The sequence below is a fragment of the Vanessa cardui genome, chromosome 22, assembly GCF_905220365.1.
Source record: "Vanessa cardui chromosome 22, ilVanCard2.1, whole genome shotgun sequence".
In the NCBI taxonomy this organism is placed as follows: Eukaryota; Metazoa; Arthropoda; class Insecta; order Lepidoptera; family Nymphalidae; genus Vanessa; species Vanessa cardui.
Window position 1 is genome coordinate 5,967,271 of NC_061144.1, and position 60,965 is coordinate 6,028,235.

General features: G+C 31.3%; 6 protein-coding genes across 10 annotated transcripts; 3 read left to right on the forward strand and 3 right to left on the reverse strand.

Moving 5' to 3' along the window:
• Positions 1–21,746: 21,746 nt before the first annotated feature.
• On the forward strand, positions 21,747–27,327 carry LOC124539354 (juvenile hormone epoxide hydrolase-like). The gene is made up of 9 exons (XM_047116725.1): positions 21,747–22,028; positions 22,329–22,511; positions 22,609–22,854; positions 23,140–23,286; positions 24,425–24,644; positions 25,043–25,174; positions 25,767–26,001; positions 26,216–26,428; positions 26,676–27,327. The coding sequence occupies exons 1-9, from the start codon at positions 21,942–21,944 to the stop codon at positions 27,193–27,195; spliced, it is 1,983 nt and encodes a 660-aa protein (XP_046972681.1). The 5' UTR covers positions 21,747–21,941; the 3' UTR covers positions 27,196–27,327.
• Positions 27,328–28,939: 1,612 nt separating this feature from the next.
• Positions 28,940–31,522, reverse strand: LOC124539399 (proteasome subunit alpha type-5). The gene is made up of 5 exons (XM_047116790.1): positions 31,362–31,522; positions 30,985–31,241; positions 30,543–30,721; positions 29,955–30,067; positions 28,940–29,709 (listed from the first exon to the last, which is right to left on the reverse strand). The coding sequence occupies exons 2-5, from the start codon at positions 31,239–31,241 to the stop codon at positions 29,527–29,529; spliced, it is 732 nt and encodes a 243-aa protein (XP_046972746.1). The 5' UTR covers positions 31,362–31,522; the 3' UTR covers positions 28,940–29,526.
• A 499-nt stretch (positions 31,523–32,021) lies between these two features.
• LOC124539269 lies at positions 32,022–44,675 on the forward strand. 2 transcript variants are annotated; one of them, XM_047116593.1, is made up of 2 exons: positions 32,022–32,176; positions 41,430–44,675. In XM_047116593.1, exon 2 carries the CDS (start codon positions 41,452–41,454, stop codon positions 44,671–44,673), a length of 3,222 nt encoding a protein of 1,073 aa, XP_046972549.1. In that variant the 5' UTR covers positions 32,022–32,176; positions 41,430–41,451; the 3' UTR covers positions 44,674–44,675. The 2 variants fall into 2 exon arrangements, with proteins under 2 accessions (XP_046972549.1, XP_046972548.1); XM_047116592.1 differs by lacking the exon at positions 32,022–32,176 and adding an exon at positions 39,234–39,626.
• Positions 44,676–44,704: 29 nt separating this feature from the next.
• On the reverse strand, positions 44,705–48,514 carry LOC124539270 (tRNA (adenine(37)-N6)-methyltransferase). Its single transcript, XM_047116594.1, has 6 exons — positions 48,254–48,514; positions 48,079–48,176; positions 47,402–47,636; positions 47,097–47,254; positions 46,424–46,634; positions 44,705–45,308 (listed from the first exon to the last, which is right to left on the reverse strand). Exons 1-6 carry the CDS (start codon positions 48,319–48,321, stop codon positions 44,750–44,752), a joined length of 1,329 nt encoding a protein of 442 aa, XP_046972550.1. The 5' UTR covers positions 48,322–48,514; the 3' UTR covers positions 44,705–44,749.
• A 639-nt stretch (positions 48,515–49,153) lies between these two features.
• Positions 49,154–55,611, forward strand: LOC124539294 (maternal protein exuperantia). 4 transcript variants are annotated; one of them, XM_047116633.1, is made up of 10 exons: positions 49,154–49,314; positions 50,002–50,197; positions 50,930–51,082; positions 51,281–51,423; positions 51,837–52,042; positions 52,450–52,585; positions 53,259–53,407; positions 53,920–54,059; positions 54,433–54,529; positions 54,658–55,611. In XM_047116633.1, exons 2-10 carry the CDS (start codon positions 50,039–50,041, stop codon positions 54,711–54,713), a joined length of 1,239 nt encoding a protein of 412 aa, XP_046972589.1. In that variant the 5' UTR covers positions 49,154–49,314; positions 50,002–50,038; the 3' UTR covers positions 54,714–55,611. The 4 variants fall into 4 exon arrangements, with proteins under 4 accessions (XP_046972589.1, XP_046972587.1, XP_046972588.1 ...); XM_047116631.1 differs by having other exon boundaries at positions 50,021–50,197; XM_047116632.1 differs by having other exon boundaries at positions 50,024–50,197.
• Positions 55,612–56,665: 1,054 nt separating this feature from the next.
• LOC124539289 (exosome complex component RRP41) lies at positions 56,666–60,203 on the reverse strand. Its single transcript, XM_047116624.1, has 6 exons — positions 59,922–60,203; positions 59,358–59,430; positions 58,929–59,065; positions 58,219–58,423; positions 57,477–57,571; positions 56,666–56,756 (listed from the first exon to the last, which is right to left on the reverse strand). Exons 1-6 carry the CDS (start codon positions 60,090–60,092, stop codon positions 56,685–56,687), a joined length of 753 nt encoding a protein of 250 aa, XP_046972580.1. The 5' UTR covers positions 60,093–60,203; the 3' UTR covers positions 56,666–56,684.
• Between the last annotated feature and the right edge of the window lie 762 nt (positions 60,204–60,965).

A 60,965-nucleotide genomic window follows, 5' to 3' on the forward strand; every position in this document is an offset into this window, starting at 1 on the left:
AATACTATTCAGTAGCCGTTCGATAAACTAATAGAAAAAGATAAGATTGCATTTTATGCAAGTATATTATTCATAAATATTGAATGATTTGCATTTATTCGAATCGAATTTGAAATGAGCATAAATTAACGAACTCTGCGTTTTATTTTCAAATTAAATTTAAGTTTCTTACTATTTTATAAATATTATATAAAATTAAATACGTAACAAAGACATCTCATATTATGAAAATAAAAATTGTTGAAAGTTTTTAAACACTTCTTGTGTAGATTACAATTAATTTTAAATACAAAACTCGAGATAATTGCAGTCGTTAACTCTTACCCGCAAAAATATAACGCTGGCAAGTGAAATTTATTTGCTGAGGTAAAGAAATATGTGATCTTAATAGAACAGAAATAGAAAAGAAACTTAATAATATTCTGATCATGAGTAACCGGTTTCGGTGAAAATGTGAGAACAAAGCAAATACAAAACAAAGTAGATATACACCATTATGTATCTAAACAAATAAGGTTGCGTGCACATTGGAATAATATTTCGGTCTACATAATACCTACAATTAGCTATATACTCGTGAGTGTAGAGACATACAAGCTGCCATTAAACAAATATTCATTTCGTTTTACGCAACTAACAATTATTATAAATTTTATTATTATAAAAATAAAAATATTATTTTAATAATACAAATATACACAAAAATGTAATTTAAATTTATAGATGTTTTATTTTACTATTTTAAAAATGTCAGGTTCTAACTAAATACTAGAAAAAAACAATATGAAATTTAATTTAAAATATGAGTTAAAAATTATTTTTTCTTTGTTCAATTTTTCGTTTAGTAATGTTAATAATATCTTAAAAAATTCATCAATTAACAATTTTCAATTTTATATTTAAATATGAGAATGAAGAACAATATTAAATCAGTGATTCAAAAATAAATTGTGTGTACTAAGCTTTTGAATCGAGTTTTTACGCAACCCGAGATTAGCGTCAATTATACACGGCTACTCGAATATTATACCTCATCACAAACTAGTGCAATTGATATTATTCGATACTTTAAAATATCAAGTTAATATACACATAATGTAACTTGAGTAGGTATACGTGAAAGTCAACGAGATATATTTTCAAGGATAATTCATGACAAAACTATATTATTTAAGCAATACACTTGATTAAAACCTCTTTTTTTATTTTACTTGTTTTAAATAGTGGGTTATGTTTTTTATAATACGGTACTTTAAAAATGTCCGTGTTGTATTTAAAAACAGAACAGATGATATAATCTATATTATTTAATATTATAAATATGGAAGTAGCTCTGTCTGTCTGTCTCTCTTTCACGACCAAATCCCTGAACCCAATTTGACGAAATCTAGTATCAAGTAAACTTCAACTACTAAAAAGAACATAGGTTACTTTTTTTGCCTAATACATGACAACTAATCCTTAAACGCGAGCGAAGTTGCGGGCCACTATTAGTATACAATATTTAAAAAAATGTTATTGGTAAAAACTTTTTTAAATGTTATTTGTAAAAATAAATAAATCTGGGAAATATCCAATGGCAATTTCCTCATAGCTATTTTGATTCTAAACAAAAAACTAAATCGACGGTGCACGGTTTTTCAATTATAGTAAAAAATATGCAATTAAACAAAATTTAGCTGAGAATATAACGTTTAGGTTATTTCATTTTTTTTTTATTTATTTAATTTATTTGAGTCATATTTAATTTATTGGAATTTATTTTAAGTTTTAATAAATATGTGAATACATTATTCTTTGTGATTCTAATAACAAATATACTATTATTCGTGTGTTTATTTCTTGCGAACACGTCATCAGGGTTAGCTTAGGTTACCTAACAAATCCCCCCCGGCTTAGTAAGATTTACTACTTTACGACTATCGGACAATCTATAGTAAAAAAGAAAGGATTCTCGTTGTAAGAATATGAATGGAAGTGAACACGCTATTACTACGATCGCTTAAAATATTTAAACATTAGCACATTTTAAGCAAGTGAATGTTGGCCAAAATGTAAGTTATAAGAATGCGAAATCGTCGCCGGATTTCAACTAAATATACGTTATTACGTTAACGCACATGAATATGTATGAAATACAAATTGAAATACTTTTTATACATGTAACAGATTTTTATTAATGAAACAATTAACTTATGCTGATATACTATGCATATTGGTCTAGCATTGTATAGATATTTTTTTATATTTTTTCCTGATGGTAAGTGGTAACCATCACCCAAAGACAATGACGCTGTAAGAAATATTGTGTGCCACCAACCTTGGGAACTAAGATGTTATGTCCCTTGTGCCTGTAGTTACACTGGCTCACTCACCCTTCAGACCAGAACACAACAATACTGAGTACTGTTATTTGGCGGTAAAATAACTGATGAGTGGGTGGTACCTACGAAGACGGGCTTGCACAAAGCCCTACCAACAAGAAAGCCATTATTATAGCCGGCCATTATTATATTATTACTTTTTATTTCCTAAAACATAATTAATTCCTATTTTGGACCAGAATATAGAGTACGACATCACACTTTAATAATATATAAATGTGAATTCTAATTTGCAAATAAAAATATAATCGCAAATTGAACTTTTACATACCACCTACTTAATTTCCGTATAGGTAATAATTACATATCAGAGAATTTTAATTACATTTTAGAATGTATTGTAATATGCTGTGTAATACAATAATCTTTGTTTGCATAACAAACGCACTGACATATATTCAGAGAAGCATCATAACCTCCTGTTACCGATCAGATGAGTGAGATTTAGACATACGCTACACTTAGGTGCACATTTTTTATATTTCTTTATTAGAGCCCACATACAAATAGATAACATAGATGTTGTAATTTTTGAACGTTCGTTTTTTTTCAATAATTGTTGTCAAAATAAATTTTATAAAAGTTAAAAAAAAGCAAGCGACATTCTACAAGTGTTCTTCATGTAAATTTTAATTGTGTATTCTTAGTATTGATTTATTATATAAATTATTTAATCAATTTCAAAATCCGATCTATTTTCTAACATCGAATAGATTGAACGTCCTCTTCTGTTCCTTTTAGCAGATATACTCGTAATGATATTTTATAATTGTCATTAATATCTCGGTAATGACACGACCGACTTGTATGATCTTATTGTAACTATATTTAATAAGGTTGATTTTAAACTGTGATCATAAACATTTTTAATGTAAAACATAACTTTTTTTTATGGTATAGGTTGGCGGACGAGCATATGGCCCCCTGATGGAAAGTGACACAATCATTCATAGACAATGACGCTGTAAGGTATATTACCTTACATCGTCAATGTGCCACTAACCTTGGGAACTAAGATGTTATGTCCCTTGTGCCTGTAGTTACACTGGCTCACTCACAACAATACTAACATAACATTTTAAGTCAATTTTATCTACCAATAATGTATAAGTTTCAGAATTTTTTATCACATAATCAAAAGATTACGAATTTACACTATTAAATTATTTATAATAATAATAATAATCTGTTGCATCATTGTTCGCCGTATGCTCAGTGCCCACACATTCTAAATGAAGTCTCGTAGAAAGCGTTTCTGACGCCGATGGCGAATGACGTTGCAGCGATCAGCTGATTGTTGTATCTGTGACGCGGAAGGCGTTTTATATTAAGCTAATATTTATAATATCAAGTGACTTTATTAACCAACAAATGATATAACTTGTTTAACCTAGCCTTAACGGCTCAATTTCTTTCGCTTTGCAAGAGTTAAATAAGGATCCCGTGCACTTTTTTAAATAATAATTTTTCGCCAACCGATATTTACTTGCCCGTACTGAGCTTATGTATTTCACGACACATTCGGTATATTTTACAATTATTAAACTACGTATCTCTAAAACTATTTATGTGAATTGTAACGAAATAAATTATGTATAAACATAAAACATTTATAGAAATTCTATATGATAAGTAATCCATTTCTTCAAGCAAAAATTATATGCGTGATTTGTTTAAACAGACAAGTAAATCTCATATGACAAATAATCGATATACTTATAATAAATATAAATAAAATTTTAACAAAAAGAAAAACCGACTTCAAACAAAACACTATTTTAAAACAAATGAATATGCACGAAAAAGTAATAAAAATAATTGCGTATTCAACATATTTTTTAGAGTCTTCTTAAGTTAAATGAAATGAAAATAATTAGACTACTTAAAAGTCGATTAACGATTATATCATGTAGTTATAATTATTGTTATATTTGGAGTCGGTGTCAGCCACGGTGCCCTTGCCCCAACAATCAAAAGAAAGAAGCGATACGAGCCCCTTGATTGATCCAGTATATTATTGTGTAAAAGGTAATTTGTAAAAAACATATTTGTTAAAGTATTCTCGTATTGTTTTTTGATAGATATACTGTAGGGTTTTATTGGCTGACACCGACTCCAAATATAACAATAATTATAACTACATGATATAATCGTTAATCGACTTTTAAGTAGTCTAATTATTTTCATTTCATTTAACTTAAGAAGACTCTAAAAAATATGTTGAATACGCAATTATTTTTATTACTTTTTCGTGCATATTCATTTGTTTTAAAATAGTGTTTTGTTTGAAGTCGGTTTTTCTTTTTGTTAAAATTTTATTTATTTTTTGATTTTAAGTGAAGCTGATGTTGACTAACTAATTTTTTTTAATATGGATAGATTAAACGTTCCGTTTATATGAGTCAGAAACTACTTCGAGGACAATTTCAAAGGAAACTTGCGAATAAAGCAAAAATAGACTTTCGAAAATGCGGATTTAATACGTCACGCGGCGTAAACTACAAGGATCCCTCGAAAGAGCTGTAATCGAACTCAGCAAAAAAACTTTGAAAAAGACCAACTATATTTCGTACATCATATGAGATCACATCACATATACAAAATTTGATTAAAGATAGTAAGAAATTCTGCCCCATATCGCACCCTAACTGCGAGCCGTATAGGAGTTCCATCACTACATAGTATAAAACAAAGTCGCTTTCTCTGTCCCTATATCTTTAAATCTACGCAACGGATTTTGATGCGGTTTTTTTTAAAAGATAGTGTGATTCAAGGGGAAGGTTTGTGTATATAATACATGAACAATATAGTAAAGAAATACTGATAATTTTGGAAGTTTGCGATGTGATGTCGTATATAAACAAATTCTGTAGTATATTTAGTATCAGTAGTGCACCCGTGCGAAGCCGGGGTGGGTAGCTAGTTGATTATAATATTCGACTATGATAATTACATAAACATAACTACATTACGGAAGGTGACTCAAATATCCAAATAACCTATAAATAAAAGATTCGACCGAGTATCGCTAACGTGCTCCTCAGAATTGTTCCGTTCCCTTCCGTTCCGTTACTTTGTCATGGATCCTGTGCTCAGAACCTTACCAAACTTTCACCAAATTACCCTTGAAGTATATATTTTATAATAAAAAAAGAATTATCAAAATTGGTTAACGTGAATTTAAGTTATTCACCTATTTGTCGCGCATATACATAATGCAAATTTAAGACTTATGTCGTTTTCACATGGATACCATCATCGGAAAAAAAATAAAAAAAATGGGACCCCACGGGAAGCACTACCTTTCAAACAAAAAAAAATTATCAAAATCGGTCCACCCAGTAAAAAGTTATGAGGTAACAAACATAAAAAAAAAAAAAAAAAAAAAAAAATAAAAAAAAAATACAGACGAATTGATAACCTCCTCCTTTTGGAAGTCGGTTGAAAACTGGACTTCGACCACATATAGCAGCACTATAAGTAGTGTAAACTGCACCATGCGCCTTCCAAGCGCCGCTAGTCACTTGTTTTAAGATGTACGTGTAATTACCGACTACCCTATGGTTTGTTTATTACACTTTTCCAAAATAAATTTTTTACAGAACATTTAGGAAATGCTTATTTTTGATTATAAAATATTCAACATTAACATTGTAATTGTTGTTGTAACGTAACATGTAACCAGGAACCAATAAGAGCACATTAGGATTGAATCTTAAACGCCTATAAATAATACATGATACAGAATTTCTAGTGACTGTACCAATAAGTTATGTATACAAATAAGTAAGGAATATTTTTTAATGCCTAACTAAAAAAATACTATACCAATATACATAAAACTTACAGCAGAATATATAGCTTTTAGTATATAATATTATTACATAAGTCGCGACGTAATTTCGAGACTACTAACGTGGCGTGTGTGATTTTCTTCTTTTACTGTTCTTGTAGCACTTTGCACTAGTGTTTTTAATCATATAAAAAATGACAATCACTGTATGAAAACTTACATCACGTTGAAAAACAAAAGAATGGTTTACGATTTATATAATAATCACATTTGGCGGATTATATAGAATAAATTATATGTCTCTTGGTTAGGTAGAAACAAATGCTCCACTTTCACAAGATAATGTCGAAGTATTGAAATATAAGCCAAGTAAGTATTGTTATTCGATACATATTACAGCATCTGACTGAACGTTAGTGATAGTATTCCGGGATCGATTGCAGATTATAATGTACACGCTTGTAATTATTTTATTTCCTAATTAGCTTTAGTTATGAAAGAAACATATTTTCTTTTGATACTTTACATGTACAGCCATTAAATTTCCCACTGCTAGGATAAGACCTTCACCCCCTTTTGAGGAAGAGGTTTGGAACATATTCCAGCACGCTGCTCTATTGCGGATTGATCGATTCCTATATGGAAGAAGTATCATGAAACACACACACGCTTTCTCACGAAGTGTTGCTTTCATCGCTCAGCACAAGATTAATTATAAACACAAATCACATAAAAATTCAGTGATGCTTGCCTGGGTTTTAACCCGCAATCATGGGTTAATATGTACGCGTTCTAGCCACGGGCCCATCTCGACTCATTAATTATGCACATATATATTCCAAGGCCAAAGCAATACTTAATAGTTGTTCCGGTTTGAAGGGTAAGTAAACCAGCGTAAGTTCATGCACAAGGGACATAACATCTTCGTTCCCAAGGTTGGTGGTGTATAAAGAAATATTTACTAACGTAAGATTTCTTATCATTAATTCTTTAAACTTGTAGAAGTATGACTTAAAAAAATAGTCACTGCATAAATCTTGACCGCGTGGAATGGTGGCAAGAATGCTGGCAACGCTTTTGCGATTTTCGAAGATTGGTCATATAAGGATGAATAATATTGCTTACAGTACTAATATATATAGGCAGTCATAGCATTTTAATGGCTCATTTGCAAGTTTGTCTGTTATAACTATTTTTTTGATTTTGTAGCCTACTTATATTTACAATTAGAAAGCGTGAATCTTCATCAATTATTTCGGATTCTAACTTCAAATTCAAATAATGTGTGTCCGAGCTGACTTCAGGTAGAGCTGACGGATGTTATCCGGTAGTTTTACTTCAAAAATGACACAAGTATGCGCATGGCCGTAGGCAGGCGGGGGTTTTGGGGGTTCAAACCCCCCCCGAAATTTTTTCGCTAACCGCTATCGTATTATTAAAAAACTATTTTGCGCTAATTAAACAAACAAAACGTAAGTATTTATTGATTTCTTCAGAAAATTAAGCCGTTTCGTCTAGATACAACAATAAATCTAAACAAAATGAATCATTATACGCAAAGACTAGGGGCAATAATAATCATACCCTTATTAAAATCTTATTAAGATACTAATTTTTGATGTCATAATGTCACGTTTGTAATTTTAGATACTAAAGAAGACCTTTAACAGAGTGCCATTACATTTTGAAATGTGTAAGACAGATTGTAAAATTTCTGATACATTCTATGTACAGGGTTATTGGTAATTCGACGAATATCCGTCAGGAGGTGATAGGGGTGACTATTTGCAATAATTTTAACCCCCATATGCATAATCCAAAAGTAAACCATTTTTGACTTATCGTGTTTTTTAGCTTTTTTCAATTTATTTAAAAAAGTATCAATTAAAATCTATTTTTTTCTTTTGTTTTACAAAAACGATTAAACACTGGATATTTGTCAATATTTAAACAATAATTATTGGTCCAAATTTAAAAATGCAATTTAAAATTTCAATATTTTTTTGATTTTTTTCCTCAAAAATGCCTTAAAAACTAAAAAAATCATTATAAATAATCTTGCCCTGCAGATTATTTTAAAAACATAACCGTTTTCTTAGCTTTCCAAAAAATTTATAAAAAGAAGGAAATTATTTTAAATCAATCGAAATAAAATGATCAGAAAGCACGCTGGTGGAAATTGGTAGTCGAACATGAACGAATTCGTACTCTACTACTAGTTCGCTCTTTAAAATTTCCTCAAAATTATCTAAAAATAACACCAATGAAAAAAATCTTACTTACTTAATACAAATTTAAAATAAAATTTAGGAACAGAAACAGTTCAATAGCTAAGTTATAAATAAGACATTTTGTAATATAGCTTAAATAAAGTATTAATAATCGAACCCGAGAAACTCTCTATAAAAGAGCACAGCACACACAGCATGTTCTACAGTGTATAATGCAGAATTCTATCCTTACTATTCTCACGAAGAAGTCCCTGAAAGGAAATTTATGTTTTATAAATTTTAGCTTAACGCGTATTTTACTCTGAACCATTAGAAGCTACACTTGATCAAGATGGGATTACTAACTATCATAACGAAATGTTCATTAGAGTGAAAAAGAGTACAAAAATATCCTCATATGAAATCCTCCTCAATAGTCTAAATAGTCATCCCTATCACCTCCTAACGGATATACGTGAAATTACCAATAAACCTGTATATTTTATTTTTTTAAATATAATATTTTATTAACATAAGAATTAACAACATTAAATGCTTAAATATATATATACAAATATGAACTAAAACTAGTTACTGTATAAATCTTGACCGCGTGGAATGGTGGCAAGAATGCTAGCAGCATTTCCCCATATTTTATTGAGAATATTCATACTATATTATTAAAAATAGGTAGTCGGCGCCTTTACCGAAGAGTCGCCGACTACGAAAGCAGCCTTACTTCTAGAAGACTACTTTGGTGCATCCTATCCCTAAAAAGAGCAACCGCCCAGACCCGTCCAATTATAGGCCAATAGCCATCACCTCCTTGTTTCGTTTCCATCGGGGTCGTTCAGCCAGTGATCTTCTAGATTACTTTAGTCATAGATGGGCGGAAGCAGTCGAGAGCAAGTGGGAGGCATTGGCGGCCAGTCTGGACATAGCGAAGGCCTTCGATAGCGTATGGCACAAAGCGATTCTTTCGAAGCTCCCTTCCTACGGCCTTACCGGGGAATTATGAAATTGGATCACCAGCTTTTTGGCAAATCGAACATTAAAGTCGTTATATGGTGCAATCTCTGATTTAAAATTCGTCAATACTGGTGTTCCACAAGGCTGCGTTCTATCACCCTTTCTGTTTCTTCTGCATATCAGTGACTTGTTGCAAATCTGTAACATTCACTGCTATGCAGATGACAGTACTGTAGACACCTCATACACCGGCCGGGCTAATATTTCTCGGGAAAACGTCTGAAATCGAGTCTTCATTAAACAAAGTCTCTAACTGGGGCCGGCTAAACTTAGGCCATATATGATTGCTATTTTGCTATTAAAATATCTGATGGCGGGGAAGTACTTTCCCTTAGTAGTCCCTTAGGCTCACTTAGTAGTTTCGGACCCCCTGGCTAAAATTAGTCCACTTCAACCCCAAAAAGAGGCAAGTTTGCGCGTTAGCTGCAAAAAAATTACCATTTCTCGTATCTCCACGATTTCGGAAGATTCTAACAGCCGCCACAGCTAGTATTGGAATACTTGACGTGGATATTTCGAGCCTCGTTTAGTTCCGCGGTCAATTGGAACGCAAAGCCAAATTGGCATCAAAAAAGCTCGATGTGCTCAGCAAGCCATGACAGTATTTCACGACGGCCCATCGCCTAAAACTATACAAGGCGCAAATTGAACCCCACATCGAATATTGCTCACAACTCTGGGCGGGTGCTCCCCAATACCAGCTTCTTCCATTTGTCCGTATCCAACGCAGATCGGCTCGAATTATCGACGATCAAGCCCTTTTCGACCTGCTTGATCTTTTAGCTTTGCGTAGAGATATTAGATTAGACTTTCGAATATTTCACGGAAAATATTCGGACGCATTGTTTGGATTAATCCCGGCTGCAGAATTTCACCTTCGGACAACTCGTCAAAATTATAAATTTCACCCCCACCACCTTAATGTTCAAAAAACCACAACATCACGATTTTTAAGACATTTTCTACGTTGCACAACCACACTGTTGCACCAACATTCGCCCACGTTTTTTCCGAACCGATACGACTTCGGAACCTTAAAAAAAGGGCGTACTCCTTCCTTAATGGCCGGTAACGCACCTGCAAGCCCCGCAGATGTCCATGGGCTTTCCATCAGGTGAGCCTCATGCTCGTTTGCCCCCTATAACATAAAATAAGCTATCGGTTGTCTTACTTATGCTTATTTAAAAAAACCTATTGCTTTTTTTTCCTGGAGCACGAAACCATAACCCCCCCCGAAATGAAATCCTGGCTACGGCCCTGAGTATGCGTTACTAAGTAGCTTCGTGATATGCATTTACCATAGCTATATAAAAATTGAATAAATAAGACATCAAAGAAGATGCATTAGAGAGTTTTTAAAAACATTTAGACTTCATATATCAATATCTATATTAATACTTTAAATGTGTAAGTAAATCTGCGTATCTATCTGTCTAACGCTTATTTACGACCAAACCACTGACCAGAATTTGATGATTTTTGGTATGGAGCAAATTTCAACTCCAATGAAGGACATAGGCTACTTGGTGCCTTACAAATGACAACAAATGCCCCAATATACAAGCAAAATCGCGGGCGACTACAAGTGCTCAATAACGAGAGTAATATATTCATTACTAAGTATACCTCTGATTTTAGATATGTTAACATATTTTTGATGTCCTTGATAATAGTAGCTGTTACAATTAACCTAATTTTAAATTACATTGACTATCATGTATTAGTTTAACTAACAATAAAGTGTAGAGATATCAAGAGATTTAAATCATCATTTAAGAAACATGAGTATACGTCATCAAAAACAATACACAACAATGACTACTTCCCAAGCGTACTGAATATTATAATTACGTGCTCAAGTTTTAACATGTAGAAAGAATCCAAGCCAAATCTGTATTATACAATTAACAATTATCAAACATGGTAACATTATAATATTGCCCTTTTGACGTCATTCCGGCTACAGCGGCAATCATTAAAAGTAACTACTACGTATGCGATATTGTTTTTGTTTCTACTATAAATAATAACATTATCCGTTTTAAGAGAATACTGATATTCCAATTCGTAGTGGTACAATAATAGGGACAGACTAACTTCTACACACGCCCCGTAAGCATTTGCGCTATTAACGTCTAAAGCAAATATAAACCTTGTTAGCCGAAACAGCCAGTATACCTATAACACTTTATAATCGCAAATTGCCTGTTGTGAATATTCATGTAATACTTAATGAACCTTAAACTTAATAATTACGCAAAGCGTTCTGTTGTCGACCGGTGTACGTTGCGAGAACCGGAAGTCAGCAACACAATGCAAGAAAGAACACTCATTTTCCTACTATAATTATTATTCTCCAAAATTAAAACTCACGCGTTACATCTAACGAACATCCGCTCCAGTTGACTTTAGCTGGAACTAATTCGATGGCATCAGAATAACCTTGCCTATCTAAAACTAAACATAAGATCATTTGATCCCTATTCCTATTAAGGTAAAGTTCAAAATCGAAATCACATATGTAATGAGTGACGCGAACCGATGTGATGTAAACGAAATTCTTTACAGACACGCACCTAGATAAAATAATCATGGATACTTTGCTTCAAGAGAGAAATGTAATAAAATATACTTCAACAGCATTGCGATGTTCTGTTTAAACTTTTGCGTTGTAGGCTTCAAGAATCTAGAGCTAAGATGGCCTAATCTTAATCGAAGATTGATTCAAACTTCGCGTATATTCAACAAATTGTTTTAAATATCGAAAATTATGACAGGTTTTGTTTTGATTTAATTTCATTATGAACTGACGACGTCTCTTCGCACTTTTTGCTTTTGTTTTTTTTTTTCTTTTTAATACAATCGTAGCGGCGCTCTCTACCCAGCCAGTAACTTTTGAGTTCTTATGTTCCGCTCTCTAAAATTCTTTGTTAAATTTTAACAATTTAGTAAATTGCAATCAAGAATCCCCTTTAATTTTCTGCAGATCTGAAGCTCTCCAAAGCAAGATCAAATATAAATATATAAGACAATAACGTTAAAATAACAAAGAATGAAATTCCGATTTGATTCGTTTGCGAAACGGTAACATGAGTATGTATTATGTCTATTGCACATCTCGAGCGCAAAGCGATGTAGGCGTTAATGTTAGTGCTCTATTGTAGCCATGAAATAAAACATTATAATTTAAAAATGGAATACTAGTTATACGAATCGATTAACGTACGCTAGTACTAATTACATTGTATGATTTCGTTACTAAAACAATCATGTTTAAATTTCATACTTTCAATTAACGAAGGAAAAATCTATCAAGAATGTTCTATATATAGATAACAGTTTCCAGTTCCCAGGCTAGTTTGAACAGACTTCATAAAGCGGTACACAGCTGGGGTGAACAATGTCTTGCGCGCGCCAATCAGCGCGGCCCGGGGTGGAAACTTCAGCAGGATTCAATTAAACTTGAGCCCGCCCTTATCTGATGGCTCCGTAGCTACGTAACGAGATCTCGTAGGGTTGCCATACTTACCTCTGAGAATAATAGATGTGTAGTTTATACTTCCAATGTAATATAAGCTGGATAGGAATTATTGCCAGCTAATTAATATTTAATTTATGTATGGATTAACTTATCATTTATGTTTTTAACGGAACTCCAGAGGGTTATATGGTTATTTACACAGATTCTATGTCGGATTATGAATTTGTACTAGACTAGAGTCACTATCGTACTTACTTATTATAAAACAAAGTAAACCCATTTGTGGTTGTCAATATGTTTCTTTGAACAGGACAAACTTCAAAATTACCGAACTTTCATTCATACGATTTGCACTTATGTTATATGTACAGGGTGATTCGTGAGAAAGCATTAAGGGTAATAGGTTTTGGGTAAATTGTGGAATACGACATGATAATTGAATATGTCGAAATAACATTCCGACTGGGAGTAACACAATAAAGTTACACATCATAATTACAAAGTATAATACAAAGTTGCATGGTGTCGGTCTATACCATATATATATATATATATATATATATATATATATATATTATTATATATATATATGTGTGTATGTATATATCTTTAAAATTACACAACGGATTTTGATGCGGTTTTTTTTAATAGGTAGCCTGATTTGAGAGGAGGGTTACTGTATATAATATAATACAATACAATATAGTTAAGAAACAAGAAAAAATCTGTAGTCAATTTAGTATGAGCATTGCACAGCCGGGGCGAGTCGCTTGTGTATTACAATGTTAAAGAATTTATACCATTACTGTCACTGTGTGACGCGGTGATGGGTAGCTAATAATACATGAACTACCTACGATGCTATATACATATGTATAAGAAAACAGTGCGCCATAATAAGCATTAGTAGCCATATTTAATTTGTTATTACTACACGAGCTAAAGTTAATTCCAATCCATCATTTATGAAACAAATTGTTAGTACGTAAAGAACAGAGGCTTTCATCATCAATGTTATGATTGATGTAAACTGTAGCGTATGATACATTAACAATCTCATACTCACCACAGAATACCGTGAATACATTGTATTGCGTCAAAGCAAAATATACTTTATGCTCATAGGCTCTAGGGAGCAGTTTTGAATGATTGTATATGACTAAATTCAATTCAAAACTACTGATTCGCAATGCAGATTATACGGAGGAGAATCTGCAAGATTCAGTAGTCACGCTTCTTTGACGAGATAGAATGTGACATTGACTCTATTAATTAAGTATTACATTTAAAGGATTCACGCATCAGAATATCATTACACACAAAAATTATTGTAAACACTTCAAGATCGAAATACGACGTGAATGCTTACAAAAAAGGCTAGTTAAAGTCCCGTCGATCAATCCAGGCGTTCCAGAAATTAGCCAGAACAAACAGACAGACGGAAAAACAAAAATTGGATTGTACCGTGCATACAATTAGTGAAAGTGGTTATTATAACGTTACAAACAGACACTCCAATTATATTATATGTATAGATAGTTTACTATTGGGAGCGGTACATTTTGTTATTATAAAATTAACTTTATCTGCCTTTGCTTCAATCAAAAAAACGTCACTTAATACTTTATAGTAAGTTTTTAAGAAATTTAAGAACCTTAGTTGACCTCCTCTACAAAACAAAACAATATACTCACATTAACAATATAATTTTATTATGCTACGAGTTTAAATCATGAACAAAACATTGCGTACGGTGCCAACCTTAAATTTTGGAGAAACTCTACCTAAATCCCCATCTCTCTGAAAGCGGAGCGTCAAGCGAAACTCGTAACCGCTAAGCCGAACCTGTGACGTTATCGGCACTTAAGGTCCAAACACAGCCTTAAGTATCGGCTTAAGCACCCGACGTACCGTCTCCTTGGATAAATAAATGCTCAAATTAAATATCAATGTGCCAATGGCATGTTATGAGCTGAAATAGCCACGTGGTTAGAACGCGTGCATCTTAATCGATGATTGCGAGTTCAAACCCAGGCCAGCACAACTGATTGTTCATGTGCTTAATTTGTATTTATAATTCATCTCGTGCTTGGCGGTGAAGGAAAACATCGTGAGGAAACCTGCATGTCTAATTTTATAGAAATTGTGCCACATGTGTATTCCATCAACCCGTATTTGAACAGCGTGGTGGAATATGTTCTGAACCTTCTCCTCAAATGGAGAGGAGGCCTAAGCCCAGCAGTGGGAAATTTACAGGCTGCTATTGTTATTAAATGGCATGCTATGTAACAATATTTTGGTACAATGGTTCACTATTTTGTTCAATGAATTAGTCTAAAAAAAACGAAAGGCTTATTAAAATTTTTCTTAGAAAGAAATTTTGGTCAATCGCATGTCATAAATCGATTATTAATAATATTTGATTAATTGTTACAACTTTGATTCACAGTTGCTGCTTTACTTTAACGAAAATATTACTGCAAAATAAAACTGCCTTTATAGTACTTACACACAAACAAATACACATTTACCTTTCGTGACCTTAAAGATTAAAGAAACATCTAATATTTAGGTCTTCATTTAAAGAAAAAGCTTTTAGATTCAAATCAGACGAATAGAACGATCACACAAAAGTAATAACCTAATAACTTAGGTTTTTCTGTCAAGCGATTCTTAGCAGCAATCTGGAATTAGGAAGTAAGCAGTATTAATCCCATACTTTGCGATGCTGCAAGCAGTATGCCTCTCACCGACCAGTTGGTTCTCATTACCGTATTATTAAACTATTAGCTTAGGATAATAGTTATATATTCTTCAATATATTCTGCTTACGTAACACTTATGCGCTATAATATCTTCGGCGAAGAGCACTGTTATATTTAATGACATCCTTTAAGAAATACTTTCTGAAATGAATTTTACATTTTTACATTAACAGCCTGTAAATTTCCAACTGCTGGGCCAAGGTCTCATATCGCTTTGAGGAGAAGGTTTGGAACGTATTCCACCACGCTGTTCCATTGCGGGTTCATGGAATACAGATGTGGCAGAATTTCTATGAAATTAGACACATGCAGGTTTCTTCACGATGTTTTCCTTCATCGCCGAGCTCGAGATGAATTTTAAACACACGTGAAAATTCAGTAGCTTGCCTGGGTTTGACCCCGCAATCATCGGTTAAGGTGCACGTTTTCTAACCATTGGGCCATCTCGTCTTCTTCTCTACGAAGCACATTTAAATAAATCTATATATTTAATGGAATATTTATTCATTTATATAATACAACAAGATTAAATTGCAAAAAAAGGAAGATACATAATATATGATGAAGAAAAGCACTAATACCCTTGTTAAAATCGTCGAGGTCGTGAGGGCTATTAGAGGGCGTCATCATGAGTGAATGCGAGTTTACGAAACAGTAAACATTTTGTTTTATACTCGCATTGCAATTTAATTAAAGTTTCACAATTATTACCTCACAGATACTAATATAAAACATCAATCAAATGGTCTCAATCGAGCAGTGGGTTCGCGAAACCGCTCCACTAAACAACTTTATTGTTAATTTTTATAAACTCCAATGATCTACTTCCATCCAGCATGACATTAACCTTATCAAAAGTCCCAGCACAGAGTGAACTCTGTATTATGTGGACATTTATTTTACTTTAAATAATTCAGTAGGAATTAACACGATAGTAGGTACATTTGTAATAAAAATAATATTAAATTAACTATTGAAATGTAATCAATCCTTCATTTTCACCGACGAATATGTATATTACTATGAATATGTAAAAAACCGGTATAATCGTACCTATTTTGATGTTCTTTATGTGCGATCCTGGATAGTAGGACAACGGGCGGGCAGCTAGAAGTACTATATACATGTGATACATAAGTACACATGCAGCATGAACCTAAAGAATAATAAATGCATTTGAAGTTCAAAATAATTCAATTACAGATATGACATCAACAAGCAACATCTTTATTTTATATAAAGTGTCGATTACATTAGGTACGCATATTAGTAAGTACATATACATATATTTGTATTATGTACCTGTACAGTTCACTGCCATAATATCTAGCATGAAAATTTTGAATAAATGCTCAAAATTAAGAATAAAACTGATTTTATCTTTATGTAATTCTATTAATTTATCGAAAAAAGGTACACAGGATTACATAACTTACTTACAAAATATCTCTGCCGGACGTCCTTTCGGAAGTCTTAGGGTTGGAATTGTTTACGTAACATCAAATAGAATCAGTCATCATCGGATCAGTGAAATATTTATATTTTAAGATTAAGCATATCTTGTTCATACTATGTATGATACGAACACTTAACACAATATATAAACATTTATACATATAGGTACCTTAAAAGTAGAAATCATTTTCCTAGAGTTTTAATATATGTATTTTTATCTTTGAATTTTTTATGTGTTTATTTATATTATATATAAACAATGAAATTCTTAACACTCTATTTTATTTATCTAATGAAATAAAGTTGTAGGACATTCAGATTTGTTTATTTACCAAAAATTCCGATCCATTCACAAATCAGTCCGTTATAAGTTAAATTAAAAATATTTATAACAGATTATTACGATCAGTAATAACACCGGTTGAATAGGTATTCCTCTAGGGGGTAAAGCCGCCGTAGGGTGACAAGCTTATCAACGCTTCGCAGATGCTACGTCTTACGGTTTAGTTAGGTTCATAAAATGAACTTACAATTAGTAATTGCGTTCAGAAAACCAAAGAATATAATATTACACGTGTAAGGAGTAAATAAAACGTTATATTCGTATTGTTACAAATCATTTTAGCAACCAAATAGATCAATCAAATCAATTAAGTAATTTGGTCCTTCTGATTTACTTACTACAATTCTTTATTTTTTTGTATTGTATATCAACTATATAAAGAAGAAATTCATTTGTTGAAATTAAAGGTGTTATCTCTCCAGTAACAGGTAAACGGCTATCGAAATTGCGATAAAATAAACAATTTCATTTCACACTAAAACCAATATTAAATTATGTCATTTTCCCAAAAGAGGATTTATTTGAAAAACCGCAGTGTTAAGCTCGACCAAAAACAGAATATTATATAAAATAAATAAACGCGAGCGATTTTTTCTGTCTTACTAATTAGAAACTGTGCCCATAAGGTTTAAATTTGCCTGAGTCATTTGAGTTGAAATGAATATCGGATGGGCGGGAAAAATGGAGTACGGTGACAGTGCTGAGAGCCGTGATAGCGAGCTGAAAGCGTGATGGGTGTGCCTTAGGGCTGTCATCGAATTACACCCGAATACATTTCTTTAAAGGCATTTTTTAACTACATATGTTATTTTCATCTATTAAGGAAACATTTTCATAACCATACAATTAAAAAATAGACTATAGTGAAGAATTTATTCCTAAATTCACAGTTACTTTAGTAGAGGGGACAAATTAGTATAAAAGTTTTACTGAGTCTTATTTGGTCATACAAGCGAACACCAATTTACCAATAGGTACAAGGTTTGGTAAACTTTAGGACAGCCTGCCTTAATTTTAGTTACTACTAACAAAAAATTAAGGCAGGTTTACTAAAGTTTTGTTATGGAATATATTTATTATATATAATGGAATATGTTCCTAACCTTCTCCTCGAAGGAAGAGGAGGCCTTAACCCAGCAGTGGGAAATTTACAGGCTGTTGTTGTTGTTGTTTTTGTTGTTGTTGCTATATATATATAGCCTGAGTGAACTCACAATAATTGCTGCTTGGAATATATCACATACAATTTAATATTATATTATAAAATGGATAGATAGATAGATATTTTATATTTGTTTTTTTTTTTAAAGTGCTGTAAAATCGAATTGGGACACAATCCTGTAATGATATTTATACAGTGTGGCATAATAAATTAATAAATAAATAAATAAATATATACCATAATATATTATGATTCATATAATACTTTGAAATATCATTATGTTTTATAAATTTAAATGCTTTTGGCATCAACCCTACTCAAAGGGAGTATCTGCAGCGGTTGAGTGGAAAAATTAAAAAAGCCATATTGGCCCCGCGCGTTCAATTAACAGAGGGATTGTGGCTTGCGCTGACAGCGTCAATTCAAGTCACATTTATTTTCGCATTCGTTTCACACGTGAATAATTCGTTTGATATACAAAGATTAAATATTTGTAATGATATTTACTTTTGTCATTAAATATTATTCTTTATTATTTTTTTATGAGATAGGTGGCAAACGAGCTGGAGGCTCACCTGATGGAAAGTGACTACCACCACCCATGGACATCTGCACCACCAGGGGGCTTGCAGGTGCGTTGCCGGCCTTTAAGAAAGGAGTACGCTCTTTTCTTGTAGGTTTCCATGTCGCATCGGTTCGGAAAGTCCGTTATATTAAAATAGTAAACAGATCATGTATCTATATATAAAGCTTATGTAAAGCTTAATTTAGGCTCCATTACGTAGTGCACTCGTATGACAGATAAATTATACCTTTGTGAAACAAGGAAGAACCTATGCTATATATTGACTTTGATTTCTTTTTCTCAACGTGTATGTATAAAGTTAGATTAATAAATAGATGGAATAAAAAATAAAACTAAGAACTTAAGCTGGCTTCGAGATTTATCACGAGAAGTAGGTACCTATGGCTATAGTGTACGAGTCTAAATGACTGGTTCTCCAAAGAAAGTAATGTGCATCTCAGAACGTTCTGAGTTTAAGCCGCTGGTGAGACCTTATGCAGAAGGAGCTGAGGCAAAAGCTCGATCATTTCGATTGTATAAATTAAAATTGATCCTACCTTCAAATGATATACAAATTCAATTCAATTCAATTCTTAGTTACATGGCTGTTAGTTGTGCCGGCAGGGCACAGATTATTTCGCCAATGTCACGTAGGATGGAGAAGACACGAATAAGATTGATCGTTACGGTTGAGACACTAAACTCAATTGAATTTTAAAGCCAAGAATAGTAGTATTAATTTCCTTGTTAATCCTTAACCTAGAACAACACAAACATTAAGAGTTAATAATAGGATAATTAGAAATAGTTGTTAGTATTCTAAATTAAATATGTAATAAAATATGAAACTACTTTGGACTTTTCACAACTCTATTTTATTAAATTTGATATATTTACATAAGGTTGAACAAAATGGACTTAACACAAAAGGTCAACAAACATTCAACATTTATAGGGCGAGGGACTTTAGGATTTAGGACTTTTAGGATGTCATAAATGGGACGAAGAAGTTTATGATAAAGGAACAGGATATGGGTTGCAGAGTCTTCGTCTAGGCCACATTCGCACAGCGAGTGATCACGAACTCTGTTTTTTGCTGTGCATGAATGGCCGAGGCGTAACCAACAGATGGTGGAGGTGACCCAACGGTCAGCGTGCCTGTGAGATGAAAACCAAGGTCGCCTCGGAATTCCAAGTTGTAACGCCGAATAATATTTACACTTGGCCAATTTTGATGAAACCCAAAAAGAATTCCAGGATTTATTCATTTCAGCTTTAGCAAGAGAACGCAAATCCTGAGATGTATTGGAAAAATGCTCAGATGTACCAGATCGATATACAAATTCATACTATGAGTTGAATGACATTACATGATGCTTGCTTTTCTACAATTATCATAATACTAACTGACACACCTATGATATCCAAATTTTCTGGATATAATCATGTACAAGATATCATGGTAGAAATGATAAATCGATTATTTCATTTTGTAGATTTGTGGTATTTAAAAAAGGATTAACAATAATTTTCACATTCATGAATCTACGTTACATACATTGCAATATTAGCAGAAGTAGCATTGCGATTATATTTCATAAGGCATAGCTTAAAAGCAAAAGTAAATATACCTATAAACGTAAGTGCGTTGAAAATGCCTTCAAAACCAACGCTTAGATGGGAATTGACAAAATTTAGTTAGGAAATTGGAAATTGCATGGAAGGCTGCCATGCAATTTCCATAGATCTCATATGCTTTGACACTGCATATCTAAAGCCGAAGAATAAATTCCATTTTCAAAATAAGTTAGTGGCGTTTTTGTAGTATATATATTACAGTAAGTTGCCACACAATTCACAGACAAAAGAGTGCTTCTCGTGGTACAATGCTACAAAGTGAACAACTCTACTGGCTAGAAAAACTCTTAGAGAAAGGTAAATGCGGATGGTTTCTTAGAACATTTTATGAGAAACAATTCAGTTATACATTATTTTTGTACATATTTTGGCATTGGTTTTACAGATTTAGTTGACGAATATACCATCATAACTTTATATACGACTCGAATATACATAATATATAGCTTACCAGTTGTCACTCGCATCTTCGCTAGCCTTTTAAGAGAGGACCTTGGGGTTCATAAACCTAATCTTCATACCGAATCTCATCAAAATCGGTTCAGTAGTTTGACTTTGAAAGGGTCAGATACTAATACGGCTAGTTACTTTCGCATATTAACATATTATAAATAAGTATGTATAGTTATCGTATTCGTATATTATCTTATTGTATTTGATATGTTGAGCAATATGTTTTAAACTGAATATCAAATGCCTTCATACTTAACGTGCATTTTTTATATTTTCAAAGGAAAGGGCATTATAAAAAAATCAATAAAGTTTAAAAAGCAATAAAAATTTAAACATATTATTTATTTCACGAACAGAATGCTTATCAGTTGAGTTTACATGTCAAATATTATTGTCATTTGTCACTCAGTTCTGACTTGTCATTTATTCAACTTTCGTGTAAATTCGTACTTTGATTTGATGTGATCACCAAATATCATCGATACTGATCAATACTGATTTAAAATATTATTTTGCACACTTATAAATCTCAACAAAATCTTTATCTACAACAGCTCTAAACTAATCATAAGGGAAATTAAATAAGTTTTTCAAAGTAAGATAAAAGTTATTAAGCCGGTAAAAGTTTTAAAACATTTCAAAAACGTAACGAATAGACATAAAATGAGCAATAAACAATCAAAGAAAAATGAAAACAAAAAGAAAAACCAACAAGACAATAAAAAGAAAAGGAAATCATCCCTATTTTCTGTAAGTAAAATAACGATTTCAATTAATAACCTTGTTAAAAATGTTGCTTTATTTTTGAGAATAATTATTTAGTTGCTAAGGAACTTTAAAATTAAAATTGACATGTAATGATGATTTTACACAAATTTCATTGAATTACAAATAAAATTCAGCTCTAAAAAAGTAATAGAAGCTTAAAAGAAACATCAAAATGCATTATTAAAATTAATTTCCTAGATACAAAATAATTACTATTTAAAAAAAATTACTTAGATGATTCAATAATTTATATTGTTATGAATAAAGTATACTTCATTTCAGTTTCGAAAAATAGTTTTCGTATCTGCCCTAGTAACAGGCTTAGCATCTTACTATGTGTATCAAGCCATCACAACTCCTCCAGATCTACCTAAACTAAACTTGAATGAATACTGGGGACCATATCCCATGAAAATCAATCCAGATTTATCTATAAGACCTTATCAAATTGAGTTTTCTGATGTGGTGAGTTGAATATTTATATAATTAAAACCTAATTAAAAGGAAGTAAACTGCTGAAATTATTTAATAATTCAACAACGAAAACTATTTATATTTCCAGATGGTAAATGATCTTAGAGAAAGACTTCTGCACAGAAGACCGTTTCCTCCACCACTAGAAAATACTGGATTCAATTATGGTTTTAACTCCCACTTCATGACTCGAGTTTTAGATTACTGGCAGAATAAATACAATTTTAAGGAGAGGGAAGACTTCTTCAACAAATATGATCATTATATGACTAATGTACAAGGACTGGATATACATTATATGCATGTTAAGCCTAATGTCGCCAATGATATTAAAGTAAGATTATACACATTATTATATATTGTTAAGTGAAAATGTTTTACTTATGCCTTCATAAGCAAAACATTTTGGTTAGAAATGCATAAATAATTTAAAAAATTACATATTAGTAAATCTCTTGATGACTTATATAAGAAATTTTTTTTTTTAATGTAAATTTTTAATTAATTATTAAACAATGTTGCAACTAATTGTTTTAGCTTTTTCTGGTTACTACTAATGGTAAGTCTAAATTTTTTACCATATATGTAGTTAAATGTTTACATTAGATGATGTTGGCAGGTGGTGCCTTTACTAATGTTACATGGATGGCCTGGTTCTATTAGAGAGTTCTACGAGATTATACCTAAACTTATAACACCTAGGGTTAGTCATGATTTTGTTTTTGAGATCATTGCACCTAGTCTTCCCGGATATGGATTTTCACAGGTATTTAAATTATTATTTCATATTTAGTAAAATGCACCAAATTGTTTTATAAATATATTTTTAATCTCTTTTTTGATAAGATAAATTTTATGCATTGTGTTTTATGCATATTACATGGTAATGATGTAAAATTTTATGGATGGTTTTATATTAGGTAGGTATAAATATTTATACTAAACTAATTGTAGCTGGTGGCTTAATTTGTGTTTCAAGGTAAGGCAAGTAGCCTATGCCTATTCTTGAGATACGCTGCTCCATACAACATTTCATGAAGTTCGGTTTAGTGGTCTCTCAAAGAGCAACAGATAAACAGAGTGTTTTTGTTCATTAATAATACTAGTATGGATTGTGACTTGTAATTTATTACATTTTAAAATAATAACACTCTTAGATAATTCTAGTAATTTCTAGAGTCTTTAATAATTAAGCTACATATATTTAAATCTTATCATAAAAAATCTTAAGTCTCAGATAAACCATACCAATAAACTAAAAAGTATTAATTTTAAATTATGAATGCATTATTGATTAAAAAGAATGATAAATTTTTATTAATTATCTGTAGATAGATTTTGTTACCTTTTATTAAAAACCTGAATTTAGGTTTTGTAACGCTAGCAAAAAAATATATTCTATAATATTAATTTCATTGCATTTTCTATTTTAAATAAAAATAAATGAACTCCTAGCCAATTAACTCCAGATTCCTACAAAGAATATCTCAGGATACTTTCGGACTTGACCGGGTATTTCAACCCTAGAACTGTAGTTCTACAGCATTACAATCAAGCCATTGAGACTGCCAGCACTCTATAAAATATTAATAGTTCTATTCATCTAATTATATAATTTCCTTCGTAAAAAAATATTATCAAACTAAAAGACTAATAGTAAGAAAGATTTTGTTTACAAATAAATACAAACTTTCATAAATTTGTAGAATAAATGCACATCATATGGTAATTCTGTTGATATGACTTAAAAATTACATCACACATCACCCTATTTAGCGCTGGCAGTGATAACCTTTTTAATAAAATAAATACCTATTACAATGTAAAAGATTTATATGCTATTATGTCAATTAAACAATAATCGACCTTATGATGAATTATTTAAAGTTTAATTTATTTTCTAGGCTCCAGCTCGGCCAGGTTTAGGTCCAGTTGAGATGGCGGTCGTTATTTCAAACTTGATGAAAAGAATAGGTCATGAAAAATATTATATACAGGGTGGCGATGCTGGGCATTTGTTGGGCTCGATTATTTCTACTCTATTTCCTGATAGAGTACTTGGTTTTCATACTAATATGCCCTTACTCTGGTTTCATCCATTGGCTCATATTTATACTTTATTGGGTAAGTTCTAAACATCAGATAAAAAAAATTAAACTCTTTTAAAGAAAACAATAATTCTTAGGAAACAAAAAACAAATATTTATAAAAGAAATATTGTAACCTTTTCCATTCAAATGAATGATTTCATAAAGATATAACATGAAATAAAATTACTTTTACAGAATTAATTTTTACGAAGGTACTAAATTAGAATATCGCAATGGTTCGCAGGTTCGATCCTGGCCGTTCATCCCCACTCCTATCACAAGCTTTAAGCTTGAATAATGGAGAGGTAAATAGGAATATTAATGATTCCCTAAAATTTTATAATTTCCAAATAAAAACTTTTTTTAAATTACAGGAGAAAACGTTAAACAATTCACAGATATCTTATTTTCCTTTTGGTTAAAAATTTTCAGGTAACTTTTGGCCGAAATTGATAGTTGAACCGGAACTAGAAAGCCGTATGTACCCGTGGGGCGAGCATGTAGCGCGCTTGATAGAAGAGTCCGGTTATTTACACTTACAAGCAACAAAACCTGATACAATTGGTATAAATTAACTGTAAACTATTCTATTTTCTAGATGTGTAACGCAATCAATCTACCAATTCTTTACACATCGACAAATTTTACATTTTAATAATAATAATAAATAAAAATCAAAATCTTTTATAATTTTATGCAATCCTGGGAATACCCAGATTGCACATTCTTTTTTATATAGAATCTTTATTAGTATCTTATATTATAGAACCAGAAAACAATAGTACTAAATATTGGTATCGGAAGAATATCTGATGAGTGGGTGTTACCTATCCAGAAAGGCCATTTTTCTTTTTTTTTTTCACTGCAATAACGCATTACGCGTTTCCCCCACGTGATGGAAAGTGGGGGGTGGGTGTGGGACTCCCCGGAGCCCTGAACGCCATCCAGACACAACCCCTTGTATCAGAATCTGTACCAATCCCTTTGTAATACCTTCCAAACCACATCACCAAAAAGAGGGTGGGGCCATAACAACAATGTTGCTACATTCACGTGTCCGGAATACTCTCTATTATGAGTTTTATTCCCTACTAGATAAGATCTAATTTAACTTACACAAAAATTTACATAATACATTACATTTTTATGTTTTCAGGTATTGCATTGACGGACTCCCCAGCGGGTCTAGCTGCATACATCCTAGATAAATTCTGTACAATGACCAATCCATCTAACAGAGATTCTCAAGATTGTAACTTACTGCCTAAGTACAGTCTCACACATTTATTGGACAACATCATGGTGTACTGGTCTACAAATAGTATGACTACCGCTGTGAGACTATATGCAGAGACCTTCAGTAAACGTGCCTTGAGTATGAGACTTGAGGAGTAAGTTCATTATTTTTTTCCTGATTCTATGTCACTTTATTATAGTAAAGTTAATTTTAAATTCCATATTATTTTTTATGCACGGAAATAAATGACAATGGAACACATCAATTACCATTCAATAGTGTTCTAGACTTCCATAACATAACACTAAGCATATATTTATGCTTTGATACTGTTAAAGCAAAAGTCATATTGGCCGATTTAATTTCAGAATTCCAACAGTAGTACCAACATGGGGCATCAAATTCAAATATGAACTAGGATACCAACCAGATAGCATTTTGAAGCTTAAATTCAAAAATTATTTACACAGTACGATGGTAGAAGATGGTGGCCATTTTGCCACATTAGAAAATCCAGATATCATGGCAACTGATATATTTGATGCCGTTAAAACTTTTAGAGAATTCCATAATGTTGTTGGGTAAGAATTTATTATTATAAAAATTTATTATAAATAAAAATAACACTTTGTATTTCTTTATTGTCATTGTTATATAATTTTATTCAATTGTTAGTATATATATGTAGTAATGTAGGAGGAAGTCAAGAAAGCTACCTGAAGGTAAGTTGTGTAGGCCCTTGTAGTAGTATGCTATAGTTATACTAAATCACAATTAAAAATGGGCATGCTTGTTACTATATTCTTTACTATTTATTTATTATTTCAGTAAACCTCAAGATATTGATAACAGCAAACATGAAAAAGAAGCAGAAACTATATACGATTTCACTGTAAAAGACATATACGGTAGAGATGTGAAACTTGACAAATATAAGGGATTAGTACTTCTCATTGTCAACGTCGCATCGCAGTGCGGACTGACGGACACAAACTACAACCAACTAAATGAATTACATGAAAAATACGCCAAGAGTAGAGATTTCCGTATCCTAGCGTTCCCTTGCAACCAATTCGGTAGTCAGGAACCAGGATCTGCGAAAGATATCCTCAAATTCGTGCGAGAAAGAGGCGTCCAGTTTGACGTTTTCGAGAAAATCGAGGTGAATGGCGAAAACACACATCCACTGTGGACGTTTTTGAAACGCACCCAAAGTGGCACATTTGGAGACTTCATTAAATGGAACTTTTCAAAGTTTATCATTGATAAAAATGGAGTCCCAGTTGAAAGATTTGCTCCCAATGTCAACCCATTAGATTTGGAACCTTATTTGGCAAAATATTGGTAAAAAATAAACAATTAAATTTTTAAGTTATGAATATGAACAAAAAATCAGTTTTTAACGAATTATAATGTTGTTGTTACAGTAACTGAAATTAAAATGTAACAAAGTGGCATTTATTAATTTTAAGTAATAAGATTAATTTATATGTGTAATGAAACAAAATCAAATTATTCCATTGAAACTATTTTTGTATACTGTTTGATTTATAAAAATATATTTTTCTATTATTATTAGTCTTTTTCTATTTTCTTAATTAGAAATTAAATTGAATACTTATTATATTATATATATACTAATAAACGAATGCTGCACTGCACTTTAGCTTAAAGTGCTGCATCATCATTTAATTTATATTTTAATTTAATAAATGTAATATTTCAAATGCCTTTGTTGCCAAATTAAATTTTTTTTATTAAGGAATGCTTGTGTAAAAGGTTATTATACAATTCATGAGTTTGTGATTGATAGCACACCTTGGGAATGAAACGATTGCCTCCTGGCTATTTCATTTCATTTAAATTGTTTATATAATACATGAGACAAAAAAACCCGCTGAGTTTCTTTCGTCAGTTCTTCTCAGATCAGGGTATTTTCTTTTCCGTACCGGTTGTACTGTTTCACTTGACCATCAATAAGAAAGTGTAATACTTCTATATTGAATAAAGCAATTTGAGTTTGAGTGTTGAAAATGGTTAATATAGAAATTTTAATGGCGATTGGGCAAACATTGTCAACAGTCTATTAATCTCACACAATAAACCATTCATAATTAAATTTATTTTGTAAAATACCATAAAGTTGCCTTCCAATGAGATAAGAGTTATTTCAATCGATTCAGTTTTTAGATCAAAAACAAACATTTTTATATATTAATAATTAAGTATAGATATATAGATATTTACCATCTACACTACATTAAGAACTAAAACAAATATAAACAGAAATTTATTTCAAAGTATGACAGTTTACATTCAAAATAAATGTTGTTTAGACAGTCTGCCTTCCCAACCTCAAACGAGACAATTCTTGTAGTGTATTCCTGGAACTATTTTCACTCCATTGTAGCTCTGGCATTGAAGATATGATCTAAATAAAATAATATACCTTGGATAAATTGAAACAATATCATGGATGTTCTTGGACTTATTGTTCTGATATAAAACGATAGGATCAAATTATATTATTTTTATAATGAAACATTCATTTCCAATTATGAAAATATTTGCAGTAGTGGATCTCAAATACTCTTTTTTGCTAACTTGGTTTAGCAAAGTAAACTAAAAAGACACACATTAATTTTTGATTGTGATAGATAATACTCGCTAATAAACTTAATTAGAATAAAAATTACATATCACAAAGCTAAATTAAACTAAATAGAACTTTGAATCAAATAGCCCTCGGATGCTAAAATTTATAATAAAAACTGCAGCAGTGTACACTTTTGGGCTGTTACTATTTATTATTATAAGCATTATGCAACTGTCGTCTGTCTCGAGTTTATTAGCTTATTCATCAATTGTATCGAAATCGTTGCTATAAATTGGCTCATTAAGTAATATTGACATACAAATACATACATATTAGTAGACCTATCAATAATTATGTATAGGTAAAACTTTAAACATAAACTACAACTAAAATTCTATGAAACAAATAGAATCTACAGTTTACTGCTATAAGATACCATAGTGTTTGTGTTTAAATACTTAAATAAAAATATCAAAAGGTAAATAATACATACAGATATTGATGTAACTTTTATTAAACATCAATTACTTACTTTAAGATTCTTAAAAACTCCTTCACCAAAGTAATATTTGAAATAAATTGCATTAGAAAAACAATTTAAAGGATCCTAGTCTGTAATCTTGTTGTAAACAGATTCAAAAAAATTGATAAATACATGATTGCGAAATTTCTAAAATTACACAAAAAAATATGTTCCAAATAATACATTTTACTTAACCATACAAATGAATGACTTTACTTATAAATATTGCTCAGGGGGAGATTGATTAAACGAAACTATATCTTCTTTTGAATGTAAAATAAAGGGTGTCAGAAAGAGAGAAACCAGCGTTTACTTAAACACCGACTAGGCAATAATTATAAGTAAGGAAGTGAATACAAAATTACATGATTACTAAAATACTTATCCAAACTATACAATTTACTTCAAATACTACCGGAACATACATGTAATAGATAGTTGCAGCATGGAGAGAATTCAGTTTATATATAATAAATTTTTGCTTTCATACTTAGGTCCGAATATTAAAATAAACAAAACTGTATACTGAACCATGCTTTGACTATCCCTAGTATGAGAGTTCAAGGTATGTCTTTAATGACCTCCGCAAGTTGCTCCCTAGTAAACATGTGAAACATTGAGTCTGGTGTCATAGTAACAACCTCTACATTGTTCTCGGATAACTTTTCCTCCATAACCTGTTTCAGAATTGTTAGTGCAGACTTAATCGCTTCTTTGAGGGTCATTGACTTGTGATACACTTCCTAAAAAACAACCAAGACTATGATTATTAATTTTAAAAATCTTGTAAATTGTTCTATTGAATACAATATTAAAAAAAACACAACAAATATTTTGTATATAATTAAAGAACTTAATTTAAATAGTATAATTTTAAACAGAGTACACAAATTGTATGTTCTTATGCTTATTTAACTGTAGGAACTAATATGAAATATGAAAAATTATAGATGTAGTTATATGTAATTCTAATAAAATTCTTACTGACCTTCAAACTTTGTTGAGCACCTTCACTACCAGAGCCGATAGCCTTAGCATCATATTGGACAAATGTACCACTGGGATCCATATGGAATAGCTGGGGGCCCTTCTCATCAATACCTAGAAAATATATTATTTCAGTTTCACGGAACATAAAAACATACAAAAATATTCATACAGGTTTTACAACTAATTTCTTATTAATATATATACTTTTAGTTTAGTAAATTAAATAGTTTGTTGTATTCCAATGACAGGACCAGTAAAGGTTTATATTTATATTATATCTCAATTTCACTAAATACTTATCAGTATGTAACCCACTTTAATTTTACTTCCAAAGTCATAATAAATATTTAGTTGACTATAAAAAAAAATATGCTCAAACCATACATTACCAAGATCTCCACCAATACATGTTATGAATTGATAAGATATTGATACAGATGACAAGAACTCATTCTAATAAGTTTAAATCTTAGGTTGTATTTAAATATCAGTTTATAATATTTGTAAATCATAATGATTCTGTTATATAGAAGCATTTTACTAGAACTACATAATTTTTTTCTTGTTTACATAATTTAAAACAAACCTGCAAACATAACAGCTACTCCAAATGGCCTGGACATAGCTGTTCCACTATCATCATCACTATCTCCAAACTGAATGGCCAGGTTAGAAACAGCTTGTGCACACGACTCAACACTCATGCGCTCATTGTATACAAACCAGTGATTCTGGCATTCTACTCGGGCTCTCTCTATTAGAGTTCTGAAAAAAATATATTTTAGTCTCATGGCTTCTCATGAACAAGACATTCATGGATAATGTCGAAATATCTAGCTCCAACAGATAAAAACTAAAAAACATGGTAAATATTCCGTACTTAGTAACTATATTTTTAATAAATTCTGTATCACTAACTGACTGACTGCTGACAAATTACAACAAACATGAAGATTAAGCCGGTTTCAAAATTTTTGTTCTAAAAAAGTTGATAGTTAGATAGAAATTATTTATTAATATTTAATTACCTGGAATCAGCCATTAATCCGGAAACAGCACAAGCAATGTGTCTATCGACTTCAACAATTTTTTCAATAGTAGTTGGTTCCATTAAAGGCGAAGTTATCCTTTTTTCAACAGCCAAAACAACACCTTCAGAAGTTGATATACCGATCGCGGTAGAACCGAGTTTTATAGCCTCTATGGCATATTCGACTTGAAACAGTCGCCCCTCAGGGCTGAATGTGTTGACTCCACGATCATATTCTGAACGAGTTAAGAACATCTGAAAAAGGTATACAAGTTTTAATCAAGCTACAATACCGGTACATAAGTCTTAAATATGGGCAAAAAATGAAAGTAAATATTATTAAATATCTCATAACACTCTAGAAACATATTATACCTTAAAAGTATTGGATTTCAAACTTGTGTAATATCTTACTATTTATATTTTTGATGGTTAATTCAGAACAAAATGCACTGGCCAGCAACTTCGTGAGTAATCAAAAAATTGACAGCATGACAACGACAATTCGGAAGCGAAACGAGAATCAAAAATATTTTTTAAGCTACAGACAAAATATATGACTTTCATTTAAAGGCGTATACACTCTCAGCTATATGTTATCGCTTTTTAAAATTACTCGGTAGATATATACGACAGGCCAATAAGACACATTATTATTATTTAGAAATTAATAAATCGTTTTTCAGTTCTTAATATCTTAAATTTTATAGAATAAAAATTAAACAGAAACAAAAAAAATATGCCAAACAATGACTTTTAATTGAAATTAAACGGCTAGGTAACTAGATAGAAAAGTAATTAATGGAAATTTGCTTTAAAATGTATAAATTTAAAATTATATTTACGACGAAAGTGTTTCGAAATATATGTCATTGTTTGTCGTAACAATTTTAAACTTTTCTTAGTCTATTTTTAGTTCTTACACTGGTAATTTTCGTATTTTAACCACGCAACACCGCATTTTTTTACAGCTAGTTGTAGAACAGACATAAGTCAAATAGTTAATGCCACATTGATTGACAATATCTGACGTCATAGTTGCTATATTCATTCATTTATATGAGTTATGATTATGAATAATAAAATTATTTAAAATGTTTTATTAGCATACTGAATGTAGTATATTCATATTTCATACAATGTAACATCGTTTTGTGTTGATAGTAAATTTGACAAAAAAATTATAGATTGTAAGTACACGTATAATCAAAGACACATTTTATATACTTAATTAGGTATTTCTTATACGTACTTAGTTACAATATTTAAATTTATGAGACTTAATAATAAGTTTTATTTGGATGAGTTTGAGTTATAAGGTTAATTGTTTTTGACGTTTAATTTTCTCTTTAATAAATATTTTTTAGATAAATACAATATGTATATCAGACTACGTATATACATTTAATATCTCTTATATTTATTCTCAATCGTAGTGAAGATTTGGGATAATAGGCATAGGCAATTTTACGTTGCCGAAATGTATATATAAACATTCGAATATTTTCGAAGCGAACTAAAATGTAATTATATAGCACAAAAACATTATACGAAAAAGTAGGCTGCTATTTCCCGACTTCAAGTTAGATTAGGGAAAAATCCTTAATAATTAAGATTTATTTTTAAGCCAAGAGATAACAAAAAAAAAACATTATTGCACCCGTATTAAGCTCAATACTCATGTTTCTTACAACACGTTGTTCGGTGTATTTTCCGACAGAGTCTTCTACGATTCAATCGCTTCCGATGACAATGTAGAGGGTTAAAAAAGTATATATGTACATTTTATGCGTTTATTTAAATATATTTTAAGAGTGCTTGTAAAAGTCAACTTGAGTAAAGTTTCTTTAGATTTGATTTGAAAGTTTCGTATCCTACTGCATCGAATTTTAAAGTAAATAATTTAAAATAGTTATCTGCTAAAACTATAACGTTCACTCAAACATTCTATTGTAGACGACTTTTCACTCACCGTTCTTCATTGTTCAATAAACATTTTTAAATATTTTTCATGTATAATGTTCATGTATGTTCAATAGAGGACACACAAAAAAAAAAGATTGAACAACTATTAATAATATAGAAGTGAGAAAGGATATAATAATGTAAAAAATAATCATTATTTTATACTCAACAATTTAATGCGAAACTTAAGGTTATCACAGGACGAACAGTTATTTTTTATTTAATCGATGAATGAATTACTAATCAGAAAGTAAAAAATAAATATAAAAAAGTAAAAAGAGCATAATTGGCGCTGAGTATAAGTTTAATTTTTTTATCTTAAAAAATTATTTCCTCCGCCCACATAAGACAACTAGAGATTGTTAGAGGTTTTTATGTTTCCAAACATACATCGACAGCATGCAATCATCATTTTTAGATAACTCAAAAGTCGCAGTATAGAGATATTTTTTGTTGTATTTCAACAGGATAGAAAGAGTTCTATCCTGTTGAAATACAACAAAAAAATCAAAACAATTTCGTTTATTAATTGAATTCTCTTAAATATAAATATATAATAAACTTTATTAATATTATATATATTATATATAAATATAATAAACTTTCAATATTTTTGGTGATCAATTTCATTCAATCGTTCATTTATTTTAGCATAAGATAATAGATAGTAAATCATTGTGTTGTTTAAATTAGTCAATCGTGTCGTGAGCCCAAACCTTCACTTCAAAATATATATTTTTTAACTTTAATTTTCCAAAAAAATTCGCGATGGCTCGTGGTACTATGTTAGTGGCAGTAAGTACACGTGAAAAAAAAAATTAATATTTAAATTCACATGAAATCATTCGCGCGCGGGCGCTTGTTATAGTGAGACGCGCGTACTGTTTTATTGAATACCGGCTTTTAATTGTTCCGCTCGATTGTATTGAAGCGTTATCTCGCCTAGTTATGTTGTTTACAAATGGCTAGCAACGTTAATGAAGATGAGCGATTGAGTGAAAACGAAATTGTGGAATGTACGATGGAAGATTACAGTGAGATAATGAAGGATAGCGAAAATGTGAGAATGCGCGACATGGAGGAATTAGTAGACACGATATCAGACAATGAAAACTTGAATAATATAATAAGACCCAACAAAAGAGATAGACGTACAGATCAGGATGAGCTATGGCTAACCGTTACAAGACGGGGAAAAGTGGCTCGTACGAATGATTCGAATAGAATCTCGAACTACAACTTTGAAATTAGTATTACCTCAGTAGAAAAAATACCTAAACAGTTTAAGTTGGCGAAAATGTTGAAATCAGAAAATATTAAAGACATTACGAGGGTCAAATATATAAATGCGTTTAAAGCAGTAGTGCAGTTTAATAACGAAATAAGTGCGGATAAATTATTAGAATCCACTTTTTTTAAAGAAAACGGGTTTAAATGCCAAAAAACATTTGAAATTTCTCAATCTTTTGGAGTCATCAAGGACATTGATTTAGAAATTACCGAGGAGGAAATATTAGAGAGTTTAAAATGTGACATGGAGATAACAGGAGTTAAAAGATTGAAACATAGAAATAATGCTACGGGTCAATGGGAACCATCGGAGGCCGTGCGAATATGTTTTAATGGAACTTCATTACCAGCAAAGGTTTATATCTTTGATACGGTTGCTAATGTCAACCCATACATTTACCCAGTTACACAGTGTTCTAGATGCTGGAGATATGGACACACAATCAAAATGTGTCCATCCAATAAATGTATTTGTCCTAAGTGTGGTGGTTCTCATGCTAATTGTGATACGACAGAATTTAAGTGCAATAACTGCCATGGTAAACATATGACATTGGCTCGTATATGCCCGATTTATATTAAAGAGAAACGTATTCGAGATATTATGGCAGAATTCAACTGTACCTATAAAAGAGCTTTAACTATATATGTCCCTCCAGAGCCAAGATATAATGATTCACAACCTTCTATGACAATTAGAAATAACGATAATAATATACATAATAATCAAGATAGTGTTGAGCCCTGTTTTAAACAGAGCGAAGAGACGTATGCTCAAGTATTAAAGAAAACTTGTAGTAAAGAAAAACCCCAAGAGAAGAAACGCATAAAGAAGTCTAGGAAAGAAAAGAAAACAAATTCGGGAAATAATTCAGACGGAAATTTAGATACAATTCATGAATCAGGACCAGAAAGTGAATACGAGAACAATTATACAGAGAACACAGAAATAAAAAACACAAGTTTTGAACAGAAGATTACGTGGCAATTCATTTTTAAACAACTCAGAGATAAATTATGGGATAAACAGTTAACATTAGACAAAAAAATAGAAGCATGCATTAAAATAATACTTAATTCATTATGTTACTTTGCCAAACACTACTTAATAGAATTGCCTTTCTTTGCATATATTAAACCATGGATAGTGGCAGAAACGAACACTTAACAATAAATATTTTTCAATGGAATTGCCAAAGTTTGACAAATAAGTTGACATCATTTGAGCACCTCTTAAAAATAGAAAAAGTTCATATTGCTGCATTAACTGAGACATGGCTAAAGGAAGATTCTAATGTGAGGGTTAGCGGCTATAATATTTTCCGTAAGGATAGGAGTGATGGTTATGGTGGTGTGGCTATATTGACTAAAAATTCTATTAAAGCTCAAATACAAGACACGAGAAGCAACAACAGTAACATTGAAGTCTTACATATTAAGGTGTTTAACTGCGAGGTAATAGAAAATATAGTTTCAATATATTGCCCCCCCTCTGTTAGAACATGCCAACAAGACTGGGATTTCCTTTTCTCACTATTTACTACAAAAACTCTTTTACTTGGAGACTTGAATGGTCACCACACTACCTGGTCAAATAGAAATGACGCTAGAGGCAATCAAATATTTGCATCCTTGTTAAGTCTGAACCTTATTACCTTGAATGACAACAGCCCAACTCGTATCCAATTAGTAAACGGAAGACTTCGTCAGTCTTCCCCGGATATCTCGATAGTTACTTCTGATGTTGCAATAAAGTATGATTGGACCACATTGAATGAAATGTTAGGGAGTGACCACATAATTATAAAAATATCAACCAGTTCTGTACTTCAAACGTCTTATGTAAAAAAGAGAAACTTTAAGAAGGCCGACTGGAATTCATATACCAAGTTCCTTGAAGATAGATTCGCAAATTTCGTATTGCCCGACAGCTTTCAAAACGCTTATGACGGTTTTGTTGAGGAAATTAACAGAGCAGCAGATAAATATATACCCTCTATAAAAATTTGTCAGAGCCCCGGTGTAGTATTCGTTCCGAAATATTATTGGAATATCAACCTGTCAAGAGCAGTAGCTGAACGTCGATTAGCCTTAGGAAATTTTAGGCGTAATCCCACACCAAATAATTTGACTGTTCTTCAAGAAAAAGTTAATGCAGCTCAAAGAATCAGTCGGCATGCTAAAAGTGAAGGATGGTATACATTTTGTTCGTCAATAGACCATGTTACTACTACAAATGAGATGTGGAGGAAGATGAAATGGATGAAAGGGTATAAAAGCCAAAAAGGGTATGTAAATAAGAAACAAGCGTATGAACTTTTATGTAGTATAAGTCCTGATTATGTTATGCCTGAACAACCTTTATTTACAACTTGTAATGTAAAACTGGAATCACCTATTTTATTACATGAAATTGAAAAATGTACAAAGGCTTCTGACACAGCTCCAGGATGTGATAACATATCGTTTTCCATGATTAAAAATTTGCCTCTTAATGGTAAACGTATTTTGACCCTCCTATATAATCAAATTTTGACGTATAGTTATATTCCAAATCAATGGCGTTATATTCGTATACACCCGATTGCAAAACCTGGTCGAGAGTCTACATCTGTATCTTCGCTCAGACCAATCGCATTAATCTCATGTTTATGCAAAATACTTCACATGATTATTAATAAGCGTTTAGAGTGGTATCTAGAGAAAAACGATATGTTTTCACCGTCCATGGTTGGTTTTAGAAAGTATCGATCTTGCACGGACAGTTTAAGCTACTTGGTCTCAAAAATTCAAATAGGTTTCACCAAAGGTCAAGTTACATTAGGGTGCTTTATTGATGTAAATAATGCGTACAATAACGTCAATATTAATAGTTTGTTATTACTTTTAGATAAAATGGGAATAGGATCTCGACTATGTACATATCTGTGGAATTTTTTAAAAGAAAGAAGATTAATTACCCTTACTGATAATCTCATGAATTGCAGATATACTGGATGTGGTTTAGCTCAAGGAGATCCACTCTCTCCACTTTTATTTAATGTCGCTACTATTAATATTTGTAAGAGTTTTAACAACGATATATGTATATCTCAATACGCAGATGATTTTGTTATTTTTGTTACGTGTAAAGACGTTAGCAAAGCTGTGTCAGATATACAGCTGGCACTAAATGTTATTACTAAATTACTATTAGATATAGGTTTGGAAGTATCACCACTCAAGAGTAAAGTATGTTTGTTCACTAGAAAGCCTAAATCTGTAAGAAATTACACTGACCTAAAAATTGATGGTATTAATTTAGAATTAGTAGATAATGTTCAATACTTGGGATTGTGGCTGGATCGTTCCTTAAGATGGGGTAAACATGTTAATAATGTTAGCAACAAAGTTATGAAGTTTCTGAACATCTTTAAAGTATTATCTGGACCCGGTTGGGGCATACATCCCAAGCACCTTAGACGCCTTTACATATCTGTTATTCGAAGCAGACTAGATTATGCAAGCTTCCTCTACGACAATAGCTGTAAGTCACATCTAAATAAGCTTGATAAAATTCAAAACCAATCTATGCGTGTTATAGGTGGATTTGTAAAGTCAACTCCTATACATGTGATGGAATCAGAACTCTGTTTACAACCTTTATTTATTCGAAGACAATTCTTGGCTGCAAAATATATACTTAAAATCAAATCCTTTCAGTGCAATAAAACTAATGAAGTATTAAATGAACTAGTTATTCTTCTCAACAATAACTACTGGAGACATAAGAAAAAACCGCTACTTGCTGTTACTTTTGAAAAATTTAAAGATATATCACCTAGCACTTCTAATCAATTAGAAATGTTTTCTTTTAATAATTGGATTACGTATATTGATTTATCAAATAATATTAAATTTATAAATGAAATTTCTAAACCGAAACGTAATTATAACTTGCCAGAAATAAATTTGATTTGCTCCCAAAACTTGGATAAATATAATACATATCACCGGATTTTTACAGATGGATCTAAAGAAAAAGATGGATCAGGGGCTGCCTTTTATGACGATAGTTTAGGAAATGGTTTTAAATTCAAAATTAAAAATGAGTTATCTATTATGCATGTAGAACTTTTCGCTATAGCTGAAGCATTATCGTACATAGAAACTATAGATCATGATAAAATTGTAATCTTTACAGACTCGAAAACTTCTCTTCAACACTTGGCTCGGTGTACCTCGACTTTTCGAGGCGTCCCGATAGCTTATACTATACTGAAGTTACTATTGCACTTTACATCTAAGGTAGTTGTATTACAGTGGATTCCGTCACATGTAGGTGTAGCCGGTAATGAAAAAGCGGATTGCTTGGCAAGAGAAGCGTGTAATGATGGCATTGAAGTAGATTTACATCCTTCTTGTTCAGATTACACATACATAATTAAAAAATCTTGCCGCGAGTTGTGGAAGGAATACTTTGACGAGAGATCCAAAGAGAAAGGTATTTGGTATAAAACGATCCAGCCTCAACCCCCTAAATCATCTTGGATTGATAACAGTCGGTTTGATAGATCGGATTTAACTATTATGATGCGTCTTCGATCCGGACATATTCCCTTGAATAAGTTCGCATTTTTAATGAGAAAAGTTAATTCCCCGAATTGTACGGCTTGCAACGTGGTAGAAGATGCCTTCCATATTATAATGGAATGTGCCCGGAACGAGGACTTTAGACAAAATATGTCATTTGTATCTCAATTAAAATCATGTGTGGGATACTTAAATACAATTTTAGCGGAACCCAATACAGAAAAAGCTTCTCAATTAATAAAATTAGTTAAGGTCGGTCTTAGTAATAGGAAGGACAATGTAACATCATAAGTAGTATTAAGTAACTTAACTTTAATTACTCTAATGTTAATTTTACAGAGTGGCATATTCGTCTTAACGAATAAACTCTTTAAATAAAGAAAAAAAAAAAAAAAAAAAATTCACATGAAATCATTTTAATCGAACAAAGGACATGCTCTGTTTAAACATAGAAGTACCTATCCTATTTACAGATGATATTGATTAGTTAGCAAATAATGATGCGCCTACTATCAAGACTATTTAAATAGATACCTCAAAATCATGTATTGTATGTTATTAGAACGATGTGATATACGTGTGTAGATGTGATAACCGTCCCATTTTGTAGCTTGATATAAAGCCGGTTGATTGTATATAGAATGCCAGTTTACTTAAGGTAGTGCGAGTGTGCCAACTTCTTTGTAGACGAAAATAATAACATAAACATCAATTCACATTTCCACTACAAATAAATGATGTTTTTATAATGTTTTTGGGAAGCCTTGTTTGCAAGTTCTGATATCTTGAGGAATCGATTAAAGTAAATAAGAGGTATGTAATTTTTTTTCGTTATTTATCCATGTATTTTTTATAATTGAATTAAAAGTCTGAAATAGTAAGACAAAAAAATACAAGTGATGGAAATATATTTAACAAGATGAACCTGCGGCTTTACCCGCGCGAAATTTATAAAACATAAACTTCCAACTCCCGTTTTATTCTCCTATTTAACGAAACTTTACCCGAGTTTCATTAAATACATTCTTAGCCGATTTCTACGCCCTATAAAGATATATATTTTTTTATTTAACAAGCTGGTATTTGATACTTAGTTACTTCAATTTAAATCATTCGCCTAAAATTAATTGACCAGCGCATTATGTTCTAGAACTGCACAAAACATAATAGATTAGTGAAGACAGTTTTCTATGCTTCATTTGTAATATAATAGCAACTTAGATCTCGCTGTTTGCGTGTAGGTGTCTAATCAGCAATTATTTATTTAAATAATGATAAGATAATAATTTGATAAAATAATGAATGAAATGAATGAAAATATGTTGACCGACATTTTTTTTAAGTTATAGTTAAAACAAAATTGCAAATTACACTACTACTATATTATGTATTAATTATTATTTGTTACTAAACAATGAATGGATGGCTATAATTGATCAAAATGTACGTAACGGCCGTAGTCAATGATGCTTTCTATATATTATTTACGATATACTTACATACCAATCATACCTCGTCACAAATCCTTATTTGTAACTTGCACATTCTAATTTAACATTTAATTAAGATTTGGGAATTACCTTTGATGAAGTTCTGGAAATCCCAATTGAAATCCTCATTTTATTTATTGCCTAAAACATGCATAACCCGTATAGCCGGTTTTATCTTTGATACGAAAAAGTTTAAGTTCATTGCGATGTATCTAATAACCATCCTATGATATAGCATAATAATTATTATTTTGAGCTCTTATTTGACTTTTCACCCAGTCTTAACTCGCACTTATAAACTATGTGAAAAATATATAAGATATGTGATAGCTATGTTGCGGACACTTGTATAGTTAAAAAATATTGGGAACGTATTATAGCTTATGTTACATTTTTAGCTTTTTTAATTTGATGTTTAAAATTTAATGATAATTTCGATAATTTAAAACGTTTTTATATATACTTTTTGCTAATTTATCTTGCGTTATGTGTCATGGTTTCTGCACCATTATCATATCAGGTAACTACTACTAATGATCGAAGATTCTTGTCATCGTCATTACATAGTATAAAACAAAGTTTCTTATCGCTGTACATAGGGACAGCACTATATATGCTTAGATCTTTAAAATTACGCAACGGATTTTGATGCGGTTTTTTTAATAGATAGAGTGATTCGAAAGGATGGTTTATGTTATACACTTAAAATATAGAAACACAAATAATTTTAGAAATTTCTAATTTGATGGCATAAATTAACAAATTCTGTAGTAAATTTAATATCAGTATTGCACCCGTGCGAAGCAGGGGCGGATCGCTAATTCAAAATATTAACACAATTATATACAAAAGCAAAAATACACACTATACATCCGTTATGTTGGGAGAAATCTACGGGTCGGAAATCTGGTTCGCATTCTGTTCTATTCTGCCAGATCCACACAACACTTTGAATTACGTGAAATATGATTTACGGATTCGCTGATATAAATATTGTCGTAAATTCAACATTATTTTTAAAACATACATCCACTGTCTCATAACCTTCATTTGTAATTAGCTCACTTTACAATGTATGTTTATAGGAAGATATAACAATATTTAAATGGAAGCATTTTACTTTCAGGTAAAACAAAACAGAAAAAACAATGGTAGACAATTCAGAAAATGTTATTGGTGGTATTAAATTTATTACAAAAACCGACAGTCATTATGCAATAGAATTTGAAACTGGTGAAAAAGCTAATTTATACATTTTAAATAATCATGTCTTCAGATATTACATGTCCCCAAGCGGAATATTCTTAGATTTTCCGATACCAATGAACCCAGACGATATCGCAAAGATTGTTATAAAAAATATAGATGATTATGGCTTCGAAGCATTCAGACAATCGATACTCAAGGATGTAAATACGCAGTACATTGTGCAAACCAAAGATGTGCAAATCATTTTTGATAAGATAAAGGGTACTATGAATGTCGTTGACTTGAGAAAAAACAAAGAAGTTTTACATGAGAACCAACCACTCTCTTATACCGATTGCAATTCAACCCAAACACTAAAACAGCACGATGATGAATTCTTTTTTGGAGGTGGAATGCAAAATGGAAGATTCAGTCACAAGGGTGAAATTATAAACATTAAAAATACAAACGCATGGGACGATGGAGGGGTAACATCGCCTTGTCCCTTTTATTGGTCTTCTTATGGCTACGGTGTCTTAAGAAATACCTGGCAAAAAGGAATTTACGACTTTGGTGATAAGTCAGATAATTCCATAGAAACAGTTCATGAGAGTGAAGACTTTGATGCATATTATTTTATTAATAGTTTACCAAAAAACATTTTGAACGATTATTATGAGTTAACGGGACAGCCTCTTTTGATGCCAGAGTATGCGTATTATGAAGCGCATTTAAATGCTTTTAACCGCGATTATTGGGTTAAAGTCTCCTCAGACACTCGAGGAGCGATACTGTTCGAAGATGGGGAATATTATAAGTGCTATAAACCAAATGAAATTGGTGATAAAAAAGGTATTTTAGAATCATTAAATGGAGAAAAGAATAACTACCAATTTTCTGCTCGTGCTATGATAGACAGATACAGAAAACACGATGTACCTCTAGGTTGGTTTATACCAAACGACGGTTATGGTTCCGGGTATGGTCAAACAGATTCTTTGGATGGTGACATTGAGAACTTAAAAGAATTCGTCGATTATTCTTTACAAAATGGTGTTGAAGTCGCTTTGTGGACGGAATCCAATCTCCGCCCTGTCGACCCCTTAAATCCTAAAAAAGGGGAGCGAGACTTAGGTAAGGAAGTTGGTGTTGCTAATATAGTAGCACTAAAATGTGATGTCGCGTGGATTGGTTCAGGTTATTCTTTTGGTCTTAGCGCAGTTGAAAATGCTACGAGTATATTTGTAAAATCAACGAAAAACAATGTCAGACCAATGATTATAATGGTCGACGGCTGGGCTGGTACGCAACGCTATTCCGGAATTTGGAGTGGCGATCAAAAAGGCGGGGAGTGGGAATACATACGATTCCATATCCCAACTTATATCGGAGCAGGTCTATCAGGCCTACCGATTGTAGGTTCTGATATGGATGGCATTTACGCTGGTGGTTGTAAAGAAATTAATATCCGAGATTATCAATGGAAAACATTTACACCATTACAATTAAACATGGATGGTTGGGGAAATACTCCTAAAACTCCATTCAGTTACGACCAGGAAGCTATAAAACTTAATAGAGCTTATTTAAAACTAAAGTCTATTTTAATGCCATATAATTACAGTATTGGACATGAGTCTGTATATGGACTCCCCATGGTAAGAGCTATGTTCCTTGAATTTCCTGAAGAAACATCTGCTTACACGAAAGACTCCCAGTATCAGTACATGTGGGGTCCTAATATATTGGTAGCTCCAATTTATAATGACGAAAAAGTTATGGAAAAATCTGTTCGCGATGGAATATATCTTCCTAATACAAATCAAATATGGGTTGATTTTATGACTGGCGAGAAATATCAAGGTGGTAAAATTTATAATAATATCTTGACGCCTCTCTGGAAGATTCCAATTTTTATTAAAGAAGGATCAATTATACCAATGACGAAACCACACAACAATCCATACGAAATAATAAGAGATCTTAGGATATTTACCTTATATCCAAATGGAACTTCAAGTTTTAAAATCTACGAAGACGATGGTATTACTTCGGACTATTTAAAAGGCGATTACGCTACCACTAAAATTTTAACAATTGCGCCGTCGTCTAACGACGTTGGTGACTTATTAATAACTATTTATAAAACTCGTAAATCTTACAAAAATATGGTTAAAGAAAGAAGCACATTGATACAAATAATGGCATCGCAAGAGGTTGAAAATATAAAGGCAGCTATTAATGGGAAGTCTATAATTTTAAATAAAGCTGGAAGTCTTACTGAATTTGAAAATCAAGATAATTCATACTATTTTGATAAAGACTTCTATATGAACTCCTATTTGAGTGAATGCAATGAGACAAAACAAAAGTTTTTATTGATCAAAATAGAAAAGATCGACGTCACAGTGAATGAAATCGCAATCAAGCTAATCGATTTTACCAATCAGGGTGGAGTCTTTGGACGATTTTCTTTAAATAAACAATTAGAACAGCCGAAAAATCTTGAAGTAATCGACGAAGAACCAACTTCGTCATCAATTTGCCTCAAATGGGATGAAAGTAGTGAAGCAAATTTCTATGAAATCGAAAGAGATGGTGTAGTGTTTACTAATATTAAAGGCAATTCATTTACATTTAACGATTTTGCATACGGCAGTAAACATAACTTTAGAATTCGGACTGTTTGGAATAAAACTGTTTCAGAATGGACCGACTACACTTCAGGTATCGTAATGGATGACCCTTTGAAATACGTAATAACTGGAGTTAAAGTCACATGTAATTTGCCATGTCAACCTTGTCAAGAAGTGTGTAATCTTACCGATGGAAATCTCAAATCAATATGGCACACTGATTGGGGTAAATCTGGTCAAGCGAATCCTAAAGAAGATAAATATCTTACACTCAATTTTGACTTGAGAGATATTTACGAATTAGATAAAGCTGAGTACATACCCCGTAGTGATGCTGGTAATGGTACATTCCTTATGGCTCGTTATCGCTATTCTGTTGATGGGAAAGAGTGGAGCGCCTTCTCAGAATACATAAAATTCAAGGAAGATAACTCAGTAAAAACTATAAACCTTGATGGAAAAAAAATGCGATTCATTGAATTGGCTATATTAGAAACTGTTGGCGACTTTGGTTCCGGTAGGCAATTATTATTTATTAAAAAGTAAAAGATGCAAATATTTTTTTAAATAAAACAAATTATATAGACTAAAAAGCATTTATTGTTTGATTACACGTTTATAATCAATTTTGCAATTCCTCAGCGCTTCTCAGTGCTATAATGGTGCACATCGCTGAGTTATCGTTAAATACGCAACTAATTGATAAATCTTCTAAGACGCAGCTATATTCGTGATCCGGATATCTTGTTCTGACATAAACAGATCTCGGATCTTCTGCTAAGAGATTCTCAATGTTTGATTTAAATGATTGAGCTCTGTCACCAATGAGATCGTTCAATCTTTGGAGAGCATCCTCCGTGAACACTACTTGGAACCGCTGTGAGGGCGGAGATATCACCCAGGATGCAACCCGAATGCCATCCTGGTTCACATTTAGTGAAGTAGCAGATTGTGGCGGGGTGAATCTTTCTTGGCCATCCGGAGAGCCACGTTCAGTTTCAACTCTTCGAATAGGAGACCTCGTTGGACCATCGAGTAAGTCCTCGCTTATCGGTGACTCTGGTGATGGAGATATTAGAGTTGAAGGTTCGTGTATTGGAGAAGGGATATCACCGAACGGCGAGCGAGGATGTGGACTCGACGTATCGATACCAATCGGTTGCACTAAACGAGGACTAACACTAAAAAAAAAAAAATACTGCGTTATTAACGATATTTTAAAGCAGTGTTTGATAAAGGCTCAAATATTCTCAGGCTCAACTCCGATGTGGCTCAAAATTTTTGTGTTAAGTTAATAAGTTAGTAATTTTTCATTTCTTTAGTTAGGAAGTTCCTCCCACTATCATTTTAAGAACTATTTTTACTTACTATATTTGTACTAGTGATACAGACCATACCACTCACATATTGTTCTAGTGATTTTATTCTATAAGTCAATTTGGCACAACAGATAAAAAACAAAGATCTTAAATGAAAATACAAATAAAATATAAAAGTAGCGGTAATTATTCATATGATATTACTGTATGCATTATGCATAAATTATATACATTATATTATTGGAAATTTATTTTATGATCAAATATACCTATGTCTAAAAATTAATTATTATTGTTAAATATGTGAGTGCCATTTTATAAAGGCAAATTTGAGTATTATATCTAAGCATAGCCTTATGTATACAATAATTAAAATATAATATTATTATACCATAAATATACAACTTTTTTATATCAAATACATTGTTTTATTTTATGAGTTCCAACAAATGATTCACAAGACACTATAACAAATACAAGTAAAACTATTAGCATACTAACAATGTTGAAGATTGACTTATGTGTAAGTAGGTCATTAAGAAATAAAATAAAAAAATAAAATAAAACAAAATATGATTATTACAATATTATTAAACGAAAGTATGTGACGATTCATGGATGAATTATATTGTTACTCGAAGTTGAATGAAATTTTGCATAGTCAAGTCACTGACTCAATACACATAGGAATCGTGGACATTCACGGATGGAAGATAGTATAATAAAAAAATAAAAATTGAATAAATTTATATAAATATATTTGTTTTAAAAAAAAATCGGACTGATAATTGGATCACCTGGTGGTATATTGTACCCACCAGAATGATCGCTTTCAATTGCTTATATTACAAACTATAATTTACATACGCCAGCAACTTTCTGTGCTAAGCAATTAATTGTATTTTTTTTAAATAAATTTATATTTTATCTTTGCCAACTTCTCCTTACTAATTAATGGTCAAATCAAGGATACTAACCTTCTAACTGAGTAAGAATCGTCATCTAGCTGCAAATTAACCATCGTTTCTGTTGCATCACTGGTTCCCTCCGTTGGCGGTCTAACTAATGAAGTTAAAATGGGGGAATCCCCATTCGCTGGAGGATAATCATATTGGGGTATGAAAGGTTTAATATCAAGTACTGGTGTACCATTAACCATATCTACTCCATTGAAGAATATTTTATTTCCTGTAATAAAAATTACTTTGAATAAATATATTAGTCACAATAAACCTATGTTAGTTTTCCTACATTCTACTTTTGTGAAATAAAAAAATTTAAGAAGTACAAGTATATAAAATCCCTTAAAATCTTGGCATTTATAACTCTCATGTAAATTAAATAATAAAGTAACAAACTAACTTTCATGTAAACAAAATTATATTATTTTATTATTAGAATAGTTTTAGAGCATAAAGTACATATAGGTAACAAAATTGCATTACATTGTTGGACAAATGTTGATGGCCTTGTGCAATACAAATTACATACACAATTTAAGTCATAGTAATAAATGATTAGAACAAATGCATCCTTACTCATGTGCATAGGTAAACAGAAACATTATAATATAGCATACAGATAATACGATATACTTTGCAATTTGTTACAGGAAAAAAAACCTAAAATTTTATATAAATTAAGTAATACCTTCAATGTGACACAATCTGACAAGAGATAGTCCAATAGGGCAAGGCCTATGCGGAGACCTACTAGCCAATACACCACATTTCTTCCCACCAAGACGAGGGGGTGACACCTTTGATTGTACAGTGACGTTGTCATGAATATGGAAGTGAAATATAATCCTGAAAATATACATCTATTTCACATTCTGAAAATAATAATAATAAATAAAATTATGACTTTAAAATGAATATTTTTTTCCATTTAACTTTTTTAGAGTAATTCTGTAAAAGAAAATACATATAAATACAATATACTCAAATACAAACCATAAATGAGAAAATTCTTCCAAACCAGTGGTTGCGTGATTGGGATTATTGAACACATTTGTATCAATCACAATACAACCCTTTGAATTTGTCAAAACAGATGGTTGCCTTGGCACTGCTCTTTTATTAGCAAATGATGTCTCAATGTGTCCTATAGGTCGAAATGATATCTCATTTGACTGAGCCTCAGATACTGAAGCCTGATCAGTATTAGGAATACTAACCAATGAAGTGGCTGCAATAAAAGTCACATTAAAGAATTAGAAAATGTATTAAATTATGATTATACTGCACACCCTGTACTGGTTCCTATTTTAAATATATTAAGAGCTTAGGTGAATGGCAAAACATATTAATTTTATTGAAATTGTAGATGCATGTCCAAGCAATTACCAATGAGGATAATTGCTTGGATGTGCATCTACAATTTCAATAAAATTAATATGTTTTTCATGTTTTTTATCATTCATCTCATATTTATAATTAAGCAGTAGACCAGAAAACATCATAAGAAAAACTGGGGATGGGGGATGGAAATTATTCACCCGAGTGGGATATCTACAGGCTGTAACATTATATTTTCTGCACACCATCTTAACTATTTACTAGAATATCTGCTACTATGAAAATAAAAATATATAATGCAGTCCCCGTGTATGTAAATATATGTAACAAACCTTCAGCGGCGCAGTTAGAACAGCGAAGATTACTAAGCGTAGATTTAATATTATTTATCTCTTTTAAATGCTCATGTTTTAGTGCAGATATGCGCTGCCTGTAAATGAAAATATGATCAAGACAATGATATATAACGAACAAACGCTTTATTAATATTGGTCTTTTATTATTAACCTTAAGTTTTTTATTTCCGTTCTAGCCAAAGCTATTTGGTTTTGATAAAATTCGATGTTTTCTGTCATAGCAAATATATTTAGCTTATACTTAATTAATAAAGAGAAAAGTCAAAAACCTTTATTAAAACTTTGCAATAATTTCCATTGGAATTTCATAAATACAACTTTGCATTTGACAATTTCAATGTTTATTTTATTATACCGTAAACAATGAGCATAACAGAGACAAACAATATGTCAATATCAGTATTTAAACAACCAAAGATTTCTTGTGCACCATGGCAACAAAACAATTTATCGATTTTTAATGATGTCTGAGGTTTCAATACTTATTTTTTGTTTGACTTTTTTCTTAAGAAAAAAATTATAAATCCTTTTTATATTTTAATAATAAAACATACAAATATATGAAGACTACATGGTATAAATCAAAATTACTTCACACCAAATATAAGCTAAGGTATTTTAAACTACACAACGTATTTTAATATAAGTAGTTTATTTTAAAATACACAAATATTCAAGAGAAAAGTGCCAAAATAAAGCAATATTTTTTATGTTTGTTCTTCTTTCTTAAGGTTGTATATACCTAAGATGAGTGGTTTGGATGCAATAATACATATATCAAGTATAAATATAATTATTATTTATTAGCATATGAAAAGGAAAGAAATATTACTGAAATAAATTTAAGCCAGAAAAATACTTTTAAGAAATAGTAAATGTATTATAAAATTAGGTTTAAACATATACTGTAGGAAATTAAACATAGTGAAAGTTTCAACATTAAAATAGCATAATTTAAGCTATTCAATATAAATGGAATATATTTCTTTAATCCTAAAAAAAAATTCGATTTTTGAAATGTTACCGATTTTTCGATAAATTATGTAAACTTTCAAACACTATTGCGTTTTTCCGATTGCCGCACACGTGCCAAGATTTCTGATATTTTCTACCTAAATTACTTTATTTTGCAGACATTGTAAACTATCTTGAAACTTCTTATAATAAAAGAATAATTGAACAATATTCGACGAGGAACATCATATTTAAATAGTGAGTTGATTTTGCGTTATTTTGACATACAAGGGTGGGGCAAAATGTCTAAAGAAAAGATCGCCACGTGTCCTAATTTTTATTTTTCCATGGGTTTTCCTTGATAAAAATGACATACATTTTTTTAAAAACTATCTCTGTAAAATAAACTGCAACTTTTTTCTCTTAAATAACCGGTTTGAAAATCTTTAGACATATTTGTAGAACCTTCAATCGATTTATTTTTGGGCGCCTTGTATTTTTTTTAGCGGCGTGACATCATTTTTAAGGTTGTAATACTTTTTCTAATTTGCGCAAGTGTAGATAGTGAGAAATGTACGATATTCATTTAAAAAAAGGAAATTGGTTTACTGTATATGTATTCTAATAAAATATATTTAAATGCAAAATTTTTCTAAAAGCTTCTTAATTTACGAGCTTATTTTCATAATCTGTGAAAAATAATCACAAGTAAGTGAGTGAGTAAATATTAGGAAGAAAACCATATCATTACATCTACTTTCCACTTAACGTTTATTCAGAAAGATATATAGCTATAATATTATTCCCGTCTATTTATATCAATACATTTACAAATTAATGAAAAAAAAAAAATCATGATAATTTTGTAATTCTAATATTTATAAAAAATTTAATACTACCCTCAGTTATTTTTTCAATATGCATTAATTTAGAATCAATGTATTGATTCATTCTAAATTCACAGTAGCAGTCCACAGTGTACATGGCAATGGTGTCAGAAGCAAAGGTGAATGGTAGTGGAGTGGAAGCTCCTGCAGAGGTTGTACCTGCCTTGGCAGAGAAACCCGCAGGCTTGCCACCGGGCAAGTATGCGCTCGTAGGATGGGATATGGATACCACTGGAAGAAGACTGATCGATGAGGTACAGTTATTGTTTTAGCTAATTAAACATATTCTATTTCTTAAGATTTATATCATTCATATTTTACTTCAGTGGTAAATGGTTAATAGTTTTATCAATTAGAAGAATTATATAAAATTATGAAGTTGAAGGATTCATAATTGTTGTTGTATGTTTCTTATGGTAGAAGACTATAGAAGTGGATCTTTGTTATTCTTGACAATGATAAGATATAGTGATTGGGATCAATTAAATTTCTAAATAAATGTAAATTCATATCAATATTCTTCTAGTTAAACTAAAGAACAAAATACTTTATAATAAATATAAACATGTTTTGAATGTTACCATAGATAAGATTAAATTAAATTTGATTGATGCTTAATATAGCTTGTTTATAAAATGATAAGAAATATTAGATAATACAATTAACAACTTCTGTATAGAAGAAATTAAGCATATTGTATATAAATGATATATATAATGGTAATTTATGAAATAATTGGATGTAACATTGTTAAGAAATAGAATCACAAATATTTTTCTTTACAAAAATAATGTTCACAAGTACGCAATAGTAGTAAGTAGCAATAAAAGTAAATTTATGAATTATTATGATGCCATAAACTTTTCTTAATAAATATAATTTGCTAACTCAAAAAAAAAAATACATTGTAATTAAATTAAGTATCTCCTGGTGTTGATTGTTGCTTCATTGATAAGTAAATGTAAAATAATTATTTTGCTCCACAGATATGTCAAATTGCTGCTTTTACTCCGAAGCAGACATATTCGCAATACATAATGCCTTACGGAGATCTGAATCCAGGTGCTAGAAGACGTCACAATGTTCGAGTAGTAACTGTGGGCAGATACCGCATGCTGAAAGATACTAATACACATAAAGTAAGCTATTATTTAATATTTTACAAATAAATTATTCTTAAACAAATATGATATTTATTGTTGTCATAGCTGTTTTAACTGAAAATATGGATAATATTTTGTACAATTCAATATGTACCTTTGTTATAAAATTTTCTATTTAAATTAATTTTGTGTCAAGTTTAGTGAAAAAGTAAGTTTTAATTTTCAAAATTTCAGATCCTTAAAACAAAATCGGAAATATCGGCGCTTACGGATTTCCTAGACTGGTTAGAAAAAGAAAAAGGTGATGGCAGTGTTATTCTCATCTACCATGAGCCACGCCGCCTTAGTCCTACAATGCTGCTTGAAGCTCTTACTCGGTAAATAGCTTTACATAAATTTCTATAACTGTTCTCATGTTACCATTTACTGGGTTTTTGTTACTATAGCAAATACATAAAGTATTATATATACTAGTTACTTCTCTATATTTAAAGCAAAAACCTTGTTATGGCTCATGAAATTGTATTAATTATATTTAATGTTATTTCTTTTCATTTATAGTATAAAATGAACCTCTTAGTAACTTTTAGCTTTACCTATAAATATTTGTGGGTGATCTGTGAAACAATGCTGAGTTATTAGAATTTTAAATTAAAAAATACCATTATCATACCAATAACAATGTTTAAAAGTAGGACTGTACTTGTATAAATAAATATTTATTTTAATTTAGACTTATATTATGTTTTATTTTCATAGAATATGTAACAATTTGTCTATCTTGTTTCAGTTATAAGTTGTTGGACCGTTTCAAGACAATAGTGGCTGGTTTTGCAGACAGTTATGCTCTTGCTGCCGACAAGTGCAAGTCCACAGTTAAATCTGTATCTTTAAGAGTTCTTGCAAGAGTCCTTCTTGACGCGGATACACTTTCAGTGGATAGTGCATTGGATCGTGCTACAGCAGCATATAGGATTGTTGAACATCTGGCACAAGGTTTGTTTATCACACTTTTTCTAAAACAATTGTACTTCAACAATTAACATAATACTCATAAGTAATCTAACATTAGATAGATGGACTATAACAAATTTTAATTGAATTAGGTATGGTAACAGAATTGATAACCATTTTACATATTTTAGTAAATTTTTTTTTTTAAATGTTTAAAGCAAATTGCTGCCCAACTATGATGATGATGATGAATATAAAAAAATAATAAATAAAAAGAAGTGTAATAAATACTTGACATATACGGACAGCACAATACACATAAAAGCTATTGCAATGATTATAGGCATTTATTTTCTTAGAGCAGTGCTACACTAGTAAATTCAAATATCAGCATATACAAAAACTTATATGAGTTCAAAAATTTACTGTATCATAATGTTAAAATTCAGGAGAGCAACAAGAAGTGGGTGCCGGGGGTGAAGGCACAACGGCGAGTAAAGACATGGTCGAAACTGCTAGAGTCTGGGCACGACCGGTTCATACTGAATTGGAAGCACTTGCCAACTTTAAGAAATTACTAGAAAGGTAAACTATACTTACTTTACAAAATATACTCTATTACATATTACTTTCTGTTTCTTCATCTCCAAAAATATTAAAAAGAAATATAAGTACAGAAATAAAAAATAGGGTACTTATTTAATAATTATTAAATGCTTATATTATGATTTATGAAATATGTAATCAATTATTATTCATAATTGCAAAAGAGGCTAATCAATGTTTATACTTAGGTTTCTTTTAATGACTTAATCTAAATTTAAAAAAGGCCAACCAATAATTTTCCAGCCAGAACATAAGGATATATTATAATTGGTAACCACACTTTGCAGACAGAACACATTCTACTTTACAAAATATACTCTATTACATATTACTTTCTGTTTCTTCATCTCCAAAAATATTAAAAAGAAATATAAGTACAGAAATAAAAAATGGGGTACCTTTTTTAATAATTAAATTATTATTTAAATACTTATATTATGATTTATGAAATATGTAATCAATTATTTTTCATAATTAACCAAGAAAAACCTAAAAAAGGTTTAATGGCATTTGTATATTTGTTTTTCTTTACACTGATATTAAAAAAAAAAAAAAAAAAAATTGGTTTCTTTTAATGACTTAAAAAAGACCAACCAATAATTTTCCAGCCAGAACATAAGTATATATTATAATTGGTAACCAAACTTTGCAGACAGAACACATTCCGGCCGGTGTTCGCGCCGCTGCTGCGGTTGGCGCGGCCGGAGCGCAAGCGCGTCACGCAGCTGCGACGTCTGCTGGCCGACGCTGGCCTGCTCTACGATCAGCTAAAGGACGCCTGGCAAGAACAGAAGCTGGAAGGTAGGTCCCAACCACACTATGTAAGCTAAATAAATTACACAACTTTTAAAATTAATATTTAAATAATTTAATATGTAAACTTTTTAATTGTGCACTGTTTATAGTTAGTAAATGTTATGTACACTTGTCATTGACGTACATATCTGATGTTTTAATATGTATGTTGTAAGTGTGCTTGTTGTAAATAAATAAATAAATAAATAAATTTATGTTAGTCTGGATAAAATTTAAGGCAATAATCACAAATAAATTGTTTTCTTTTTATTTATAAATTTATATTCACTGGCAGTGGTGGTTTAAATATGGAAAATTAAGTATGCATTCCATGCTGCAAAGTACACTTCAAAGTTTTAAATTAATTTTACATCCTTATACTTGTTTTAAATGTATTGTATATTTGGTGGTACTTTGGTCAAAAGCACACTAATAGTTTAATATTTGAATTATGAGAACAAAGTTCTTTTTTTATTCAGCTAAAACTATAATATTTAATAATAATATCTTTGAACTAGGTCTTGAGAAACAGTTGGAGGCGTTAACAGTATCAGCAAAAGAAGAAGACATTAAGGAGCTAATTGACATATTCGACTGCCACTTTGATCCCGCCAAAGAGCCTAAAGGATTAAAACCTAGAATTCCAAACAGAACAAGGGTGAGTCTACAACGGTTCCTTTTTAGTTTACTTTAGTTTACTTATGTTATAGGTGGCAAACAAGCACTATGATGAGTTTTTTATTTGTATATTATGTATAAATAAATATTATTTGGTGCAAATTATCAAATACTGCAAAATACAATTTTTATATGATAATATAATGTACAAAGTATTTTAATAAAAACTGATATACTTGTTAAGTGATTTGTTATATGATCAAATAATAATTTGGCAAATTACCTTTAACTATTTACCCATTATTTGATATTTACTAGTGAGACTAGCAGTTGCACAATAATTTAATTATAAAGGCTATTATATCCATCACACTTTTTAAATAACTTTAATATTATATTCAACAAAATTCTAGGCCACATCTTCAGCGGGAGAGACAGGTGAAGCCGAAGGCAGCACCAGTGAGTCGCAAAAGACTTCAACTCAGAACTCACCCAATAAGACTAATAATGGTAAGCAAAATTTATAGGCTTTTGTAAACTAGTATAAACAAAACATACTAAGTCATAATTTGTACTTGAATAATAAATTACACAATCCATAAGGTAATTAAGATTTAACACTCACATTATTCTTACAGACGTAACGGCGGAGCCTAGTCAAAACACAGCGCCGGAGGCAGTAGCGGCCAACTAACGCCTGCACCAAACTTACAATACAACTAAAGCTTAGATTTTTGTATCACATACTATCGTTTAGTATCATAACAGAGCCATAGCATGTGACAAAACATTTATTCGTATTATACATTTAGGTTAAGTCTCCTTTGGAATTGAAAGATATTTGTTTCGCATGCATCGGTGAACGAGTTTACAATTTTTTTTTATTACCTGTTAACATTCTGTTATTATTTTTCATATGCTTAACGCGTAAAGTTTTTATATATACATGAATAGATGGTAATTGTAGTTGAGTGCCTTAGCAACTCAGTGTTTTAAGAAACTTTATTCACACTTTTGTGTGTGTTTAGTCTGTGACAACGTTTTGTTGTTTTTTACAAAGTGCCCCAGTGTTAAATGTTAGAGCTGCCATTGTGTTGCGCGATTGACTCGTGTTCGAAGCGGGAATGTTGAAGTAATAATAATATTTTATATATCGCAGTTATAGAGGGAATATTTATTATGTTACAACTGGGCTAAAAGTACAAGTTTTCGTACTGTTTTTATTTATTTTAAAAAAGAAAATTATTTATTTTTTTTGCAATGTGTGCAATCACATGGAACGGATGGACTGATTTTTTTTTACATCCGAAGTTTTAAAAAAGTTATTTATTTTATTTTTCTTTTCCATACGCATAATATCTTAAGCTGGATAAATAAAATACGCATTTTCGCTATACTAATGAGCTGTCGCATGTCATTTCTTTTGCCATAAAGTTTCTAAGGTTAAGTTTTCTTACCATACAATAAGCTACGCATAATAAAAACAGTGTGTACCTATTAACTTACCTCTAATTTAGTTAGTTTTAACATAGACTGTACATATAATTTAATTTCTTATTTTGTTCAGATCTCTAATAAATATGTAAGTCTAATTATGTCTTTTTAATCGAAATTACACCTCAACCCCCTTTTGGACATATACAAAGAGTTTAATTACATTATTGTGTACTATTATTCAAACCTTACTTACAGTAACAAACTTATTCATATTTATTTTTAAAAAGAAAATTAGTGGCTTCTACTTCTGTTACTCCAGAGCGCCACTTCTTATTTGTCCCAGCGCTTCAAGACCTATGAATCGGGCCCTATCTAAATAGGCTACTGGCTAGATTTTTCTGATAAGAGCTTCTGCTAGTCTTAAAGGGTTGTCCATTAATCACGTGAGGCTTGAAAGGGGGGGAGGGGTTTGATAAAAATCACGAAAATAACACAAGGGGGGGGGGGGGGAGTAAGATATCTCGTGTATTTATTTTTTCGTCTAATGCGCGATTTTTAAACAAATATGATCCTTAATTTCAAAATAAAATAAGATTATAGTTTATACCTGTATTTAAATTAAGATAATATTCAGAAAATTTTAAGATTCGTTGTAGGTACTAAAAATACACGTGATTAATGGACAACCCCTAATGAGCTTATCGAAGTTTGTGAAGATTTTCATGTTTTCTGCAGAAAGCATAAAAATGTTAAGCGATACATGACCGAAATGTTTGCAAAGACAGTTATTTTTTATTTTAAAATTTCAACTTTTTTTTCTCTTTTTTAATTTTTTAACACGTGGTCTCATTTGCGGTTATTTTTTTTTATAATTATGATTGTTATTATTTTTGTTATTTTTTTTCCATTCTCAGTCTCTTTAATGCTATATGTGAGAACTGTTATTGGCCTAATAGTTATTAAGTATTTGTTATTTTGTTTATCAACGGCTGTATGATCTCCAATAAATAAATAAATAAATAAATAACATAGGAAATCATGACTTGGTACTAAAAATTAACGATTGGTAAAAGTTAACGAGCACAATAAAGCTAGTAATTGGGGCAATCTCGAGACAACACTGCTGTGATAATTAACAAAAAAAAGTGTTTCGTATGACTATTTGGAGCAACCATGTTCAGTTCAAATCCATAAATAAAATACTTGACATATGAAGAATTCGTATATTTCATATTGTTACAACATCTTGTTTCGTCCATCCTTCTGCTAAATGCTCTCTCACTGCTTTATCAAGAACAATCTGTGAAATAAATTATTTTATAGTAAAAATCGGACCAACGTATCCGGACCCTTCTATAATAAATTCTATTCTATACTAAACATTAATTAATTCTTAGTCTTAATTCGCGCAGCATACGAAAGGAAGTGGTAGTGTTTCAATTGACCATCAATAAGAAAGTGTAATGCTTCTATATTGAATAAAATTATTTGAGTTTGAGTTTGAAGGAGAGCTTTTGTCTATCTCCAAAATATTAAGCAATTATTTTCGTGAAGAACATAACGACTTACATTATTTTAATTTAAAATATTTCATTGAAATTATGCATATTTTGTTTAATTCTTCAATATATTATGATATACTGCTTTGTAACGTAATGAAAAACTAAATTAAAGACGTTGCTAGCCAATGGAGGTACGCCAAACTAATCCAAGGGAGAAGCTTTAACAGTGAAAAATATGAAGATTTTCTTTTTTTGATGTCAGATAATGCAAATTATGTAAAGCCTATTGTTATTCTTTTATGGCATGAATTGATATGCATATTTTATAAATAACTGGAGTAGTGTTATTCAACAAGAACATATTAAATATAATCATGAACTATTAGGGTAGGTATATAGGATAACAACATTTTTTTGCTAAAGTAGCATAACTAATATACAAAATATTATAATACATTCTTGCTTTATCCTTCGTTCTGTATACTCTAGTCATCATGACTATTTTATATCAAACTTACCTCTATATCTTTACAGCCTTGCATAGCTCTACTTAAGACCATTTCGAAATAATCACTGTGTAGTCTGTGAGATAATTCCAACAGAGCAATACTTCCTGAAAACAAACAATGTTAATAAATCCATACAAATAAATAAAATCGGAGTGTCTGTTTTTAATATTAAAATAACCGCTTTCTGCTACAGGCATTTGTCTTTATATACGGTACACATACCAAAACACACATTTTTAGAATTTTTGTCTGTCTGTCTGTCTGTCTGTTCTGGGTAATCTCTGGAACGATTGGGCCGATTTGAACAGGACTTTCATTGGCGGGTAGGTAATTTACTAAGGCGTAACTTAGGCTACTTTTTATACGCAAATAATACAAAGTTTTGGAAATAAATTAAATGCCAAACTTAAGTTGAGCTCTTTCTGATATGGTTGTCGATATGAATTGGGGTCAGCTTATACTGGTACTTGATTGGGTGTATGTTGCGTTGCGTCTTGCAAATTTCCCACGCCACGCGGACGTCGTCGTCTGTTTGTAATTTTTCTACTACGTGGACATGAATGTATATACGGTACACATGCCAGAACTATAATTGTAGAAGTTTATAATGTGATGTCGTGAATAAACAAATTCTGTAGCATGTTTAGTACCAGTATTGCACCCGTGCGAAGCCGGGCGGGTCGCTAGTAATAAATAAAGACAGAAACGACATCCTTTGACATCTATCTGAAGATATGTCAGCGAATCGCACCGGTACTGGGTAGGCTGGCTACGGTGAGCACGACGCCACCCGCCGCCTCTTCCACGTGGCCCACGTCCAGTAATGGCTCGGGCTTCGCCCCCCGCCACGCCATGGAGGCGCTGCATGCACAAGCGTACGCACGCAGCGGCACGCCCGCATCCACAAGCGCCAGCGTCGCCGCGTTCACGCTTGCGCAGTATGCACCTCCATCTGCCTGTGAAAGAAACACATTAACTGACATTTACATTATGTTAAACCTAAAAAAACTGAACCTATAGACAACAACAAAAACAACAACAGCCTGTAAATTCCCACTGCTGGGCTAATGCCCTTTGAGGAGAAGGTTTTTGGAACATATTCCACCATGCTGTTCCAATGCGGGTTTGTGGAATACACATGTGGCAGAATTTATATAAAATTTGTCACATGCAAGTTTCCTCACGATGTTTTCCTTCACCGCTGAGTACGAGATGAATTATAAAGACAAATTAAGCACATGAATCAGCGGTGCTTGCCTGGGTTTGAACCCGCAATCATCGGTAAAAGATGCACGCGTTCTAACCACTGGGCCATCTCGACTCATTTTTTTTTGAACCTGTAGACAATTTTAACAAATTTATAACATAGTTTAATATAAATTAAAAGAACATAGGTACATTGTTTTATTTTTATGCTAAGTTTTAAGTTCCCATTTTATATAATGTATTATCTAAAATAACCTGTAAAACTTCTATATAAATGTCGATTTGTGAACGTGGGTACAGTTCTGTCTTGATGGCGGCTGTTAATGCTTGCCTTAGATGGAGTGACATCTCTTGTGACTTGCGATCACCTCGTGGTCTATTTTTTCTTTCACCTGTAAACAAAGATTTGGTAAAGCACTAAACCTCTTGAAACTAGTTAAATGTAAAATAATGTAGTATTTACACTTTTTCACCTCATAAAGCATTTGGTTGAGCACCTAAATCCTTCCATGTCATGTAAATTTTACTGTCTTTTCCGAATATAACGTTGAGAAAATGCTTTTGCACTATAATATCTCCAACACAAATGGCTAGTTCCACATTGGCCTTGGCTAACTACATTCTAAAGGACAAATAACATCCATTTATAATAATATTCTACTAATCATTTTTAAATATCCTTACCAGTTGAAAATGTGGCCATACTGTATTGACAATTGACAACAACTCCTTCTACTGAGCTTTTGGACTTAGCAGCCTGGAACAAAATTTTATAATTTATTACAAAAAGGGTTTTGTTTGGTATATACACTTTTAATGGGTTCTTTTATTCCAATATTAAATATAATATAAAAAAAAACATTATGTTAATGCATCAATATGCAAGGTCAGGTTATTTTTTAAAAATATATATAGTAAATAAATAAAAAGTAACTTAACCTAATTTGGTGCATTTGAATTTCTTTTTATGCTATTGTGGCTTTAAAAGATAATATCCATTGTTTCATAGAAGTATGATTTTTTTTTTTAAAGGAAACATCTCTGTCTTTCAGCAATTCAATGTTTAATCTACCACTACACGACATTTATTGCTGTGTTCCAGTTTGGTGAGTGAGCCAGTGTAAATTGAAACATAAGAGTCATAACTTTTCAGTTCACAATAGTTTATAATCAATCACCCTTATCTTTAATAGTCCAGCTAAATGTCCTTTTACATTTTATTTTTTATATTTATATGCACAAATGTACCTGATGAGGGCCATAAACAGCAGCTAAAACCTTCGTATTTCCCTGTTCCAAATATGCACTTCCATCAGGCTGAGTAAAAACTCCTAGTTTACATCTTATTCTACGTAACTCGTTAGGCCTCCGACCGTCTAGACGCAATCCTTGACTAGATAACAAATCTGGTGGCGGCATTACGATTTATTGAAACAAATAAAAAGTTTTATGATAAGTCAGAAAAATTATAAAATTGACGAAGAATTCATAACCCAAAACAAATAACCAACGCTTCTACCGATCAGCGGGCTGTGAGTGTGACTTATGTCAGATATTGACATCTGACGATCTGACATGCGGATTAACAAGGGCTACCAAATCCTACAGATTGTCGTCCTTTATGATCAAATTTAAATTGGGGATTTTACTAAATTAAACTAAAATAAATGATACAAAATGACAAAACCGTAACGGAAATAGGCTTAAATTAAGTTAAAAAAAGTGTAAACAGTTTGAAATAAAAAAAAAATTCTAACTTAAGCAATCAAACCCTTAACTTAACTTAAAACTTAAGCCTCAAGTTAAGTTTATCTAAACTTTTATTTGCATTTTTTTTGCTTTATCCATATACAATATTTTTCGTTTTTTATAGTTCTCTTTTGTTCATATTTCATCTCGGCTCAAATGAAATATTACGAGCCGAGATGGCGCAGTGGTTATCTAGAACGCGTGCATCTAACATCTTAACCGATGATTATGGGTTGAACCCGAAATCATCGGTTAAGATGCCCACGCAAACAATATTTATGTAATTAATTTGTGTTCATAATTCATATAATTAAGGAAAACATCGCGAGGAAACCTGCCTAATTTTATAGAGATTTTGCCACATGTTTACTCTATCAACCCGCATTGGAACAGCGTAGAGGAATATGTTCTTAAACTTACAGGCAGTTTTTGTTGTAATATTTCATTTACTAAATTTCATATGAAAACCTTCTAGGTATCTGCAATCAGTTTAACTTATATTCAATATCAGCGGATTATCAGTGAAAAAATATTGTAGAATTA

Coding starts and splice junctions, on each gene's coding strand:
- LOC124539354 (XM_047116725.1), top strand. CDS start 21,942: ATGAGCAATAAACAATCAAAGAAAAATGAAAACAAAAAGAAAAACCAA. Junction 24,645..25,042: donor TCATATTTATACTTTATTGG/GTAAGTTCTAAA, acceptor AAAAATTTTCAG/GTAACTTTTGGCCGAAATTG. Junction 25,175..25,766: donor AACAAAACCTGATACAATTG/GTATAAATTAAC, acceptor TTATGTTTTCAG/GTATTGCATTGACGGACTCC.
- LOC124539399 (XM_047116790.1), bottom strand. CDS start 31,241: ATGTTCTTAACTCGTTCAGAATATGATCGTGGAGTCAACACATTCAGC. Junction 30,722..30,984: donor GGATTAATGGCTGATTCCAG/GTAATTAAATAT, acceptor TATTTTTTTCAG/AACTCTAATAGAGAGAGCCC. Junction 30,068..30,542: donor AGTAGCTGTTATGTTTGCAG/GTTTGTTTTAAA, acceptor TATATTTTCTAG/GTATTGATGAGAAGGGCCCC.
- LOC124539269 (XM_047116593.1), top strand. CDS start 41,452: ATGGTAGACAATTCAGAAAATGTTATTGGTGGTATTAAATTTATTACA.
- LOC124539270 (XM_047116594.1), bottom strand. CDS start 48,321: ATGACAGAAAACATCGAATTTTATCAAAACCAAATAGCTTTGGCTAGA. Junction 48,177..48,253: donor ACGGAAATAAAAAACTTAAG/GTTAATAATAAA, acceptor TTTCATTTACAG/GCAGCGCATATCTGCACTAA. Junction 47,255..47,401: donor GAAGAATTTTCTCATTTATG/GTTTGTATTTGA, acceptor GTATATTTTCAG/GATTATATTTCACTTCCATA.
- LOC124539294 (XM_047116633.1), top strand. CDS start 50,039: ATGGCAATGGTGTCAGAAGCAAAGGTGAATGGTAGTGGAGTGGAAGCT. Junction 51,424..51,836: donor CTGCTTGAAGCTCTTACTCG/GTAAATAGCTTT, acceptor ATCTTGTTTCAG/TTATAAGTTGTTGGACCGTT. Junction 54,530..54,657: donor ACCCAATAAGACTAATAATG/GTAAGCAAAATT, acceptor TTATTCTTACAG/ACGTAACGGCGGAGCCTAGT.
- LOC124539289 (XM_047116624.1), bottom strand. CDS start 60,092: ATGCCGCCACCAGATTTGTTATCTAGTCAAGGATTGCGTCTAGACGGT. Junction 58,424..58,928: donor TTTATATAGAAGTTTTACAG/GTTATTTTAGAT, acceptor TTTCTTTCACAG/GCAGATGGAGGTGCATACTG. Junction 57,572..58,218: donor AGCCAGCCTACCCAGTACCG/GTGCGATTCGCT, acceptor GTTTGTTTTCAG/GAAGTATTGCTCTGTTGGAA.